This window comes from Bufo gargarizans, chromosome 2 (assembly GCF_014858855.1).
Source record: "Bufo gargarizans isolate SCDJY-AF-19 chromosome 2, ASM1485885v1, whole genome shotgun sequence".
NCBI lineage: Eukaryota > Metazoa > Chordata > Amphibia > Anura > Bufonidae > Bufo > Bufo gargarizans.
The window spans coordinates 409864865-409936953 of NC_058081.1; the positions used below are offsets into that span (position 1 = coordinate 409864865).

The 72089-nt window shown below is 43.9% G+C and overlaps 1 protein-coding gene across 1 annotated transcript; it reads left to right on the forward strand.

Moving 5' to 3' along the window:
- Positions 1–17771: 17771 nt before the first annotated feature.
- Positions 17772–48542, forward strand: NPM1 (nucleophosmin 1). The gene is made up of 11 exons (XM_044280869.1): positions 17772–17912; positions 25442–25524; positions 26765–26884; positions 28929–29022; positions 33136–33251; positions 33327–33403; positions 35260–35293; positions 37228–37311; positions 39423–39533; positions 48163–48237; positions 48333–48542. The coding sequence occupies exons 1-11, from the start codon at positions 17852–17854 to the stop codon at positions 48381–48383; spliced, it is 906 nt and encodes a 301-aa protein (XP_044136804.1). The 5' UTR covers positions 17772–17851; the 3' UTR covers positions 48384–48542.
- The last annotated feature ends 23547 nt before the right edge of the window (positions 48543–72089 follow it).

Genomic DNA, 72089 nt, shown 5'->3' on the forward strand with positions numbered 1-72089 from the left:
GATAACGCTCAGTCCTGGGCCTTTTCGCTGCCTATGGGGGCACGGCCCCTCTGTTCAGTGGATTAATTTTTTTTAGCCCTGGGTCAGATATATGATGATCCGGATCGTATTGACTACCTCTTTTATGCCAGGGTAAACAGTCCGCAGAGATATACTGTTCAGAATTTCGGAGATGGGCAGCTGATACTGGTTGGAATGATGCTGCACTCCGAAGTCAATTTTGCCATGGTCTTTCAGAGGGATTAAAAGATACATTTGCCTTTCATGAGAGACCTACCTCCTTGGACTCTGCCATGTCTCGGGCCGTTCGTATTGACAGGCGTCTTAGAGAGAGAGGAGAGATCACTCCTTCCTGTCATACTCAGTCCAAGGACAGTGCGGCGGTTTCATTCAGTGCACAGGGGTCTCACTCGCTCTCAATCCCTTCTGAGCAGGAGCCCATGCAGCTGGGTTTGCTTGCCTCTGACAATAGAAGATTCAGCTCTCATAGGATTTCTGTTGTGGAGGTATAATCTATTTGGCAAATGTTTGTCCCTCTAAGAGATTCAGGCAGTTTTTTGAGAGTAATAAAGAAACAAAAAGAAAAAAATCCTTTAAAGACGTTCCATCTGTTACTATTGGCAAGGTTGATTCAGAAATTGAAGGTTTTCCGTTTGCTTGTAGTTCCCATTTTGTCTTACCTGCCAGGGTGGCGCTAGAGAGAGCAAGAACATTTTTTGTGAGATATTTGTAGCTAGTGGAGCAGCTGTCAATCTCATTGATATTCAATTTGCTATAACTCATGGTTTCCAGGTATGCACTTTGGGAAAGGATATACCTGTTTTTGCTATTGATTCCGTTCCACTTTCTCAGAAATCGTTAAAGGGCATAGTTCACAATATCCGTTTGATTGTGAGTGATACTCATGTTGAGGATGTGTCATGTTTCGTCCTTAGCGGGTTGCCTACTCCTCTAGTGTTGGGGTTACCCTGGCTCACTAAACATAACCCCACCATTGATTGGCAAGCGAGGCAAATAAATGGTTGGAGTGACTTTTGCAGAGAGAATTGCCTCACGACATCTGTTTCAGAGGTTTCTACTAAGACTGTACCATCTTTTCTCTCTGAATTTTCGGATGTGTTTTCTGAGAGTGGTGTTCAGGAATTGCCCCCTCACAGGGAGTACGATTGCCCTATTAATCTCACCCCAGGCGCCAAGCTGCCTAAATCTCGTTTATACAATCTCTCCCAATCTGAAAGGGTCGCTATGCGTGCTTATATTTCTGAGAGTCTGAGAAAGGGACACATACGACCCTCGAAGTCACCTGTTGCTGCTGTTTTTTTCTTTGTTAAGAAAAAAGATGGTTCTTTAAGACCATGTCTGGATTTCAGGGAGCTGAACAGTATCACAATTCGTGACCCTTATCTGCTTCCTCCGATCCTGGACCTGTATAACCAGATTGTTGGGGCTAAAGTTTTTTCCAAGTTGGATCTAAGAGGGGCATACAACCTGGTCAGGGTCAGAGAAGGAGACGAATGGAAGACGGCCTTCAATACCCCTGAGGGCCATTTTGAGAATTTAGTTATGCCTTTTGGTTTGATGAATGCTCCAGCCGTCTTTCAGCATTTTGTGAACAGCATTTTTTATCATTTAATGGGGAAATTTGTATTAGTGTATCTAGATGACATTTTGATTTTTTTTCTCCTGATTTCAAAACTCATAAGGAACACTTACGTCAGGTCTTGCTCATCCTGCGGGAGAATAAATTGTACGCTAAACTGGAAAAATGTGTGTTTGCGGTTCCAGAGATTCAATTCCTGGGGTTTCTTCTCTCCGCTTCTGGTTTTCGCATGGACCCCGAGAAGGTCCGCGCTGTGCTTGAGTGGGAGCTTCTTGAGAATCAGAAGGCGCTGATGTGTTTTTGGGGTTTTGCCAATTATTACAGGAAGTTTATTTTGAATTATTCCTCTGTTGTTAAACCACTCACTGATATGACTAGAAAGGGGGTAGATTTTTCCTCCTGGGCGGTAGAGGCGCGTAAGGCCTTTTCTAATATCAAGGAGAGTTTTGCTTCTGCTCCCATCTTGGTACAACCTGATATTTCTCTACCCTTCATAGTTGAGGTTGATGCTTCTGAGGTGGGTGTGGGTGCTGTCTTGTCTCAGGGTCCCTCTCCTGCCAAATGGCGACTGTGTGCCTTTTTCTCGAAGAAACTCTCCTCCGCAGAGAGAAATTAAGATGTGGGAGATAGGGAGTTGTTGGCCATCAAGTTAGCTTTTGAGGAATGGCGCCATTGGCTAGAGGGAGCCAGACACCCTATTACCGTGTTTACTGACCATAAGAATCTGGCCTACTTGGAGTCAGCCAAGCGTCTGAACCTGAGACAGGCCAGATGGTCTTTGTTCTTTTCAAGGTTTAATTTTGTTGTCACGTTCCGCCCTGGGGTTAAGAATGTGAAGGCGGATGCCCTGTCACGTTGTTTTCCGGGAGGTGGGAATTTTGAAGACCCGGGTCCCATTTTGGCTGAAGGTGTGGTGGTCTCTGCTCTTTATCCTGAATTGGAGGCAGAGGTTCAGGTAGCACAGTCAGAGGCTCCTGATCTTTGTCCGCCTGGGAGGTTGTTTGTGCCTCTCGCTTTAAGACACACGATTTTTAAGGAGCACCACGATACTGTCCTTGCTGGGCACCTGGGGACAAGAGCCACAGTGTATCTCATCGCTCGGAGATTCTGGTGGCCGGCGCTTCGTAAGTCGGTTGAGGGTTTTGTGGCAGCCTGCGAGACCTGCGCTCGTGCCAAAGTCCCTCATTCACGGCAATCAGGTCCTCTCCTTCCGTTACCCATTCCTTCCCGTCCTTGGACACATCTGTCCATGGACTTCATTACGGACCTGCCTCGCTCCTCGGGGAAGACTGTGATTCTGGTGGTGGTGGACCGTTTTAGAAAAATGGTGCATTTCATTACTTTTCCTGACTTGCCCAATGCTAAGACGCTGGCGCAGGCATTTATTGATCACATTGTCAAATTGCATGGTATTCCTTCAGACATAGTCTCTGATATGGGCACACAGTTTGTTTCCAGATTCTGGAAGGCTTTCTGTTCTCGCTTGGGGGTTCGGTTGTCATTCTCTTCTGCTTTCCACCCGCAGTCGAATGGTCAGACAGAGCGCGTCAATCAGAATCTGGAGACATATCTGCGCTGTTTTGTGGTGGAGAATCAGGAGGATTGGTGTTCTTTTTTGTCCCTTGCTGAGTTTGCTTTAAATAACCGTCGTCAGGAGTCCTCTGATAAGTCACCATTTTTTGGTGCATATGGGTTTCATCCGCAGTTTGGGACATTCTCTGGAGAGGGGTCTTCTGGTTTACCTGATGAGGACAGATTCTCCTCGTCTTTGTCATCTATTTGGCAAAAGATTCAGGATAATCTAAAGAGCATGAGTGAGAGATATAAGCGTGTGGCGGATAAGAGACGTGTGCCTGGTCCGGACCTGAATGTTGGTGATCTGGTGTGGTTGTCTACTAACAATATCAAATTGAAGGTTCCCTCCTGGAAGTTGGGTGCTAAGTTTATTGGGCCTTACAAAATCTTGTCCGTCACAATCCTGTTGCCTACCGTCTTGATCTTCCTCAGACTTGGAAGATCCATAATGTTTTTCATAAGTCCTTATTAAAACCTTATATCCAACCCATTGTACCCTCGTCTTTGCCTCCTCCTCCAATTGTGGTTGATGGTAATCTTGAATTTCAGGTCTCTAGGATTGTGGATTCTCGTGTTGTCCGCGGTTCTCTCCAGTACCTCGTTCATTGGGAGGGTTATGGTCCTAAGGAGAGGATTTGGGTCCCAGTGACGGACATTAAGGCCACTCGTCTCATCAGGGCTTTCCATAGGTCCCATCCTGAGAAGGTGGGCTCTGAGTGTCCGGAGTTCACTCGTAGAAGGAGGGGTACTGTCACCACCAGACATCTGAGAAGCTCTGACAGACGTCCTTCAGAACCTCCTCCTTGAGGTTCCTTTTGTTTTGCTTTCCTTTATCATCTCGTTAGCCTCTCTCAGCTGTCATGTAGTTGCATTCCTTTAAATCCCTTCCCATACTACATCACTTTGCGGTTTATACAACTTCCTGGAGTGTATGCATGCTGGATGCTACTACTGAGTCTTCTACAGATAAGTTTTGTTCATTCATTTGTGTTTTCCTGTGTTTTCAGGTGACCCTGACTCCCTCCGTATCAAGTGTAGGGAGCCGGTGGTCGTGTCCCCTCACTATTATAGGGTGTTCAGGTGTTATACAGTCGAGGTACGAGGCTATGCGATCATCTACCATTTCGATTTTTGCATAGGCTGAGCAGTTAGGGAGAGAGCCAGGTCTGTTGCAGGGCTCTCCCTTTTGTTCCTTAGTTTTGGATCCAGTCAGTCGGATCTTCATTTTGTGTCTTCTAGTTTTCTATACACCTTTCGTGACACAATGATTAAAAAAGCGTGGTTATTATCAATAGATTAAGCTCAATTCATGTCTAGGTGAATATATAGTACATCTCAGATGCCTCTTTACTTATATAACCATAAGTGACATCTGTTATATTGAGATATTGCCGTAACTTTTTGTTAACAGGTATCACCTGTTATATTCCCCTTGTCGTGCTTGATGTCCAGTTATTGTGCACATATAGTTGTGTTCAAAATAATAGCAGTGTGTTTAAAAAAGTGAATAAAGCTCAAAATCTTTCTAATAGCTTTTATTTTCATACACACAAATGCATTGGGAACACTACACATTCTATTCCAAATCATAACATGAAGAAAAATATACCAAATATACCAAATTTGTGTTGTTCCTCAAAAAAAATGGAAGAAAAGTGAATATTAGACAAATAGCAGTGGCACCTTCCTCATTTGCTGTTCGCCTAGTGCCCCAGGAGTCCACTGGGTTCTCACCCTTTGAACTCCTATATGGACGAGACGTCCGAGGGCCCTTTTAATACTGATTTTGGGGACCTGGGAGGGAAAAGGTGACCCCTCAGAAGTCTCTGTGGTTGAATATGTCCTAAAATTCGGGACAAGATGGAGTCCCTCATGGCCATAATGACAAAAAAACTGTCAAAGGCACAGGCCAAGCAGAAGGCCTGGTATAACCAGCACGCCAGAGATCGGTCATACAAAGCAGATCAGAAGGTATACGCCCTACTCCCTGTCAGGCAGAACAAATCGCAGGCCGCTTGGGAAGGGCCATACACCATTCTGAAACATGAGAACCCAGTCACTTACCTAGTGAGTCTGGGGGGGTAAACGACAGAAAATGTTCCACGTGAACATGTTAAAAGCACATGAGGAGAGAGAGCAGTATGTGTTAGCAGTGTGAATCCAGCTAGCACCGGAAGAGCCAGATCCACTGATAGACCTGCTAGCACTGCTACGAGAAGTGGCGGAGGATTGGAACATCAACCCCCACCTCTCGTACTAACAGCAACATCAGCTCACCGCCCCCCCTGAGTGCGCACTGCGCCACATTCTCAGGACTCCCTGGCCAAACCAACCTAGAAGCTCACCGAGTTAACACAGGGACCCACAAGCTCTTATGGCAGGGCCCTTATCGCACCTCACCTGAAGTGCAGGCTGAGATCAAGCAAGAAATTGAGGAAATGCTGCAGTTAGGAGTCATCCAGAAATCCGCTAGCCCATGGGCCGCTCCGGTTGTTTTAGTCCCCAAAAAGGACTAGACGACCCGGTTCTGTGTCGACAATCAGAGACTGAATGACATCACCACAACCGATGCATATCCCATGAATCGGTCTCTTCACTCCAATTCAATATGAAGAGTGGTGGCAGCAAATGAAGTTGGCATCCTGCGCGAAATCAATAATTTTATTTGACCAATTGTATCCTGTATGGGCACACCAACCAATCTTAAACGTTTACTGTGCTTACAGTGGATTCTCCTCCAGAAGTCTCTAGTGGACGAGACCTGTATGGCAACTATGGCATAGTACAGTCCTGATCAAAAGTTTAAGACCACTTGAAAAATGGCAAAAAATCATATTTAGCATGGCTGGATCTTAACAAGGTTCCAAGTAGAGCTTCAACATGCAACAAGAAATGAGAGTGAGACAAAACATTTTTTGAGCATTCAATTAATTGAAAATAACGATTAAACTGAAACAGGCTGTTTTTCAGCTGATCCAAATTTTAGGACAACATGCCTTTAAAAGGCCAAATCTGTGCAAAGATGTGGATTCATTGTCATTTTCTGTCAGGTAGTCACACGTTGTGATGGCAAAGGCAAAAAACTCTCCCTTTTTAAACGTGGTCGGGTTGTTGAACTGCATAGGCAGGATCTCTCACAGCGCGCCATCGCTGCTGAGGTGGGACGCAGTAAGACAGTCATTTCGAATTTCTTAAATGATCCTGAGGGTAATAGAACAAAAAAGTCAAGTGGAAGACCGAACAAAAATTTCAACAGCACTGAGTCGGAGGATCCAATTGGCTGTCCATCAAGACACTGGATGATCCTCGACCCAAATTAAGGCCCTTACTGGTGCTGACTGCAGCCCCATAACCATCAAACGGCATCTGAGACTGAAGGGCTTTAAAAACAAAAAACTTCTTCAAAGACCTCATGCACGGGGTGCCGTTACAATTTCAGTCGGTCCTGTCCCCCAGCAGCAGACTGTTTTATTGGGAGAGGACAGCTTTGTCCTCCCACCCCAGCGGCAGAGTTTCCAGCAGGGAATAGAGAGCCCAGTCTCCTTTCCCCAGCAACAGGACACTGTATTGGGAGCGGAGACAGTCGGTCTCCCTCCCCAGAGTCTGGAAGTATGTATGAGAGAGGAGCTTGCTACCCCCTCTCCCCCTCTCCCCAGCGGCAATGTGATATATTGGGAATTGGGAGCCCAGTCTCCATTCCCCAGCAGCAGGCTGAGTTACAGGGGGCAGAGACAGTCGTTCCTGTCCCCCAGAAGCAGAGTGTTTTATTGGGAGAGGAGAGCTTTGTCCTCCCACCCCAGCAGCAGAGTGTCCAGCAAGGAATAGAGAGCCCAGTCTCCTTTCCCCAGCAGCAGGACACTGTATTGGGAGCGGAGACGGTCGGTCACCCTCCCCAGCGGCTGGAAGTATGTATGGGAGAGGAGCTTGTTACCCCCTCTCCCCAGCGGCAGCTTAACGTACCAGGGGCAGACAGTAAGCCCCACGACAGTGCAGATGGGACTGTGGTCTCTGCACTTACAGCACAGGGGGTAGGGACAGTCGGTCCTGTCCCCCAGCAACAGGGCTGTCTAGCCAAAAGGGAGTCAGTCTCCCCCTCCAGAAGCAGAGCTGTGTATCTAAAGGTCTCCCCCTCCAACAACCAGGCTCCAACCAGGCTTCTTCCGTGGTAGCGCTGGCACCAGGGCAAAGTACCGCTGGTCTCTGCCTACTCAGCAACCCACCAAGGCAGTCTACCAGTCCCCCACACAGCCGTAGTGAGGCACCTGGACATGGACAGGTTTCTCCCTTGCTCAGGTGTAGTAACCATTTATTGTGGGTGGGCTGTACTGCTGTTTCTGTTTTGTGGGTGGGCTGCTGGACTAACAAGGGCACTGACTGGCAGGAAGTCAGATACCCTGTTAGTCTGTTTGGTAAAGGGGAGAGATGTGACGAGACCAATCTCGTCACATTGCATTGGAGAAGCCTGGTTGCCCACCTTCTCCCTTTAGACTATGGCCCCATGTTAAAACGCTTGATTTTCCCCTGCAAAGACATGAAAGCCGGGTCATTTGGTACTTGCCCTATTTAAACAGTGATACCCCAGATAGCTATGCCATGGAGCCCATTCGGATATCGAAAGAATTTGGCTCCATGGCGATTCTACTGTATTCGTATAGTCTGAGTGCCATTCACCTAATTAAATGCACTCAGACCTGAGCTATCTGGGGATATGTTAAATGTCTGTGTTTACTGTAATGGTTGTGACATTTTATATATGAATAGTGATTTCTGTCCTGTTGTTCCCACGTGTACAATTGCGATTTCCTTTTGTCCTGAGAGATAATTGAATTACTCCTCGGTTGTCTCCAGGGCAGAGAGGAGGAAACCAGGATGCATTGTGGGGATGCATTGTGTCTGTGTGTCCTGAATTGCTGCTTATCTGTTCTGTGTCACAGTCTTCCATCTGGTCCCCCTAGGGGAGTGTCCAGATGGGGACCTGCATAAATACGGGCGGGTAGCCCTCAGTAAAGAGAGATTCTGATTTACCCTCAACACAGAGCTTGGTCTCGTTCTTGGGGGGATTTATTGTATGCTGTTACAGTTCGACTGCTAGGAGTGTAAACCTTTCATATGGTTTTTCCTATTCGGCTGTATGCAGCATTCATATGGTTTCCAGTTCGGGAGATTGGTGTCTTTAGTAGCTGCCTTTGCATCTGGAAAGGGAATATCTCTTAAACGGCTTTTACCCCCTTTTATGCCCGGGGTGCCTTGTCTCCTTGAACGCCACAGAACTGCTTGTTTTGACTTTGCAAGAGAGCACCAAACATGTTTTCTACGCGCCACAGTGGAGGAGTGCTTTTTCCTTCAGTGGAACAATGGAGCTTCAGGAAGTGCAGGGGCGTCAAACGGCCGCTGGCTATGTCCAGGTGTTGCAGAGAGCATTCCTCATGACTGAGAGCCCTCGTCTGTATGGTAACGACTGGGTGTTTCAACAGGACAACGATACAGTACACAATGCCCGCAGGTCTTCTTCCAGGAGAATAAAATCACTGTTTTGGCCCATCCTGCGTGTTCCCCTGATCTAAATCAAATTGAGAACCTTTGGGGATGGATGGCAAGGGAAGTTTACAAAAATGGACAACAGTTCCAGACAGTAGATGGCCTTCGTGCGGCCGTCTTCACCACTTGGAGAAATGTTCCCGCTCACCTCATAGAAACGCATGCATCAAGCATGCCGAAACGAATTTTGGAAGTGATAAACAATATCATATTTAGCATGGCTGGATCTTAACAAGGTTCCAAGTAGAACTTCAACATGCAACAAGAAGAAATAGGAGTAAGACAAAACATTTTTTGAGCATTCAATTTAATGAAAACAACGAATAAACTGAAACAGGCTGTTTTTCAGCTGATCAAAAGTTTAGGACTACACCTCCCAAAGAAAACTAAACACCCCCCAAAACCGAAATCCATCTTCCAAACATGAACTCAGTAATGAGTGAGCTCCAAAAAAAATATTTAGTTTTGTTTGGCTGTTAACCCTTGCTTTATTACCGGCAAAATGGATTCAAATTGAAATTTTGCCCAAAAATGGGTGTTTTGGCACAGTTTTTATTTTATATTTTTAACACCGTTCATCCGAGGCGTTTGGTCAAAAGTTATTTATATAGCGACGACTTTTACGCACGCGACGATGCCCAATATGTATGGCTCTCAGACTTTGGAGACACTAAGCAGGCATCCTAAAACTGCTGCCCTCCAGATAAAACTACAATTCCCACCATGCCCTGCTGATGGCTGTAGGTTGTCTGGGCATGCTGGGAATTATAGTTTTACAACATCTGGAGGGCCGCAGTTTGAGGATGCCTGCATTAAAACTAATATTTTTGGGGGAAAGAAAAATTGTTTCCGTGTCTCCAAAGTCTGAGAGCCATAGTGTTTTATGTTCTCTAGTGGACTGTTGGGGGATTATAAAAATGTTGTACTCCATGGAAGTGTGATACTCCCTGAAGCAATCGATAATGCAGAGGCCCGGATGATCGGGGCACGTGTCACATTGAGTAGTGGTGTCCTTCCGTATCCCCCTCTTGTGACACACTCTGCACTTTTTTGGGGTTCGTCCCTTCTTTCCAGTATGGGGGACCACACCTGGAAAGTGTTGGCCAGGGATGATCCGGGCGCCTCCAGTTCCCGAGGTACTCCGGCCCGCTCTTTCCCGGTCCGAAAAGATCAGGTCCTTGAGGACTGCCTCATAGAATTGGAGGAATGTCCCTGTGCTGCCAGCGCTTCGGTATAGTACAAAAGAGTTGTACATGACAACCTGCACCAAGTAGACCGCAACTTTTTTGTACCATGCCCGGGTTTTGCACATGGCGTTATATGGCGTGAGGACTTGATCAGAGAGATCAACTCCTCCCATATACCGATTGTAGTCGCGATACAATCGGGCTTGAGGACCATTGCCGCGGTACCTCACACAGAGACTGGGGTGGTGCTGTTACCGTGGATTGTGGACAGCATAAGGACATCCCTCTTGTCCTTATACCTGACCAGCAACAGGTTTCCACTGGTAAGTGCACGTGTCTCACCCCTGGGGATAGGTACCTGGAGGGGGTAGGCAGGGAGGTCGCGTTGATTTTTCCGCACGGTCCCACAAGCGAACGTGGATCTGGCGGCAAGGGACCTAAACAAGGGAATGCTGGTATAAAAGTTATCCACGTACAAGTGGTAACCATTATCCAGCAGTGGGTACATAAGGTCCCACACGAGTTTCCCGCTAACACCCAGAGTGGGGGGACATTCTGGGTGTTGAATACGGGAGTCTCGCCCCTCGTACACACGAAATTTGTAAGTGTACCCTGAGGTACTCTCACAAATTTTGTATAGCTTCACGTCATACCTCGCCCGCTTTGTGGGAATATATTGGCGGAAACTGAGTCTCCCCTTGAACGCAACGAGAGACTCATCAACCGCGACCTCCCTTCCAGGTACGTAGGCCTCCATGAATTTGGCCCCAAAGTGATCGATGACCGGCCGTATCTTATACAGCCGGTCATAGGCAGGATCACCTCGAGGTGGACATGCTGCATTATCGGAATAATGCAGACATTTCCGGATGGCCTCAAACCGGGAGCGTGTCATGACCATACTGTACAGTGGGGTCTGGTACAGGACGTCCCCACTCCAGTATTGCCTGACACTGGGTTTTTGGACTAGACCCATATGCAGCACGAGGCCCCAAAATGTCCTCATTTCGGCTGCACTGACCGGCGTCCAGCCACCGGGTCTAGCCAAAACTGAGCCTGGGTTTTGAGCGACGAACTGTTGGGCGTACAGATTCGTCTGCTCCACCATCAAATTCACCAGTGGGTTACTGAAAAAAAAACTAAAATAGTCTATTTCAGTAAACCCCACTGTGGGAATCTGGATTCCAGGATTGCCAGCAAAATCCGGAATCTCAGGCTCAAAGTCTACTGGGGGACACCAACTAAGTTCATCGGCAGGGGGCTCTGGTGGACTTATTTGGTGGGCCGGGAAACCAGTACGAACCCCAGGGCGGCTCGTACTAGGGTGGGCCACAGGATCCCTAGCATGTGGGGCCCCTGGCTCCGCCTGGCGGCGTCTCCGCCGCCTTGGTGGCTCATCGTCATCCGATGATGATGAGGAGGATGCGGATGCGGATGATAAAAGGAATGTGGGGTCATCCTCATCCTCACTGGGGCTCTCAGAGTCGGAGGCAATCTGGGCGTATGCAAGTGGCAGGGGGGAGGTCTGGGTTAGGGTTAGATGGATAGATGGAAGTTTGGAATAAAAGTACTTTTTCTTTTTTTTTTCCTAACTTACTTTTCCCTTCTTACCCTGCCTAACGGTGCCTCTCCCTCACTGATCCTAACCTACCTGGGTGGCGATGGGTGCAGAAGGGTGATGGATGGCGATTAGGGGGACACAGGAGCTGGTGCTGGCTGATGCTGCACGGTCAGGGTGCTGGACAGGAAGAGGAGGGGAGAGAGGAGCGCAGGAAGTTTGAATCTCGCGCCTTTCTCCCCTGCACCAATCAGCACCCTGGACAGCGGCGTTCAGCACCAGGGCCAGCACCGCCTCTCCAAATCCTCGGACTGCGATTGGTGGTGTATAATTATGCCACCGATCGCAGTCTTTTTCCAGTTCATCGGGTCACAGGACACCCGAATGGACCAGAAACGCAGAAAACCGCAGGTCTGAATTGACCTGCGGTTTTCTGCGATCGCCGATACGGGGGGGGGTCAAATGACCCCCCCCCCTCCGTTGTTACGGGATGCCGGCTGAATGATTTCAGCCGGCGTCCCGTTCCGATTAACCCCCGCGGCGCCGGAATCCCGATTTTAAGTCAGGACGTACCGGTACGTCCTGTGTCCTTAAGGACTCGGGAAATAGGGCGTACCGGTACGTCCTGTGTCCTTAAGGGGTTAAAGTAGCCCTTTCTATTAAGAAAAAATTTAAAAAGAACAAATCCATTCAAAAGTGGGCTGGTATGACAGGATTTCATAGATGGATTTCAAACTGCAAAATTACTTATTTTCATAAAAGAACGACGAGAGTAGAATCCACAACTAATTCATATGTACATGTAATAAAATACTTTTTAACATGTGATTGCACAAAAGTCATATACATGATTCAATGTCCATGCAGTATGTGGCAAAACAAAGCGGACCCTCAAAAAGAGAATTTCTGAACGTATTGCAAATATTAAGAACGGATATGAAAAACACTCACTCTCTAACCATGGTGTACTCAGTCCCCAATTGGCGGAAGGCCCCCCACCCTTTGATCTCCTTTTTTTAAATTGAACCATATCTAGATGAAAAGAAAAATCATAACAACCACAATTACAAAATAATAAAGATACCTACAAAAACAAAGAATAAATAAAAAGACAAATATGAACGCAATTGTTAGAATTCAATATAACATAATAAGTGAAATATATAATTTCATGCTGGTCCATAAACCACACAAGAATCACATCAAAATTGCATCTGTTTTTTTAGGTGTTTTTTTTGTTGGGTGTTCTCCCAGAAATTTAATAACAAGAACCAGCAATGTGATTATATATTTTTTATATCTACTAATTAATGTTTGAAACCTTCTATTCGAACATATTTATAAGGAGATAATATATGTAGCCATGAATGAAAAAATGCCCATCATCTCACTCTTGTTGGGAGAATAATCCTCATATGTATTTTATGCATTTTATGCTTGTATAGAAACTGTGGTATATGCATAAGAAGTATGATATACAGTATGTGACCTTTTAAAGACACCTTTGTCTAGAGTGATAACCAGAATGAATCCATTCCAAGTTTTGCGGCGACTCCAATAACACATGAATTCACAAAGTATTTAACCACTTCAGCACCCATAGCTTAAACCCCCTTAATGACCAGACCACTTTTTACAATTCTGCACTACACTACTTTCACTGTTTATCGCTCGGTCATACAACTCACCACCCAAATGAATTTTACCTCCTTTTCTTCTCACTACTAGAGCTTTCATTTGGTGGTACTTCATTGCTGTTGACATTTTTACTTTTTTTGATATTAATCAAAATTGACCGAAATTTTTACCAAAAAATGAAATTTTTCACTTTCTGTTGTAAATTTTTTATTGTTCTACATGTCTTTGATTAAAAAAAAATGCAATAGTGTATATTTATTGGTTTGGGTAAAAGTTATAGCGTTTACAAACTATGGTGCAAAAAAATTAATTTACGCACTTTCACTTTCTGAGCACCTGTCATGTTTCCTGAGGTTCTACAATGCCCAGACAGTAGAAACACCCCACAAATGACCCCATTTCGGAAAGTAGACACCCTAAGGTATTCGCTGATGGGCATAGTGAGTTCATGGAAGTTTTTATTTTTTTGTCACAAGTTAGTGGAAATAGATTTTTTTCTTTTCTTACAAAGTCTCATATTCCAATAATTTGTGACAAAAAATAAAATTTTACATGAACTCACCATGCCCCTCACGAAATACCTTGGGGTGTCTTCTTTCCAAAATGGGGTCACTTATTGGGTATTTATACTGCCCTGGCATTTTAGGGGACCTAAAGTGTGAGAAGTAGTTTGGAATCCAAATGTGTAGAAAATGCCCTGTGAAATCCTAAAAGTACTCATTGGAATTTGGTCCCCTTTGCGCACCTAGGCTGCAAAAAAGTGTCACACATGTGGTATCGCCGTACTCAGCAGAAGTAGGGCAATGTGTTTTGGGGTATATGTAAAAATACACGCCAAAACACATTGCCCTACTTCTCCTGAGTACGGCGATACCACATGTGTGACACTTTTTTTTGCAGCCTAGGTGCTCAAAGGGGCCCAAATTCCAATGAGTACCTTTTAGGAGGGCATTTTTAGGCATTTGGATTCCAAACTACTTCTCACGCTTTAGGGCCCCTAAAATGCCAGGGCAGTATAAATACCGCACATGTGACCCCATTTTGGAAAGAAGACACCCCAAGGTATTCTGTGAGGGGCATGGCGAGTTCATAGAAGTTTTTTTGGGGGCACAAGGTAGCAGAAAATGTTTTTTTTTTTTATTCTTGTGACAAAAAATAAAATTTTACATGAACTCACCATGCCCCTCATGGAATACCTTGGGGTGTCTTCTTTCCAAAATGGGGTATTTATACTGCCCTGGCATTTTAGGGGCCCTAAAGCGTAAGAAGAAGTCTGGAATCCAAATGTCTAAAAATGCCCTCCTAAAAGGTACTCATTGGAATTTGGGCCCTTTTACGCACCTAGGCTGCAAAAAAAAGTGTCACATGTGGTATCGCTGTACTCAGGAGAAGTAGGGCAATGTGTTTTGGGGTGTATTTTTACATATACCCATACTGTGTGTGAGAAATATCTCTATAAATGACAACTTAAAAAAAAAAATATGTATACAAAGTTGTCAATTTACTGAGATATTTCTCTCACCCAGCATGGGTATATGTAAAAATACACCCCAAACCACATTGCCCTACTTCTCCTGAGTACGGCGATACCACATGTGTGACACTTTTTTGCAGCCAAGATGCGCAAAGGGGCCCAAATTCCAATGAGTACCTTTAGGATTTCACAGGGCATTTTTACTCATTTGGATTCCGTGAGGGGTATGGTGAGTTCATGTAAGATTTTATTTTTTGTCACAAGTTAGTGGAATATGAGACTTTGTAAGAAAAAACAAAAATACAAAAATCTATTTCCGCTAACTTGTGCAAAAAAAATCTATGAACTCGCCATGCCCATCAAAAGTGATCTTTATAGCGCCACAGCGATTTTACAGGGTTTTTGCAGTGATCAGAAAAAATAATATTCTGTCACTGCGGTGGGGCGGACTGACTGATCAGGCGAACGCTGCGTTTTTTGTAGAGCCTATAGAACATGTCCTATTCTTGTCCGCAATTGCGGACAAGAAAAGGCATTTTCTATATAGTTCTGGCATTGTGCGGATCCGCAAAATGCGGAAAGCACATTGCCGGTGTCCGTGTTTTGCGGATCCGAAAAACACATACGGACGTCTGAATGGAGCCTTACAGGGGGGTGATCAATGACAGGGGGTGATCAGGGAGTCAATATGGGGTGATCAGGGGTTAATAAGTGACGGGGGGTGTAGTGTAGTGTGGTGATTCGTGCTACTTACAGAGCTGCTTGTGTTCTCTGGTGGTCGATCCAAGCAAAAGGGACCACCAGAGGACCAGGTAGCAGGTATATTAGACGCTGTTAACAAAACAGCGTCTAATATACTTTTTTAGGATTTAAAAATTCGCATCTACAGCCTGCCAGGCTATAGATCAACTCGTTTACCTCGCGATCCTGACCGTGCCGTCTTTTATATTGATTGGACCCTAGGCAAAAATTTACTTGGGCCCGCTGGATCCCGCCTTCCCACACCCTAGCATGCAATCACGCCCTCCACCACAACACACACACACAAAAATCCACACACCTCCTAGAGTACAATGAATGACTGTAAATACTTCCAGTTCTGAAAACTCCAGCAGCTCAGGATCAGTGCTCTGGGCAGCTGGGCTCAGGGCTGGAAGTGGGCACCACTCTGCAGGAGGGAGACCGGGGCTTGGCTCACCCTTGCGTTACAGTGCACCCCAGCACCCCACAGTATGCAGTATAGCACCCTATAGTATACAGCACCCCACTGTATGAAGTAAAGCACCCTATAGTATACAGCAACCTGCAGTATAGCACCCTATAGTATACAGCACCCCCACAGTATGCAGTATAGCACCCCACACTATACAGCACCCAACAGTATACAGCACACCACAGTATATAGTAGAGCAGTATAGCACCCCAAAGTATACAGCACCTCACAGTATACAGTAGAGCAGTATTGCACCCCACAATATACAGTACCTCACAGTATACAGCACCCCACAATATACAGCCCCCCACAGTATATAGCACCCCATAGTATACAGTACAGCAGTATAGTACTCCACAATATACAGCACCAGTTTCTCGGAGTGATCGTGGTAGTGAATTGCCAATCTCTTCCAATTTTTCTAATATAATTTTGCCTAGTGACAGGGTGAGTCACTGAGATTAGTGCACTCTTCCCATACAGTGTACAGGGGAGTTACCCTACCTTTACACATTGTTTTATGAGACAGGCGCTGGTTCTTTATGATTTAAGAGCAATATTTATTATGGCTGTTGGTGCTTTTGGATGGAAATGTCTCTTAGGATGCTTATCTGTTTCCTGTGTTATGTATGGGATATATTAGATTCATACCCTATATCAGTGATGGCGAACCTTTTAGAGGACGAGTGCCTAAACTGCAACCCAAATCCCACTTATTTATAGCAAAGTGCCAGCACGGCAATTTACCCTTAATACTACAGTCCAGTATAGTATATCCTCTATGTACTTTATCATTTAGATATAATAGCCTGCCTACATTCAGTGCGCTGCCTGTGCTGTTCATAGTGCGCCTGCGCTGATGAATGGCAGGAAAAGTCTAAGGCATATTGGTAGACCATAGACTTTTTCCAGAGTGAGAGTGCCCACAGAGAGGGCTCTGAGTGCCGCCTCTGGCACCCGTGCCATAGGTTCGCCATCACTGCCCTATATGCTATTAGGCTCACATTTTTTATTATATGGACCTTGTTATTCGTAGTGCTATTGTGTAGTCACATATATTGGATGTTTATGGTGTTCCTCTGTGATATATTGGGGATTATTTGATATTCATTTATATCTATACATTAATTGGGTGATATACTCAGTAGCACTGCTGATATATTTTATAGATATCTGATGATGCCATTGTTTTTCGGAACACTGCCACGCCCCCATGCTATTATTAGCCAAACCTCTGTAGTAAGAACAGTCTGCACTAATTCAGACTCCCATAGAAATACGCCTCCATACAAAATCAAGCATTGTCCAGATCATTGCTAAGGCCTCATGCGGTCCCCAATGCACGGACAACATCCGTGCTGCAGCCACGACGGATCGAGATCCAAAGACATACTGATCGGGACCTTAGATTGTGGATGATGTCTGTAAAGCGCTGCAGAATATAGTAGCGCTATATAAGTGCATGAAATAAATAAATTCAACTTGAATGGGTCCGTGATCCATCCGTACCGTAAAAAAATTGAACAAGTTCTATTTTTTTTGCGGTGCGGAGGCACGGACACAAACACTGTGGGTCTGCATCCCTGATGCAGGGAGTACACGGCCCGTGCCCGTATATTGCGGACCTGTGAAATTATAGGAGCAACAATTTCTAGTTTTTCTGGCCGATTGGTTGCCATAGATGTGTCCTGTCCCTGATATGCTACATAGCATAGGTGGGGCCACCATTAGCATTGTTCCTGTGAAGGGGGTCGCCTGATCCTATTCTTTTACCTTATTCTCACTAGATTCCCAGATTTTTTTAGGGGGGGTATACAAGTTTTCGGGTTAAGGAGAAATTGTTTTAACGCTACTATATTTTATATTTTTCACTGACTGGCAACGACAAAGAAAAAGAAAAAACACGTCGCACTGAGGACCACACAACCAATCAAAGCCCGGCTTATTGCGGCCCAGAAACCCCGCCCAGTTCCGCATTATCGCGAGACCCTCGGTGTCTATATAAAGCAGTGTCTCGCGGGCGCCTGGCCTCATTACACCGTCCATTGTAGCTCGTTGTGTGTGGAGAATGGAAGACAGCGTGGATATGGACAACATGGCTCCTCTTCGCCCGCAGAACTTCCTTTTCGGTATTTAGCCTCTAATCTGATTTTGCCTTGTTTCAGCTCGAGGAGTAGATTTTGTATTTATAGTTTTTAGATTGAGGGTGACACCGGGGCATTACTAGGACATTCCTTTGGGTGTACAGCGATAGACTGGCAAAACAAGTGCCCATCGGCTGCAGGTCTGTGGAGGTGCCCGCTCACGTGATCACTCATCGGGCGCCATGCTGCTACCACGTGTTGGCCACCCAGAGGCAGCTCGCGGCCCGTGTGTGTAGGTGATCGCAGAATGAGTGGTCACCAGCAGTGATGGGGGCCCCCCGTGTTCCTTTGTCTTTCCATCGGTTAATGATGGTGAGGGTCCATGTCTGCCTTACTTACGTACCACGATTTGCAGTATGCTGCCACCCTTGAACACTACCAGTATAATTTGATTTCATACCTAGAATGTGTTCCCTCTTTGAAGAAGCACTAAATCTAGAATACCGATGGAAACAAAGACTGTCTCGGGGTACTCTTACACTAGCGCTTTTGTTTTCTGGTATGGCGTTCCATCACAGGAGCTTAATACCGGGCGGAAAACGGATCCGTTTCATCCTAATGCATTCCGGAAAGAGAGCATTCAGTTCAGGATGCATCCGTTCAGTCCCTCTCACGTTTTTGGACGGAGAAAATACCGCAGCATGCTGCAAACTTCTCTCCGGCCAAAAAATACTGAACTGGCATAAATTTACATTGAAGTGTATTAATGCTGGTTTCGGCACTAAGTGTTCTGGCAAAACTGATCCAGCTTTCTGGTCTGCGCATGCCCAGACCTTTTAAAAATGCAAAGAAATTAATACTGGATCAGTTTTTCCAGATCCGTTTGACAAATGCCATCAGTTTGCGTCCGGATTGCCGGATCAGTCAGGGAGTTCCGGCGACGGAACTGCCAGCAGGTATCCTCTGCCCCAAGTGTTAACGTACCCTTAGTTTCTTGCTGCTTCCTTCCGGTCACAAAACAGAATTTTTGTATTTATTTTTTTCCCTGTTTCTTTGTCCTGCTCACTGAGAAGGCTGCACATGCTCAGTTTCAGCCTTTAACTGCCTCCTGAGCTGAGATGGGGCGAGCTGAGACACCCCCCTTAGCTACAGCAGAAAAGACACTCCCCTTGAGCTGTGAAAAGGAGAGCATGGACACACCCCTTAGCTGCAGCAGAAAGGACACTCCCCTTGCTCTGCCAGCTTGATATATATCTAGCAGAGCAATGAATGTGGAGCTCTCTGGATCCATGTGAGGTACAGGGCTGGTTCTAGCTTTATTAGAAAGAGGTTGCGGTATACTATGTCTGTCTTATTTTCATTTTTTACTTTAGTCCTGGGATAACCCCTTCACACTTGCATTGTCAGGATCCGGCGTGTACTCCACTTGCCGGAATTACACGCCGGATCCGGAAAAACGCAAGTGTACTGAAAGCATTTGAAAACGGATCCGTCTTCAAAATGCTTTCAGTGTTACTATGGCACCCAGGACGCTATTAAAGTCCTGGTTGCCATAGTAGTAGTGGGGAGCGGCATACTTACAGTCCATGCGGCTCCCGGGGCGCTCCAGAATGACACCAGAGCGTCCCATGCACATGGATGACGTGCCATGCAATCACGTGATACATGCGCTTGGGGCGCCCTGACGTCATTCTGGAGCGCCCTGGGAGCTGCACGGATGGTAAGTATGCTGCTCCCCTCTACACTTTACCATGGCTGCCAGGACTCTAGCGTCCCGGCAGCCATGGTAACCATTCAGAAAAAGCTAAACGTCGGATCTGGCAAAGTGCCGAAATGACGTTTAGCTTAAGGCCGGATCTGGATCAATGCCTTTCAATGGGCATTAATTCCGGATCCGGCCTTGCGGCAAGTCTTCAGGATTTTTGGCCGGAGCAAAAAGCGCAGCATGCTGCAGTATTTTCTCCGGCCAAAAAAACGTTCTGTTCCGGAACTGAAGACGCCATAAACGGATTTCTCTCCATTCAGAATGCATTAGGATAAAACTGATCAGGATTCTTCCGGCATAGAGCCCCGACGACGGAACTCTATGCCGGAAGAAAAGAACGCTGGTGTGAAAGAGCCCTGAGGCCTTCATTAATTATGTGATCAGGAGGGAAGTGTTAATTTCTGACCATCGTCTGCTTGTCAGTGGAGGAGACTGCTGCGTTTACATGCAGCGATCCCCACAGTGTGGGGAGTAGCGATCACTAATGCGGTCGCTTGCCTACATGCTTAATCTGTTTGTTGGCAGCAGAGCGTGATTAGACTCCACAATCTGCCACTATTTATAAACCTGTTGAAAGATTGCGATTGCTTGATAAGTGAGCTGAAGGGAGAAGGTATCAATAATTATCTTTAGCAATATCTGAAGTTACTCATATGGATGAAATATTACCAGTTAGATTGTCAAAATTCCCCTTTCCTCCTAGCCAGTGGGATTGCTCTGTTTCTACCAGTATGTTGCCATGGTATTGCCAAGAATAACAACTCTTACATATGTAACTTAAAACAGCTTTACTTAAAGGGATACTGAAGTTCTTTCTGATGATCTAACCTCTGGATACATCATGATCTGTGGTGGAAGACACCAGGAACCCCCCCCCCCCCCCCCCCCCCCCCATATCGGCTGTTTGAGAAGACAGCAGCGCTCCTAAAGGAAATCGAGGGCTGCGGGGCTCCTGGAGCGCCTCTGCTTTCTGAAACAGCTTATCGTCAGGAGTCCCGGATGTCGGACCCCTGCCAATCAAATGCTGATGATCTATCCAGAGGACAGGTCATTAGATAAAGAACTGCAGAACCCCTTTAACTGAAACTTACAAATATTTCAATATCATATCTGTATTCATACACTATGTAACTGGCCTATAGTCTAACAATATAGACAACAGATACTTAGGGGGGTCTTTTACTAATCTGAACTACGCCTAAATTAGGCTTAGTTCAGATGCAGATAGCGGTTAGTTGTGCTGTTATCTGCAACTTTTCCCTGCTCACACCAGGTCATACACTGCCTGTCCAAAAAAAGTCGCCACCTGGTTTTAACTAAGCAAATAGTTATGAACCTTCTATTGGATAATTACTGCATGGCTGATTATCTTTCAGCTGGCAACAAGTTATTTAACCCCAACTGGTGCAATGAGTTGCTTCTCATTTCTTAAACAACCACGTTGCAAGACATCTCGTGGTCATGGAAAAGATGTTAGTCTGTTTGAGAAGGGTTAAAGCATTGGCATGCACCACGTTTGAGAAGGGTTAAATCATTGGCATACATCAAGTAAACATCTAAGGAGATTGCAGAAACTACTAAAATTGGGTTAAGAACTGTCCAACGCATTATTAAAAACTGGCAGGATAGTGGGGACCCATCGTATTCGAAGAAATGTGGCAGGAAAAAAATCCTGAATGGGTGATCACTTAAACGTTTGATTTCAAATCAAAGAAAATCAGTAAAACTCACGGCTATGTTTAATAGTGAAAGTAAGAGCATTTCCACGCCTGCAATGTGAAGGAAACTTAAGGGATTGCAACTGAACAGCTGTGTACCCGTAAGAAAACCACTAATCCGTGAGGCAAACCAGGAAAAAAGGCTTGAGTTTGCTAGGGAGCATAACGATTGGACTCTGGAAGGTCATGTGATGTGATGAATCCAGAATTGCCCTGTTCCAGAGTGATGCACCAATCATCCCATGGAGACATGAGTGTATGGGTCACTGGTCTGTGTGTCGTAGGCATGGCTGCTGATATTATGAAGTATCAGGATCCAACGCCTGACTTGGCATGCACAACAGTACAAAGCAGAAAAATGGATCCTATCTTCTAAAAACTAGTAATTAATTGAAATCCATAAAAAAGCAATATGCATTATGATAAAAAGTCCCAACAGTTTATGCATTTTAGATAGGTATGTGCTTAATCATAGCATAAAGTCTCTGTGGACTGTATGAAATAAAAAAAATCTAATGGACCAATAGAACATTAGCTGGACATGGTGAAAACCATGATCAGAGGGAAAGGGCACATAGAACATTGATCTTGCTGCTTTTTATAATTTCATAGTCTGTATTGGGCTAGTATTTTTTATACAAGTAGTTATCCCAGCTAAAACAAAAAGTAGACCTAAATGTCAGTGTTTCTTACCAGTATCTTCAGCGGCCAATGAATATGCCAGTAATTGATTTCAATATCATGGGTCTTTCTGAAGAGACCCAGGGTATTGACGCCGCAATTCTTATTTTGGCCAGCAGGTGGCAAACCAACATAAATTTTTTTGTAATTCTGTACCACTATGGATATGTATGATAAACATATTGATATAGAATAAAAAAAATACAGCATTTTGTAGCCTCAAACACAAGCTATGAAAAAAGTAAAACAATATATAAAAAGATGTTTAAATCACCCCCTTTCCCTAGAATAAAAATAAATACATAAATAACAAAATATAAACATGGGCATAATCTCATCGGAAAACGCCCGTACTATTAAAATATATACTAAAATTGGGTTAAGAATTGTCCAACGCACTATTAAAAACTGGAAGCATAGCGGGGACCCATCGTATTCAAGGAAGAAATGTGGCGGGAAAAAATACTGAATGATCGGCTATCACTTAAAAGTTTGGTGAAAGCGAATCAAAGAAAAACAGTAGAACTCAGGGCTCTGTTTGTTAGCAAGAGCATTTCCACAAGCACAATGCAAAGGGAACTCAAGGGGTTGGGACTAAACAGCTGTGTAGCCGTAAGAAAACCTCTAATCAGTGAGGCAAACCAGAAAGACTTTAATTTGCTAGGGAGCATGAAGACTGGAATCTGGAGCAATGGAAGGTCATGTGGTCTGAGTCCAGATTTAGTGTTCCAGAGTGATGGGCGCATCAGGGTAAGTTCCTAGTTCCTACTGTACAAGCCTGCGGGGGCAGGGCAATGATCTGGGGTTGCTGCAGTTGGTCAGGTCTACGTTCAGCATCAGTATGTGCTCCAAGAATGAGGTTGGCTGACTACCTGAACATACTGAATGACCAGATTATTCCATCAATGGATTTTTTTCTTTCCTGATGGCACGGGCATATTCCAAGATGACAATGCCATAATTCATCGGGCTCAAATTTTCACACATGGATTGGCCACCTGTGTCCAGACCTTAACCCCATTGAGAATCTTTGGGATGTGCTGGAGAAGGCTTTGCACAGCAGTCAGACGCTACCATCATCAATGCAAGATCTTGGTGAAAAATTAATGCAACACTAAATGGAAAAAAATCTTGTGACATTGCAGAAGCTTATCGAAACAATTCCACAGTGAATGTGTGCCGTAATCAAAGCTAAAGTTTAATTATTTTTTTGGGGGGGGACAGGCAGTGTAGATAATGGTCTAAATGTAAGACTGCTTGGAAGCTGTCTCACATTTATAACTGGCACTGTATGTGCTGACATTATGAAGAGGCCGGCGTCTCTTCATAACTTCGGTGTGTCCACCATACATAGTGTAGAAGTCCATATTTAATTAGGTTTAAATTAAACACACTGGACAAACTTATTGCGCTCCTGTCCTCACCAGACTAATGGAGCAAGGCAGGCAACCCCCAGCACACCCAGTCTCCCTTGTCAGCACAGTACTATGCTGATGGAAGAATGACGACCCTTAGCAACGCTCATTTGAAAGAGCGCTGCAAACGGACATTTCGGCCCAAGTTTTCTACCATAAACGTTTCCCTAAATAAAGTATATTACAAAATGTTCCCAGTCACTGTCACTACACATAAGCAAAAGAGAAATGTAAACTGCAGTTACACTTTAACCCCTTAACCGATAATGCCGAATATATGGTGTTATACGCCCTGTGTGTATGGAGTGTGCCTATGTAATGACCCTGCTCATACGTGCTGTGTGGCAGCTGTTTAATACAGCCAGCGCCCGCTGCACTAACGGGGAGCAGTGATTGCAGTGCCCCATCATTTAACACCTCAGGTGCCACAAGCAATGCTGTTCATGGCACGTGTGAGTGAAGAGAGGCATGTCGTTCCCTCTGCCTTTTGATCAGAGCCCCTGCAGTAAAATTGCAGGGATCCGATCGTTTGCCATTGCAGGCGGGATGCTGATGGAGCGATCCCTGCCTTCATAGCATTCTCCATGCTGAGCTATGCACGAGGCATAGCTCAGAATGGAGGGAGTAAAAATCCTGTTCACCCTAATAGAGGAGATGGGATGAAAAGATCCTATGTACTAGGTGCCATGGGGGCTAATGGTTATAAAAAAAGTGAAAAAAGCCCTTCTACACTGACAGGGCTAGGCCAGCGTTGGTTTCCTTGGCTTCCCCACTGCGACGTATTCAGCACAGGTGCAGTGAGGAAGCTGGCTGTCGGCACACGTCCTTCAGTCACTGTGCCTGCGCAGAATACTGATCGGGATGGCGCAGGTGCGAGATTTACCCGGCAAACAGGAGACCAACACTGGTCTGGCCCTGTCAATCAAGTGTAGAAGGGTGTGGAAAGAGGTAAGCGAACAGAGCCTCTAGGAGCGGGTGCAACGCCCCCCTGCTCCTAGAGGCTCCTTTGCATATTATAAAAGTTCATTTTTCTAAATAATGGCGGCACATAGTGACATGGGACTAAGTTATGTTCAGCTGACCTCTGCTCTCTCCCTGGATTCTTAAAGGATACCTGTCATATTGTCACAACAAGCCTTTTTACAGCTCTGTGGACCAAAATATTAAATTATGGCTGTCAGAATATATAGATGCAAAGAAAATTGATTTTTATAAAGGTTTTCATTTTTTTAAAGTAGTAAAACAAAACTGCAGGTTTGGTATCGCCGCATTTGTATTAAGCAGCAGAATAAGAACGTCAGGTCATTTTTAGTGCATAGTGAACCATCCAAACCTTGCTTGATTTTTCATTTTTTTTATTTCCAATTTTGCCAAATATTTGTTTCCCCATTTTCTTATACAAGACATGGTACATTTACTGGTTGGCATTAAAAATGTATCTTGTCCCACCAAAAATAAGCCCTCATCTGGAAAAATAAGTTATGGCTATTGGAACATGAGGAAAAATGAAAATAGGCCCGATCTTTAAGGGGCCAATATAATACCAAGATCTAGTTTCCTAGGAAACTAGGTAATCGGTTATAAAGTCTCAGAAAACTCCAAGTATTAAGGAAACAATCTTTCTGAGACAGGTCCACTGAATGCTAGTATTTCTCATGTGTAGAAAACCTCTTTAATGTAACTAATGATTTATTTCTATCAATACAGCTGACAAAATGTAAATCTCAGGTTTTCTTAGTAGATCCAGTGCGTTCCACTTAGAGGTTGTTCAGTTTACTCACTAGGTGGTTGTCATTAGATCAGCTGGGGTCCGATTCCCAACACTCCCGTTGATCAGCTGTCTGACGGCATACCACTTGTGCGAGCGTTGTTCCTTTTACGGTTTATCTGCTGTTAACATTGCGTCAGAGCTGTGTAATTACAGCAGATGCGGATAGGTCATCAATATGAGAAAATGAGTGTTACATGTTTTTTTCTCCAATCTACACTTTGTAGGGTGTGAACTCAAGGCAGACAAGAAGGAGTATACATTTAAAGTGGATGATGATGAAAGCGAGCATCAGTTGTCATTGAGAACAGTAAGTATGGGAAGATCTTTAAACTGCTGAATCCACTTGTAGGATATTTCTGGATGTTATATAGGTGTATTATCTAGTTTCCCCTAATAGTGCTATGGTTTGGCAGTAAACTTGGAATAGACAGATTTGGTGGCTACGGTTTGACTGAGGTGTAGGCACGTTGGTGAGAAATGCTAAGCAGACACGTGCCTCCTTTTAGCCATGTCTGCTGTCTCTGCAACTGTGGCACATTTATCAGTGTGCATAGTTATAGTTTCTATCCATCCAACTGATTTACCACTTTCATTTAACTTCTTGATGACGTGCAATATATGTAGAGGCCATCATCTCTTTAAAGATAGAGGACATACACTCTGGAGTGTGTGGGAGCCATGTTTCACACAGCAGACAGTCGGGACTAATATCGGTCATCAGCGATAACTTTTTAGCAGATATTTAAAGAGATTCTGTCACCTGGATGTTAGTGACATCACATCAGTCTGCTTGTTTTGTAGTAAAATATACTAGTATTACTACCCTAAGTGTTGTCCTTTGTCTAGAAAATCGCTTTTATTAATATGGTAATTACCTGAGTAAGGAGACAAAGGGGCTGTCCCTCCGGCCGTTGGCGCCCAGACACGCCCCTTCTGGCGCCCAGCACCGCCACACTGCTAATTTATTCACTCATTGCCGACAGGAACGTGTGCAGTGCGTCCTGTGAGGCAGATTCCAGGTGCTGCCATGTGTCCACGGCGCACGGTGAGACTGAGCAGGTGCAAACTCCCAACTGGTTACCACCCCTGTGTACCCTTACTGCAGGCTGCTAGCCATTAACTCATAACTTCTAGTTGAAATAAGAGGAATGGCACAACATAGAGCCATAAGAATAGATGCTCCAGAATTTATGCATTAAGCTGTTAAAACAGGCATGTCAGGAGTGTTGAAAGGTCCTCTTTAAATCAGTGAGGCGGTTTCCACACGTGGCTGCCTGCATTTTATTTATTTTTTTAACCATGGAATCTGCACCAAATTCGGTTAACAAGAAACTCTTAATGGCCCTTGAGATACTTTAATTTAGATGTGCTTTAGCTCCCTTCAAGAACAAATAAATAGTTATTTATAGCTTTTTTTCATGGCTTTCTCCACCTATATCTCTTCCGTTCAGACAGCTGATGGTTAGAGTGCCTGAACAACCTTGAACAGATATTGATCTATCCAATGGCTACATCATACATATGTGAAAACATGGTTTGTTTTTCAGGTTAGTTTAGGTGCCGGTGCTAAAGATGAATTACACATTGTTGAAGCTGAAGGAATGAACTATGAAGGGAAACAACTGAAGATTGTTCTTGCATCTTTGAGACCATCTGTGCAACCAACGGTAAGTACTGTATGTATAGAACATTGTTATTGTAACTTACAGAATATTCAGTGACATTATCAAATAGAATTATCAACTCAACAGGTGACAGAGCGCCAAAATGAGCCACAATAAAGACCACAAAGCCCAAGTTAAAATTCACCAAATCGTCAGTCTACTTCTTGTGGACTAGAACGCTCAGTTAGTTTACTTTCACACTAGCGTTTGATCGGATCCGTTCTGAACGGATCCGATCATATTAATGCAGACGGAGGCTCCGTTCAGTACGGATCCGTCTGCATTAATAACTTAGAAAATTTTCTAAGTGCGCAAGATGCCTGAGCGGATCCGTTCAGACTTTCAATGTAAAGTCAATGGGGGACGGATCCGCTTGAAGATTGAGCCATATGGTGTCATCTTCAAGCAGATCCGTCCCCATTGACTTCCATTATAAGTCTGAACGGATCCGCACGGCCAGGCGGACACCCGAACAATGCAAGCAGCGTTCAGCTGGCCGTGCGGAGGCTGAACACCGCCAGACTGATGCAGTCTGAGCGGATCCGCATCCATTCAGACTGCATCAGGGCTGGACGGAAGCGTTCGGCTCCGCTTGTGAGCCCCTTCAAACGGAGCTCACGAGCGGACAGCCGAACGCTAGTGTGAAACTAGCCTTACAATGTCGCTCGCCACTACCAGCATACAATGATTAAAGAACAAGATGCGTTCAAACAGTGAAGAGAACACATCGCTCATACGCTGATCGGCAGGGGGCCAGCAGTCCGGTCCCCGCTGATCTGATTGAGAACTTATCTTCAGGATAGGAAAACTGGAGAACGCCCTTAATCCACTGCATGCGTGTGATGTTGACTGCCAATGGAATACTGAGTTGGTCCAAAAGAAGTGGCCTGACGATTCAGTGCATCTTGTTTCTGTGAAATTATCTCAACTTTTCAGGTGCTCTGTTTTCTGGAGAAAGTTACTTGTGTGTAAAGGATTGGGGTTCAGCTAGTAGACTAGTTCTGCAGTTTGGTAATTAGTTGGTTTATAAAATGAATGGTTCATAAAACACCTCAGTTCTTATTTGATAATGGACTCCACTCAGATTCAAAGTGCTTTGTGTGTGTGTTGCATATGCTATGGTCTTGCTTGGCTCTCGATGGCTTTTTGAGCTGTGTTGTACTTGTATGCTGTCACATCCAATGTAACAGCATACCCCATTTGTAAGTGTATTAAGATGCGTGGAAGGCCTGCCAATTACTGATCCTGGTAGGGTGGTGGTGGCCAGAATGTTATATATGGCTGACAAACTTGCTCAACATTGGCTGGATGAGTGCAGCCCCAGTAGAACCGAATACATAGCCAAGATTAACTGGCTGCTTAACCTAGACATGGGGTTTATAAGAATAGGGGCCCTAGCTAAATTTTAGAAACTTTGGCCTCCTTGGATTAATGCCTCTGGATTGGCGTCCCAGGAACTTCAGAGATATCGTCTGGGCCTGGTGTGATGGGTACTACTGCTGTCACTTACGTATTTACAATTGGCGGTCCACTGGGTGGCTCAGTGTATGCATTCCTCTTGGTGGAGGTGAGCTGTGCCTAGCAACAACCAAAATTATTGCTGAACAACCCTACTGTTAATTTCCTGTGCGCTGAAGGGAGATGTGGGTGGTGTATATGTACTTTATATTGCTGTGATGGCGACATCACAAAATGGGACCGTAGTGGATGGAGAGTATCTTCTGGACATTTTGTGGGGAAAAAAGAAAAAGTATCCAAATTAGGCATTGCTGTGATCGTACTGACCCGGAGAAGGAAGAACACAAGCCAGTTTTACTGCATAGTAAATACTGTAAAACAAAACCCAGAAAACTGGCGGAATTGCATTTAATTTTTTCTATTTCAACTACACTATTGGAAAATTGCTCTGTCATAAACGGAATAGTCAACTGAACTACAGTTGTGTATGTAAACAATTGGTTAGAGAGGTTACACTCAATTCATTTATTGGTGTTGAATTTTTAGGTAAAATGGACTATTCTGTATAAACTTGTAAATTTTCGTCTAGGTTTCACTTGGTGGATTTGAAATTACGCCACCTGTGATTTTGCGGCTGAAGTCTGGGTCTGGTCCTGTATATGTTAGTGGGCAGCATCTTGTTGGTAAGTAGCTTGAACTATGCAGAGCCTTAGCGGCTGCTCACCAGGTGTTTTGTTGCAGACAGCTGCTAAAAAGAAACCCTGCCTCCTTGTCCTTTGTCCCCCATTCATTTCAGTGGGAGGCAGTGCTGACTCAGTAGAGGTGGTCAATATGGCCTAAAATCTATATTGTGATATAATTTGAAGCATGTGTGATATGCTATATATGTGTAAAAATTACAAACCTTTTCAATAAATTTTTAATGTGTATTGTGTAACAGATCTTTTTCCAAACAATGTAAAGATGAAGACTAAGTGGTAGTAAAAAATTACATTTCTTCCTTCTGTCCTGATTTACTTATTTATATTGCAGAAATTTCCGTTAAAGGATACCATTCATCAACTTTATGCTGCCCATACTAACGGCAGAATAAAGTAGAGACAGGTGACTTTGATTTCATCGGCCTGTAGTGTAAAAGCAATTGGTTGGCGAGAACCAACTTCGCAATCATTGCAGACTGGGCCTGGAAAAGAGTCACTGCCACATGCGGAGTCCTGGTTAGGCTAGGTCTACACTACTACATTTGTCGCGCGACATTTTGTTGCACCAATGTCGCGCGACAATTTTTATAATGGCAGTCTATGGTGTCGCACTGCAACATGAGACATGCTGCTACTGCGACGCGACAGTCGCAGAAAATCCATTAAAGATGTATTTTTCTGCGACTGTCGCGTCGCAGTCGCAACATCTCGCATGTTGCAGTGCGACACCATAGACTGCCATTATAAAAATTGTCGAGCGACATTGGTGCAACAAAATGTCGCGCGACAACTGTTGCGCCCTATATGTCGCGCGACAAATGTTGTCGTGTAGACCTAGCCTTATTCATGGATTCCTGCTCTCCCTGCCTACCTGCTGTTGACTGAGGCTTCTACCTAGTTTTCCTAGATTTAACTTTCAAGGCCTAGGCTGCAATGATTATGATGCTGGTTCTTGGCAACCACTTTTAGCTCATGATTGATACACTGCTGAAATCAATTTGTCACCATTTTATGCTGCCCTCAGTGAGGTCTGCACAAGGCTCCATTCACACGTCTGCAACGTGTTTTGTGGAGCCGCGGATCTGCAAAACACAGAAAGCAGCAATGTGTGTTCTGCGTTTTGCGGACCGCATATTGCCGGTACTAATAGAATATGCCTGTTTGCCATTGCAGACAAGAATCGGACATGTTCTATTATGCAGAACAGAAGTGCGGACCCGAAAGTGTGCTGCCCCATAGAAATGAATGGGTCCGCAATTCCGTTCCGCAAAATGCGGAACGAAATTGCAGACATGTGAATGGAGCCTAAAGCTGATGACAGGTTCCCTTTAAATATGCAACAAATTGCAAACTTGTAAAGGAACTATGCTCCTTGCGTGCAGTGATTATACTTATTGCACATCAGACAAAGTTTTTCGCCAGGAACACAAGTTTGTCCACAGTCTCAGGCTTTAGTACAATTTAATTGTTGTGCGATAGCAAAAATATAAATTATACAATTTAAAATACAATCAAAGCATCAGTAGAAAAACACAATATGCAGTACCCCAAATTCACCACTAGATGACTATCACAGACCAATGTATACACAATACCCCTCAAACATAATTATCATTGAGACTGTTGTATTACATTTTTATTAAATATAAAACAATAAGGACATATACAAACCCTTGCTCTGCACAAACTTGTGACAAATCTCAGATAATCGGGTAGTATTGTGACACAACTTATAAATGATCAAGCCTGATATGGCTATGAAATGAATATTCCAATCAGAGATGCCCTCTGATATCAATATTGGGTTTCTTATTCAGTAATATGCATCTTTACTGAAAATATTTATGTAGTAAATCTAAGGCTACTTTCACACCTGTTAAGTGCAGATCCATCTGGTATCTGCACAGACAGATCCGCACCTATAATGCAAACCCTTGTATCTGTTCAGAATGGAATTTTTTGTTCATAATGAAAACGGATCCTTTTTGACTTGCATTGAAAGTCAATGGGAGGTGGATCTGTTTATAATTGCACCATATTGTGTCTGAAAACTGATCCGTACATTGTAAGTCAGGACTGATACGTTTGGCTCCACATCGTCAGGTGGACATCAAAACTCTGCAAGCAGCGTTTTGGTGTCTGCCTCCAGAGCTGAATGGGGGCTGAACGGAGGCAAACTGATGCATTCTGAACAGATCCTTATCCATTCAGAATGCATTGAGGCTAAACTGATCCGTTTTGGGCCGCTTGTGAGAGCCCTCAAACGGATCTCACAAGTGGACCCGGAAATGTTAGTGTGAAAGTAGCCTTACATACACATCCGCAATAAAGCGGGGACTTCTACAAATTAAGCACAGACTTTTAGGCACCATTTGAATGTTTCCCATACTCCTAAATTTGTTATAGATAATATGATGAACCTTGTTTTCTCAGATATCTGTACCTCCTCTGCTATAGCAACGTGTGATTGGTTACAGATTTTCTGCTTCATTAATAAATACCAAACTGTATAGGTAATTAGCACCAGCTCCTTTCAGTGAATCTTTCTCAGCCATAGAGACAAGAACACCTATTTTCAGACTGGTACAGCCATGAGAAGAAATCTTAACAGCATCCTTCTCATGACCCTCTCTCGGCCATCTTTTAAAAAGGCATACCTATAGCAATATGGCCTCTTAGGTCTAATCAAATCCACTATAATTATGATATTTAGATAAATGTTTTATACACTTATGAAAAAGCACAACAAAATAAAAATAAAATATTTTGACTCCAATTTACCACTGTCATGAAGTACAATATGTGAGAAGGCAATCTCAGAATGGCTTGGATAAGTATTTAAGCGTTTTAAAGTAATCCCCACATAAGTGAAACATGTCAGATTTGCAGAAAATGGCCTGATCCTTAAGGTGAAATATGGCAGGGTCCTTAAGGGGTTAAATAGGTCATTTTCCGATAACACAAAAACCTTCCCAAGCTACCTCTGTCATGGGGAGCAGTGGATGTCTAGTATATGCAAAGAAGGGGAGCAGTAATGTTTTAAAACTTAGCTTTTAATGTGTCTATTCTCCCAAGGAGGGAGTAAAAGACCCCTTACGAACAGAAAACACAGAAGGACAGACAAGACCCCTGGGGAGTTGTGCCGCGTGTGTAGCGCTGCGCACCAACCCAGGTGTCGTCCTCCCTAAGCCTATGGTGGTTAACACAAGGGCCACTTACATATCATTAGACAGGCACTTTTTCTGTGCTTACTTCCTTTACTCTACTTCATGGTATTGAACCTAATATCTTCACCAGCCTTGACATACAGTACCCCACCCTTAGTCACCCTGCAATAGGGTCACCTAGGGATTCCATATCAGGGCTAGGTTCCGGGCGGGGCACGGACCCCGTGTCAGGTTACTAGGGCCAGGTTAGGTCAAGTAGGGAGGTATCTGGGTCAGTTTCTATCTTGAGGCTACTCTGCTATCCGGCCGTCTGGACACCTCTGTTTATTTTCCTCAACCTATGGACATCTGACGAAGTACCTACCTGCTCCCTGTGACCTCCTCCTGTATTAACCCATTACATGAGGTTATTCAAGTGAGGCCTTCTCAAGAACTGGTAAGACCTTTCCATTTCTTGATTCCCTAACATCTCATATGTTTTAGATACTAGGGATCAAATGGTCCCCCCAACATAGGCCCTTGTGTTAACCACCATAGGCCTAGGGAGGACGACACCTGGGTTGGTGCGCAGCGCTACATACGCGGCACAACTCCCCAGGGGTCTTGTCTGTCCTGTGTTTTCTGTTTGTAATGGGTCTTTTACTCCCTCCTTGGGAGAATAGACACATTAAAAGCTAAGTTTTAAAACGTTACTGCTCCCCTTCTTTGCATATACTTGACCCTCCTGAGCAGTACCCAAGTTAACTGCCCCTGCAGTCAAATATCCTGGGAAGACACCATTTTTTCTACGAGCAGTGGATGTCACAGCAGATTCATTACTAGAAGTTCAGGCAGACTTTTTTTAGTAGGTTAAAGGCACCAAACAGAATATTAACTTTTTGTTTTCGACATCTTAGTCCTAGAGCTTTATTAGTCTTTTTGTCTGTAGCTTTAGAGGATTTGGGCTCATCAGATGAAGAGGATGATGATGAAGAGGAGGAGGAGGAGAACACTGAAACAAAGAATGCAAAAAGACCTGCTGCTACTACTTCTAAGGTTCCACAGGTACAGTAACATGCTGTTTTTTATTGACCCTTCTGTTTGTACAAAGCCTAACTGCCAGTTTGCTGATCCAAATAGAAAAGGATAAAGTTAGAAGAGGAGGATGACGACGATGATGATGATGATGACGATGATGAAGAGGACGACGATGATGAGTAAGTTTCATAATGACAAGCAGGTTACATGGCAAACTTTTTTTCTACATTTATATAGTGCCAATATATCACGGTGCTAAACAGAGGCTATCATTCACACTGGTCCCTGTCTTCATTTGGGCCTCAAAAGTATCTTTCTGGTCTAACTAGAGATGCATTCAACAAAAACAAAGTAGCCTTATGTAACATGTGACCAGAGTCTTGTTTAAATTATTTTTATTTCATAATGTTTTATCACGTATTTTATGATCAGTCAATATGCACCATTTGGTTGAGGCTGTCATTGTTGGGTTTCAGCCCCAACACTGCCCTGCCAGCTCTTGCCACTGGGTCATGGGTGACATGTCACCATTAAAGCCAGTCATTGGCTTCCGATGTCCTGTAACCCTCATCAAACTGATGCAGGGAGACCTGAGACCTGCAGAGCCAGCACTTCAGGGATGGACCCAGAACCCAGCAGCAGGAATCGGTTAAGTACGATTACCACTGCGGTGTGGCCACGCTTGGGAGTGTTAGGAAAAGTCCCCATGGGTGAACACTTTCTAATCGTGACGCTTTTTTAATTTACTGGGGAAAAGGTCTTTCAATTTTTTGCAAACCTTTTTTCCGTGGTCTTCCAGGTCTTTTGGTGTTGCTGAGCTCACTGGTGCGTTCTTTTTAAGAATATTCCAAACGGTTGTTTTGGCCACTTCTAATGTTTTTGCCATCTCTCTGATGGTTTTTAGTTTTTTCAGCCTAATGATGGCTTGCTTCACTGATAGTGACAGCTCTCTGGATCTCATCTTGAGTTGACAGCAACAGATTCCAAATGCAAATAGTACACTAGAAATGAACTCTGGACCTTTTATCTGTTCATTGTAATTGGGATAATGAGGGAATAACACACACCTGGCCATGGAACAGCTGAGAAGCCAATTGTCCCATTACTTTTAGTCCCTTAACAAGTAGGAAGCACATATGCAAACTGTTGCGATTCCAACACCGTTCACCTGATTTAGATGTAAATACCCCTCGAATTAAAGCTGACAGTCTGCAGTTAAAGCACATCTTGTTTGTTTTATTTCAAATCCATTGTGGTGGTGTATAAAGCCAAAAATGTTAGAATTGTGATGTCCCAATATTTATGGACCTGACTGTATCTGACAGCATCACACTAAGGGGAACGCTCCCACATGCATACATAAACATACCAGACAGTAAATTTTGAAATTGTTAACCCTTTAGGTGTTCCACAAGAATTAATGGAAAATAGATACAAAGTCTGTAAGATCAGATTTTGAATACCTTGAGGGGTGTAGTTTCTAGAATGGGGTCATTTCAAGATTTGCGTCTAAACTTCTAAGCCTTGTAGCATCTCTTCCCCCCCCCCCCCCAAAAAAAAAATCATTCCCAAAATGATCCACGTGAAGTAGACATATGGGGAATGTAAAGTAATAACTATTTTTGGAGGTATTACTATGTATTATAGAAGTAGAGAAATTGAAACTTAAACATTTGCAAATGTTTCAAAAATGTTGTTAAATTTGGTATTTAAAAAAAATATATATATTCTTTACTCCATTTTACCGGTGTCATTAAGTACAATATGTGATGAAAAAACAGTCTCAGAATGGCCTGGATAAGTCAGAGTTTTAAATTTATCACCACATAAAGTGACACTGGTCAGATTTGCAAAAAATGGCCTGGTCCTTAAGGTGAAAATGAGCCCGGTCCCTACAGGGTTAAGTCTACAAGTGTGTTTTTTTGTATTTTTTTGGGAGTTTTCATTTTTATCATGACTGTTATTGTAGATTACTCTAAGAGCGACTGGTTATTTATGTAACATTTTAAACTGTTCATCTACATTTTTTTTTAAGGGATGATGATGAAGATGAAGCACCAGTTAAAAAGGTAATTTTTGTTTTGTAAAATGCAACAGGTTTATCCCACCATAAATTATATCCATTGTGTATGTCACAGAATGAACAGTATTTTGAATGAAGAAAGTTTACAGCACTCTTCCAGTTCTTTGTAGCTTAGGCTACTTTCACACTAGCGTTCAGCTGTCCGCTTGTGAGCTCCGTTTGAAGGGGCTCACAAGCGGATCCGAACGCTTCCGTCGAGCACTAATGCATTCTGAGTGGACGCGGATCCGCTCAGAATGCATCAGTCTGGCACCGTCTGTCCTCCGCTCAGCAGGCGGACACCTGAACGCTGCTTGCAGCGTTCGGGTGTCTGCCTGGCCGTGCGGATCCGTCCAGACTTACAATGTAAGTCAATGGGGATTGATCCGTTTGAAGACGACACACTATGGCTCAATCTTCAAACGGATCCGTCCCCCATTGACTTTACATTGAAAGTCTGGACCGATCCGTCTGAGGCTACTTTCACACTTAGAAATATTTTAACACTATAATGCAGACGGATCCGTACTGAACAGAGCCACCGTCTGCATTATATGAGCGGATCCGCTCTGAACGCAAGTGTGAAAGTAGCCTTAATCAATCAAACATGGCAACATTTCGACTATATCCTAGTCTTTATCAGGCCAAAAGTGAATGTATATGGTATTGTTTAAATACCCTAAAGTACATAAGTGATTCATCCAGTATACATGAACCGCCCACCAAATGTTCATATAACTTCAACTTGTGCAGTTGCATAGTTACATAGTTAATGCAGTTGAAAAGACTTGTCTGAATTGGGGATCGACCGATTATCGGATTTACTGATATTATCGGCCGATATTCAGGATTTTGAACGCTATCGGTAGCTGCATTTATTTTGCCGATATTCCGATAGCGTATGGGGAACACAGATCGCGCTGCTGACAGCGCTCTGTGTTCCCTCAGCAGCAGGACAGGGGAGAAGGAGCAGTGTCTCCTCCCCCTGTGCTGCTGCCGCCGCCAATAAAAGGACAGGGGACAAGAGGAGGGGAGGAGCTATGGCCACTGCGCCACCAATGAAGCTTAATCTCACATTTATTCATATATAGGAGGCGGGAGCTGGCTGCAGGATCACATAGCCGGCTCCCGACCTCTGAGCTGTAGCTGCGATCTGCGGTAGTTAACTCCTCAGGTGCCGCGGATCGCAGCCCGCCTCCTGTATATGAATAAATTAGAGATTAAGCTTCATTGGTGGCGCCCCCCCCCCCCAGTATTAAGCATTGGTGGTGCAGTGCGCCCCCCCTCCCCCCCCCAGTATTAAGCAGTGGTGGCGCATAGGGCCCCCCACCCCACAGGATCCCCTCTCCCCTGCTCCTCCGATCGGAGCCCCAGCAGTGTAATGCTGGGGCTCCGATCGGTTACCATGGCAGCCAGGACGCTATTGAAGCGAAGCGCAGCAGGGACAGTGTGATCTCCTATTTACCCTGATAGATCTCTATCAGGGTGAATAGGACAAGGGTTCTAGTCCCTAAGGGGGCTAAAAGTTACAAAAATAAAAACACCAAAATATTAAATATAAATGAAAAAAAGATTTACAAAAAAAATACACATTAACAATAAACATTAATTTTCAGCAGATTTGTGGGAATTTATTTTTATTTTTTCAAAAATGAAAATTCCCAGAATATCGGTTTAAATTATCGGCTATCGGCCTGAAAGTTCACAAGGTATCGGTATCGGCCCTAAAAAAATCAATATCGGTCGATCCCTAGTCTGAATTTAAACATGCAATATCACCTTGTCTAGCAGTTTCAATGTCCCCTTGTTGGTTTTCAATAGTTTGAAACTGGGTTATGTATGCAGTATTCACTTTTGTACGAGGACAAACTTCTGTTTTAAAATACAAATTTCTACAGGTTTTAAATTTGAAAAATTAAAGTATTTAATGTAATCTTCTAGCCTGCTCCAGTAAAGGTGAAATCCGTTCAAAAGTCAAGCCACAATGGAAAGGCATCTGAACCGTCCACTCCTAAAGCTCTAAAAGTGAGTTATGTTTTATGATCTTGCCATAGATAAGTGGTATCTTTGTTAGTCTGAATTGTGGGCTTGTAATTCCATTTCACAAGTGTGTTCCTTTCTCAGCCTGTAATAGCCCAGAACTGGTAGTGGTCCCAGGTAGAAGACCTAGAATTATGCCACTTTGCAAGGCTAAAATGTACATTTATTAATGGCTGAAGGTTTTGTCAGAACAGGAGCCATTCCTGTAAGTTGACTGTACTAGGTACCCCATCTTGTCCAATGCCTTTGTAACATTTTGTGTAATTTGGTAGAATGTATACGGATGTAGAAGAGAATATAGTTAAAGAGGTTCTCCGGACTTTTAACACTGCTGACCAGAGGATAGGTCATCTATGCTGAACAGGAAGAGATGGGAGGTGGCCTTCTCATACAGCTTGATCAGCGGGGTGTTGGACACCCACCGATCTGATATTGACCTATCCTTAGGATAGGTGATCAATATAAGAGAGCCCGAAGAACCCCTTTAACTTGGAGTAATGTACCTTGCAATAACATGCCTATATCTTCTGTACTATCTGTTCCACACTTAATGTGCTGCAGTTAGCAAAGATAACTAATTAATCCTATTTTCTTGTGTGGAAACCTTATACATTTTCTGTGCTTGTCATCAAATCGATTTGAAACAAAGTGTCCATTGACTTTCTGGTTTTATACGTAGGAAACCAGCTCTAACTGTACGGTGCTGAGGACTCTAACTTAAATGGCAGCGTTGTACAGATCTGCGCCCGCCTGATTAGCAGCGGGGGTCTAGCTGTTCCTGTTAGCCATGCCCCTGCTGTATGAGCTGGCGTCGGTGAAAACACTGATGCTGGCGCATTAACCCTAGCTGTGCTGTGGTCAGCACTGATCACAGCACGTGCAATGTTTTATGGTGGGTCCCTGCGGTGACGGGGACCAGCTGGCTTGGAAGGCAGATCCGATGCCTTTCATAACCCCATCATGTACCTCACATTAAAGGGAAGGACTCCCCTGCATAACGGAAACAGGGCTGATCCGTTTTGTGGCCCATAGACTTCTATTATAATGGAATGAATAACAGAATGCCTCTGAAGGCATTCCGTCATAGAATTGCGTTATGATCCATATCGCAATTTACCTTTTACCTACAAACGAAGTGTGAACGAATTTCATAAGCAGAAATTTGCTCATCTCTAATGCTGGTTCTCAGCAACCACTTCTAGCTCATGGTGACACACCGGTGAAATCAGCATTTGTCACTAATTTATGCTGACCTCAGTGAGGTCAGCATAAAGGTGACAGGTTCCTTTTAACCCTATGTTGTGCATTATGTGACTAGGTAGCTGACGGGATTACTATTAATGAGGCACATGGGGGCATTTGGACCTTGTTCACATTAATAGTGACACCATTAACCCCATGTTGCCCATTATACAAGGTACAGGATGGGGTCACAGTTGGGCCCCATTCACCAGACCTTTTTGCGGAATACATGCAGACTTATTAATGTGCCTTATTAAGTGACAATCCTAATCCTATGTTGCCCATCTTGAGGACATGATGGGGTCACTTTTCCTATTAATGTGAAGTTTCTAATGTAATGAGGCCAAGGCAAGAAGCAAATGCCTATAAATACTCCAGGATGTTTCTTCATGTTGAAAGATAAAGGACCTGTCACTGCCATGTGACCAGTAACAAGTGGATGGTGCTGGTCACATGGCGATGACAAAGGTCTTTTAACCCAGAGCATAGAGGACCACAGTGCATTTCTGTCCTCTGCCCTCCTTTTCTCCCCCATCAGTCACTCTGCGTTTTCTGTGGCGGGTTGCATCAGAGGAGGATGCCCCCTTCTCCAGTGTGGCCTATTAGGAGAACATGGGTGTGTGCAGCTTAGTATAGAAAAAAATACAGGGATTTGCATCGCATCAGAGTGAAAAAGTATTGAATAAAGTTGAATACCCTGTGCAACCCTAATATTGGTGTGCTTCCTTTCTTTGGCATGTCTAAAGGGAAGTCAGTACAGGTTGATACATTCCCCCTAGTCACCATTTGCTGACATTTGGGGGTTTCTTGAGAGCTTACTAGTATTTAATGTGAACTTATTCTTTGTCTTTTAGACACCAGAACAAAAAGGGAAACAAGAAGCCAAGCAACAAACTCCAAAGTCACCCAAAACACCCCTTACGCTTGAAGAAATAAAAGCAAAAATACAGGCTACATTTGACAAGGTACGTCTCTGCAGTACAGAATGTCTGCCTTTTTAAAGTTTTTTTTTTTTTTTCCTACTGTTCACGGGATAGGTCATCAAGGTTAGACTTGCAGGGTTCCAACACCATACAAGTCCTGCCTTTACCTGCTCACCACAGCAATTGCAGTGTAATGAGTGTATGGTGCCTCAATTCACATCTATGGCATGGCTCCTTCCTATTCACTTGGGGTCACCATAGTTGTAATTGCACTGCTCACCAGTGCAATTACTGCGGTGAGCAGGTAAACCGAACAGAACGCAGAGCTTTTGAGTGGTATGTATAGCGTTGTGCTAAAACTGTATAGAAATGCAAAGAATTGGTAATGCATTCATGATTCATTTTCAAAGGTCAGTAGGTACTTGTGGGCTAAAAAATCTGCACAGTAAAAATGGTCTCCAGCACCTGCCCTATTGTCACTAAACACAAATGGTGTTGCCATTACATATTTGAATATTTAAAAGATCACAGAGCTTTAGTAAACGGACCCTCCCCCACCCGTGACTGGACTAGTGTGGGAGCGATCCTGCATCTCTGGAGCAATATCATTGGCAGCATAGCTGTGGTGTCTGACTCTACAAAGTTTTACCCTTTCAGCCCCGGATGTTTGTTTTTTACTCCCTGCCTTTCTTGCGCGATTACTTTTTTATTTTTCAGTTTACATGGCCACATGTGAGAGCTTGTTTTTTGCAGGACAAGTTGTACTTTCTAATTCGTGCATTTAATAATGCATTCTATGCTGGAAAAAAATTCTGGTTGGGTTTTGTTTTTACAATGTTCCCTATATGGTAAAACTGGGCTATCTTTCTACAGGTCAGTACGATTACTGTGATATCGCATATGTATTTGTAGTTTTTCATGCAATTGAATCCAACAAAATTTTGAAATTGACATATTTATCGCCCTATTCTGACCCACTAATACATTTTTGTAGTTGTAAACAGGCTATGTGAGGGCTCATTTTGGTAGGAAAGCTCTGTACTTTTCATTGATACCATTCTGGGGTGTGTGACTTTTTGATCACTTTCATTTTTAGGCCTCATGCACACGGACGTTTTTTTTCACGGTCCGCAAAACGGGGTTCCGTTGGTCCGTGATCCGTGACCGTTTTTCCGTCCGTGGGTCTTCCTTGATTTTTGGAGGATCCACGGACATGAAAAAAAAGTCATTTTGGTGTCCGCCTGGCCGTGCGGAGCCAAACGGATCCGTCCTGAATTACAATGCAAGTCAATGGGGACGGATCCATTTGATGACACAATATGGTGCCATTTCAAACGGATCCGTCCCCATTGACTTTCAATGTAAAGTCTGGAGTTCTGTTATACCATCGGATTGGAGTTTTCTCCAATCCGATGGTATATTTTAACTTGTAGCGTCCCCATCACCATGGGAACGCCTCTATGTTAGAATATACTGTCGGATATGAGCTACATCGTGAAACTCATTTCCGACAGTATATTCTAACACAGAGGCGTTCCCATGGTGATGGAGACGCTTCAGGTTAGAATATACAAAAAAACTGTGTACATGACTGTCCCCTGCTGCCTGGCAGGTGCTGCCAGGCAGCAGGGGGCAGACCCCCCCCCCCCCCTGTTTTTAACTCATTGGTGGCCAGTGGGCCCCCCCTCCCCTGTTAACTCGTTGGTGGCCAGTGTGCGCACCCCCCTCCCTCCCTCCCTCTATTGTAATAATAGCATTGGGGCCAGTGTGCGCGCCCCCCCAACCCCCCCCCCCCCCCCCCCCCCTCTATTGTAATAATAGCATTGGGGCCAGTGTGCGCGCCCCCGCAACCCCCCCCCTCCCGATCATCGGTGGCAGCGGAGTAGAAGATTCATACTTACCTGGCTGCTGGCTGCTGCGATCTCTGTGTCCGGCCGGGAGCTCCTCCTACTGGTAAGTGACAGGTCTGTGCGGCGCATTGCTGTCACTTACCAGTAGGAGGAGCTCCCGGCCGGACGCAGACATCGCAGCAGCCAGCAGCCAGGTAAGTATGAAAATCTTCTACTCCGCTGCCACCGATGATCGGGGGGGGGGGGGGGGGGGGGGCGCACACTGGCCCCAATGCTATTATTTCAATAGAGGGAGGGAGGGGGGGGTTGGGGGGGTGCGCACACTGGCCCCAATGTATTAAAACAATAGAGGGAGGGAGGGAGGGGGGTGCGCACACTGGCCACCAACGAGTTAACAGGGGAGGGGGGGCCGCACAATGATATTCAAACTGGGGAGGGGGGGGGGGTCTGCCCCCTGCTGCCTGGCAGCCCTGATCTCTTACAGGGGGATATGATAGTACAATTAACCCCTTCAGGTGCCGCACTATCATATCCCCCTGTAAGAGATCGGGTGCTGCCAGGCAGCAGGGGGCAGTCTTGTACACAGTTTGTAGTGTATTCTAACTAGAAGCGTCCCATCACCATGGGAACGCCTCTGTGTTAGAATATACTGTCGGATCTGAGTTTTCACGAAGTGAAAACTCAGCTCTGAAAAAGCTTTTATGCAGACGGATCTTCGGATCCGTCTGTATGAAACTAAAACCTACGGCCACGGATCACGGACACGGATGCCAATCTTGTGTGCATCCGTGTTCTTTCACGGACCCATTGACTTGAATGGGCCCGTGAACCGTTGGCCGTGAAAAAAATAGGACAGGTCCTTTTTTTCACGGCCAGGAAACACGGCTCACGGATGCGGCTGCCAAACGGTGCATTTTCCGATTTTTCCACGGACCCATTGAAAGTCAATGGGTCCGTGAAAAAAAACGGAAAACGGCACAACGGCCACGGATGCACACAACGGTCGTGTGCATGAGGCCTTAAGAGGTGAAGGGACCAAAAATCAGCATTTAACTTTTTCACTGTTTAAAAAAAATATTTTTATACTAAGAGGTATTTTTGCACAGTGATACCATGTGTATTTTTCTCTTTAAATTTTAGAGGGATGGTTTGAATTTTTTGCACTATTTTATAGTTCTACAACAAGCAATTGTCAGCCACAGGCTGAGGCTCCCTGGGAACTAGTGTGCAGCAGCTTCAGTTCATTCCAGAGAACAGAAGCTGCCACACAATGCACCAGACTCCCCTGATCTCAGGAGTGAACCCTGTTTGCTTCTGGGTTTTAGAGCATTCGGATGCAGGAATTTTAGTCCGCGCTGCCACCAGAACTCTGCCCTGCCCCACTTATAGTCAATGGGGAAGGAGCGGCAATCGGGAGCACGCGTGAACTAACAGCAGGACCGATCCGACAGGCTGTTCACCTGCTGGAACAGCCTGCCAGAGTCCCCTGCCGCTAGTGTGAAAGTACCCTTAAAAGTCTGATCGGCATTACCTCCAGCTGCGGACTTTAGTTATGAAACGGCAAGCACCAGGCGGGTATGTTGCCCACTGCATATGCAAGCCGGCACCATGAACAGGAAGAGATTAACCCTTAGGATAATGGAGGTTTTTTGTTTTTGCATTTTCACTTTTCTTCCCCATTTTTCCTTGAGCCACAAATTTATTTATTTTTATTTCCTGGTCACATAGCTGTATGAGGGCTTATTTTTTTGTGGGATAAGCTGTACTTTCTAATGCCACCATTAATTATGGCATAAAATGTAGTGGGAAGCGATAATATTTTTTCAAAATAATGTGGAATTGGGGGGAGGGGAGGAATCCTCCACAGTCTTGTTCCCACAGCGTTTAGTTTACGGCAAAACTGACTCATGCCCTTCATTCTCTGGGTCAGTAAGATTAACGATAACCCATATGTATAGGTTCCTTATGTCTAAATAATGTAAATATAAATTTAAACTTTTATAAAAAATTATTTACATCACCATATTCTGACCACCATAACTTTATACTTGCCGTATTTTTCGCCCCATAAGATTTTTTATTTTATTTTTTGCCCTCCAAAGTTGCCCTGCGTTTTATAGGGCGAATACTAATTAGTGCTTCCATTATGGAAGTGCTCATTAGTACCTGAGAACCATAAAGCGGTGAAGGCTCTGTACTCACCACTACCTGATCCCCGACTCTCGGCTATGAAGGGCTACGCACAGTGAGTGCGCTCTGACTTCCTTCTGTGCGCGCCAGTTCACAGCACAGCCGATGAAGGAGAAGGAAGATCGTGGGCGGTGAGGAGTGGTGGCATCCAGGATCAGGAGAGAGTGCTTTATTTTGTGGTCTGAGGCTGGGTGCTGATTAACATGTAGCTGGGCGCAGATTAACATATGGCTGAGGGCTGATATGAGACATGGGGGGTCTCATCTGAGGTCTGATTAAGGGCTTTATATTGGGCTCTGATCTGAGGTCTTAACATTGGGGTCAGACCTGAGGTGTAATGAAATTGTTTTTCTGAAACCTAGGTGCAACTTATGGGGTGAAAAATACGGTATGTCTACTAAGCTGTTTAGGGGCTAATTTTTTGCTGAACAATCTGCAGTTTTTGATCTTTTGCAGTGTGCCTGACTTGATTACATTTTATTACTTTTTGGGTAAGAGAAGCAATGAAAAAATAGCAAATCGGCCATTTTGACCCTCTTTTCATTACGCCATTTGGCATATTGGAATTCTATTTTAATAGTATGGGCGGTTTCGGTCGTGCTGATACCCTTGATGCTTATATTTGTTATTTAGGTATTTATCTCTTCTGTATTTTTTAAATATAGGGTAAGAGGTGATTTAAACTTTTATATTTATATATTTAACATTTTTCATTTTTTTTGTGCTCATACATGAGCGTATAAATTGTTTTTAATTTTTCATTTTGGTCTATCAGGGATTTTTAAAATCCATTTAAACTCTTATTTTTCTCATTTCTCATCCTGGCCTGCCATCTGGTGGCCAAAATAAGAATTGCAGCCTCATCAGTGAGGCTGAAACTGTTAATCGTGGGTACAGATGCCCCATTTGGTAACACGGGTCATCGGTAGGAAGCGCGAGCTTCCAGGTTTTTGTGCATTTTAGATGTAGTGACCTCACTTGATCACAGCATCTAAAGCATTTAATTACCGTGATTGGCATTATTGACGGTCAGAGTAATTAGCCGCAGGTCTCTGCTGTTTGAAACAGCAGAGATCTGATGGCCATGACACCTGCAAGCGGACACCATGTTTACCCATCACTCTAGCACTGTACATGTACGGCGCTGGTAGTGATCGGGTTCTGGTCGCCCCATGATGTCACAAAACCAAACTGACAGTTTTGGCTTTCCGTTTGTGAGATCTGTTCAGGGCTTCCTAAAAGTGGTCCAAAACAGATCAGTTTTGCCCTAATGTATTCTGCAAGGAATAGAATACACGCAGAATGTATCGGTTTGCCTCCATTCAGTCGCCATTCCACTCTGGAGGTGGACACCAAAATGCAGCGTTTTGCTGTACGCCTGACTAAGCCAAGCCAGACGACTCAGTCCTGGGACATAATGTAAGTCATTGGGGACTGATAATCTCTGGCATGGCTATTGAAGACATAATACAACTGGATCCGTTCATGGCAGATGCGTGCGGTTGTATTGTAACAAGCATTTTTGCAGATCCATGACTGAGCCGGAAAAAAAATGCTAGTGTGAAAGTCTCCTAATTGTCGTCTTCCCCCCCCCCCCCCCCCCCCCCCCAATCATCAATTTCATCACCCAGCCATAGTCTCTTCTGTCCTGTCTAGGGATCAGTAAGGGTCTCGCAATCAGAAAAACGTATGTATGACATTTACAAAAGCTCAGTGGCCGTTTAATGAGATTAAGGCCCCTTTCACACGAGCGATAATTCCACGCGGGTGCAACGTGTGAGGTGAACTGAATCCAGACTTCAATGGGGCTGTGCAGATGAGCAGTGATTTCAGAAGTGCGGATGCGGTGCGATTTTCATGCATGGTTGCTAGATGATGGGGATGAGCAATCCCGGACCCCATTAAAGTAAATTCACTGTATTTTCTTATAACATGTTTATAAGGAAAAATTGCATTCTTAATACAAAATGCTTACTAAAATGTCGATTGAGGGGTTAAAGTAATTTAAAAAATTAACTCTCAAAGAGCAGCCGGCATAGTCTTTCTTTCAAGACCTGCAAAAGGACAGTTGATGACATGATTATGTCAAATGTCCTTTTGCAGGTACTGGAAGAAGGAAGATTTATGCTGGCTGCGCGATCAAGTGGATAAGGAGTTAAATTTAATTTTAAAAAGCATTCTGTATCAAGAATTCCATTTTCCCTTATAACCATGTTATAAGGGAAAATATTTAAAATCTACAGAACAAACTGGGTACCACATTCAGTTTTTATCACTCTTGTGCAAAACTCATTTCACCCGTGCGATAAAAACGAAATGCAATCGGTCAAAACTGACTGAAATTGTGTGCACATGCGACTCATCCGGAGCAAATCCGGGGCGCCCGTGTGAAAGAGGCCTAAGAATGAATATTGGGCCTTGACCTAATAAAATCGCGTGCATGTTTCTCATCTCGGCACGCTTTTATGTTCTCCCTGTAGCACTCTGCATGCATAAAAAATATTCCAACTCACATAAAAATGACTCTTAAATTTTATATTAACCGCCTAACGCAGATGTGCGGTCCAGAGGCGGCAGCCCTGCGCATAGTGACATCTCGCGAGGGCCGAGATTTCCTGTGAACGCGCGCACACAGGCGCACGCGCTCACAGGAAAAGAAGGTAAGCGAGTGGATCTCCAGCCTGCCAGCGGCGATCGCTCGCTGGCAGGCTGGAGATGTGATTTATTTATTTTTAACCCCTAACAGGTATATTAGACGCTGTTTTGATAACCGCGTCTAATATACCTGGTCCTCTGGTGGTCCCTTTTGTTAGGATCGACCACCAGAGGACACAGGCAGCTCAGTAAAGTCGCACCAAACACTACAGGCAGGTGATCACCCATATACACTCCCTGATCACCCCCCTGTCATTGATCACCCCCTGTAAGGCTCCATTCAGACGTCTGCATGTGTTTTGCAGATTCGATCCATGGATCCGTAAAAATCATACGGACGTCTGAATGGAGCCTTACCAGGGGGGTGATCAATGACTGGGGGGTGATCACCCATATACACTCCCTGATCACCCCCCCCCCCCCCTGTCATTGATCACCCCCTGTAAGGCTCCATTCAGACTTTTTTTTTTTGGCCCAAGTTAGCGGAAATATATAATTTTTATATATATATATATTTTTTTTTCTTTACCAAGTCTCATATTCCACTAACTTGTGTCAAAAAATAAAATCTCACATGAACTCACCATACCCCTTACGGAATCCAAATGCGTAAACATTTTTAGACATTTATATTCCAGACTTCTTCTCACGCTTTAGGGCCCCTAAAAAGCCAGGGCAGTATAAATACCCCACATGTGACCCCATTTCAGAAAGACACCCCAAGGTATTCCGTGAGGGGCACGGCGAGTTCCTAGAATTTTTTTTTATTTTGTCGCAAGTTAGTGGAATATGAGACTTTGTAAGGAAAAAAAATTAAAATAAAAATCATCATTTTCCGCTAACTTGTGACAAAAAATAAAAAGTTCTATGAACTCACTATGCCCATCAGCGAATACCTTAGGGTGTCTACTTTCCGAAATGGGGTCATTTGTGGGGTTTTTCTACTGTCTGGGCATTGTAGAACCTCAGGAAACATGACAGGTGCTCAGAAAGTCAGAGCTGCTTCAAAAAGCGGAAATTCACATTTTTGTACCATAGTTTGTAAACGCTATAACTTTTTCCCAAACCATTTTTTTTTTTTGCCCAAACATTTTTTTTTTTTTATCAAAGACATGTAGAACAATAAATTTAGCGAAAAATTTATATATGGATGTCTTTTTTTTTTTGCAAAAATTTACAGCTAAAAGTGAAAAATGTCATTTTTTTGCAAACAAAATCGTTAAATTTTGATTAATAACAAAAAAGTAAAAATGACAGCAGCAATAAAATACCACCAAATGAAAGCTCTATTAGTGAGAAGAAAAGGAGGTAAAATTCATTTGGGTGGTAAGTTGCATGACCGAGCGATAAACGGTGAAAGTAGTGTAGTGCCGAAGTGTAAAAAGTGGCCTGGTCATTAAGGGGGTTTTGGCTAGCGGGGTTGAAGTGGTTAATATCCACATAAATCACTATAGCTTGATGCATTTCTTGTGAATGGCATTTGGGGACACAGCACCACAGAAAAGTTGGCTCCGCCCAGGTGGGCTATACCCTCTCCACAGCCACTAGGCTATTCAGTTTTAGTCTTGTTTAGGAGGCAGACCTGACCTGCTTATTCTTTTTTCTCCTGCAGGTCTTGCTGCTATTTTTTTTTTTTTTTTCTTCATCTTTTCTCTTCTGCGGGTTTTCACCTTCACCCCACCTGTTTTCTTGGGACCATTTTTTGGGTGCAAATGACAATATTATGCGCCCTTGACACTTTCTGGAATGGTGTGGGTGGAGCCCTAGTTATGTACCTTTTTTTTTTTTTCTATTGGTATGTGCTGACGATTTGCACCTAGTCACAAATTAAGTGCATTTTAACTAGATAGCATAGAAAAGCCAATCTTGATAATATCTAGTATTCATACATCTATCCCACTGTCTGAGAAAAGTGAGTGTGTAGTGTATAATTGCTGTGAAGTTAAGGTGTAATAACTTGTCATTTATTCACTTAGGGTGGTAACCTTCCAAAAGTTGAGGCAAGATTTACAAACTATGTGAAGAATTGTTTCAGGACTGACAATAAGAAGGTAACGCACTAGTAGTGGTTTATGCCTTTTCAGAAATATTTGAACAAACTGTTTTAGTGTTTCTGTATAAAAATGTATTTTATTTTACATTGCAGATTATTGATGACCTCTGGAATTGGCGAAAGACCCTGAAAGATATTAAATAATTTGAATTCTGGCAGTTTTCCCTTCCTAATTTTATACTTTTAAGTTAGAAAATTTGTTTGGATTGTTTTCCCACTTGTTTTGTGCACCTAATGTTCTGTTAAGGTTATAAAGATGGGCCAGGCTATACTAATGTAAATGAATAAAACTATTTTACTTGATGTTTGCATACAGTAATAGTTTTTTTGAGGTTGTGGAAGAATGGGCAGCGTTTAGCAACACCCTGGCCAGACGTGTAATGGGAAGGTTACTTCCCTGCTGGCCCTCCGCTCCTTCTCAAGGCCTGCAATGCTCTGCTGTGCTCCATTGCTGTAATCGCCTGTTTTGACATTGCTCCAGCCAATTACTGGTTCCCCTTGCATAATTTTTTTTTTACTCTGGAAGTGCCCATTCTAGAGAGGTGCTGGTCCCACCTCTAGGACCCACACCTATCTGACATTGGTGCATATCCTAGTGGTATGCCACCAATGTCTGAGGTGACGCAACCCCTTTAAGTTGTAGCCCCATATTTAAGTATGAAATCTGATGCGTTGTGGCAATTACTTTGTGATTTGAGTTGTCATGAAAAAAAAAAAACAATGGAGTAAATCTTTGAAGACTGGCAGATCATCCGCCAGTCATGATCTCCCTGTGCTGCCGTGAGATGCGCCTGATATAAGAGGCAAAAGCCTCTTAACAAATCGGGCGCATCTCTGCCCTGATGTAGCCTTTAGCTAGAACTTCTGTCACTTTCTGGTGAAAACTATAGTAAATGCGCTGTAAAGCCATGCCCCTTTATCTAAGTCACACCACTTTTGACACTTCAGAAAAGTGCTGACAAGCACCATAATGTGACTTTTTTGGCGTCAAGTAATTTATGTCCCTCACTGTACTTTTAGTGGCAAATTTAGTACAATTTGTTTTTAAGATTTTTAATAAAATGGGACTGCATACTGGATTACGGGAGATGGCAAACATGGTTTTACCAAGTACAGAAGCTGTCATACTAACCTGATTTTGTTTTTGAGTGAGTAGAAGCCTGCACAGAGGGAAGGCTGCCTAGTCTGTTTTTGGACTTTTCCAAGGCGTTTAATACTGTCCCATACGGATGACTAATGGGTAAACTGAGGTCTCTTGGTTTAGAAAATGATTTGTAATTGGATTAAAAATTGGCTTCACGATCATATCCTAAGAATTGTAGTGTTTTGGGGCGGCCTCCACTGGAATATGTGGTTGCGTTCTGGGCACCAGTCCATAAAAATGATGCCCAAGGACGTTTATTGCTGAGGAAGCAATGTGCTGCCTTCTATCCAGCCCTGGTGATCATGTGATTGCCGGGTGAGTGCAGGAGCTGTTGGGTCTTCCATTGACCATCAACACTGCACTGAGGCTGTATTCTGCTGTGCAGCCTCTCTGGGGGGTGTATTTCCCCTGTAACTGGGGCTACTGTGTCAGCCCCAGTTACAGGAGAAATCGATGGTTAAATGTCCCCCAGAGGTCTTGTATGACCTTGTGTGTGTTGAAAAAGTTTCACATTTAAATAAAAAAAATTCCCCCCAAATCAGTTATTTAAAAAAATAGAAGAAAAAAATAAAATACATATTTGGTATCACCACTCCAGCAACTCTATAATATCATAAGATCTATCAGGTTAATGCCATAAAACTAAACATTGCTCCAAATTTTTTTGAGCTCAATGTTAATAAAAATAATGTACCCCCAGAATAGTAGCAATAAAAATGTCACCTCATCCTGCGTAAAAAGAGCCACCACACAAGACTATAGCCAGAAAAAAAATATATGTATGTATGTGTATATATATATATATATATATATATATATATATATGTATGTATATATATATATTATATACGCTCTATCAAAATTGTAACACAAACATATATATGTTTCTAAAAATGCTTGTGAAAATGTAAAAAATTGACATTTGGTATCGCCGCCTCCGTAACAATTCGCTCTACAAAAATCACATGATCTATCCCATCAAGTGAACGGTGTAAAAACATATCAGTCATATGTACCCCAAAATGGTAGCAATATAAAAGTCACCTCGTCCCACAAAAAAGCCCTCACACAAGATTATAGCTATAAAATTAGAAAAATTACACCAAACTGCTTTTTTTGTGACTTCACCTTCAAAGCCAAATGTACCCCAAAATGGTGGCAATAAAAACTACTGCTCGTCTCTCAAAATAAGCTCATGTAGCTCATTCAACTAAAAATAAGTTATTGCTCTTAAAGAGGACTATTCATTACGATAAATCTAAACTAAGTACAGACTGTCACAGATGTAGTACGGGAACACCAAAAGACAATCAAGAAGGAAGGGGAAAGACACTAGGCCTCACCGCTAGGGAAGGAAAAGGGTCACCACCTATAAAACCCTGCTCCTGGCCATAACTCCTATCCGTATGGGCACATCTCTATGGTAGAGATACCCATACACGGGAACCTAGAAAACCCTGGTGACCCTTAGATGCCCTAAAGATGACAGGGCAGAGACCACTTGTAGCTTCCCTGGTGAAGGAACTAGCGTCTCACTGAGGCCTAGTAAACAACCGGGGGGATACAAAAAACGACAAGCGGAACACTTAAAGGGAACCTGTCACCTGGAAAAGACAATTTGCACTAATCACAGTACCTTAAAGTGTGTCTCATAGTGTGCCCAAAGATGTATTCATATCATCTTTCTGCGTTGTGCTGTCTCATAAAATCGACGTATAAAACTGGCACCTTTTTGAAGTCGTGCAGCCTCCTTGACTTAACCGTCAGATGAGCCCGCTCCTCCACATATTGATGGGACATTTTTCCCTGTAGCCGTGACTGCACTCTTGCGCATGCGTTGTGCGTGTCCTGCCACAGCATGATCCTGGCTATGGCTCCCTCCCTGGCATCTTGTTCACTGCGCCTGTGCCGTTCCTATACAGCGCACTTGCGCCCATCGCTTCTCCCCTGCGGCATGAGCACGATCACTGCTTGCACTTCAGCCAGGCGCAGTGAACATGCAGATTCCAGGGAGGGAACTGTAGCCGGGATCGCGTTGCGGCAGGACACGCACAGCGCATGCGCGAGAAGAGTGCAGTCACAGCCACAGGGAAAAAATGTCCAATATGCAAAGGAGTGGCATGGGGCGGGCTCTTCCAGCGGTTGAGTCAAGGAGGCTGCTGCCCCCGTGACTTCATCACTACTTCAAAAAGGTGCCAAACAGTTTTAGAAGTCTATTTTATGAGACAGCACAATGCAGAAAAGATATGAATACATCTTTGGGCACACTGAGATACTTTAAGGTACTGTGATTAGTGTAAAAAAATTTCCAGGTGACCAGTTCCCTTTAACTTCTGAGGATGAAGGATGAACAGGACTTCAACAAGACCAAATTAAGCTATCCCAAGCAAGAAGTGATGGGAAAAGTCAGACTAAATAGGGGGAGGTAAAGGTCACATGATCCACACCTGGACAGGTGGTGTGGACATACCAGCAACATACAAAGTGAAACCAAAAGAGGCTGTCAGATCACTAATGCGTAGATGATCTTTCAGACCTTCTGGGACCATACAGATGTGACAGACATGGAGAGCAGCGTCCAGGGATCTCCCTGCACTTACTATTATACCTGGGCGCTGCTCCGTTCTCCCGGTATAGGATCTGGTATCTTCAGATTTTCGGCTCAACAGGGAGGAGCCTGCTCTTGTTCTCTTGGGCGTCTCCTCCCAGGCTATAGCACTGGCCAATCGCTGAGTGCTTCAAATGGCCAGCACTCCAGCCTGGGAGAAGGAGACTCCCAGGTGAACAAGAGCAGGCTCCTCCCAGTTGAGCTGAAGATGCCGGAGTCTATACTGGAAGAACGGAGCGGCGCCCAGGGATAAGTGCAGGGATATCCCTGGGTGCTGCTCTCCGTGTCAGCATACTTGGCTTAGATTTTTTTTATTTATTGTTTGAAATCTTTTTATTAGACAAAGATTATCAATTTAGCACCGATATACAATGTAGGGTGAGACATATCACAGTATAGCAGGGTAGATATCTTCGAAGGCAAAGCCTAACAATACAGGCTATATCATAATCACTCAGCCAGGGCTAAAAGGCCCTTAGGTGAATGATCTTACATTGTACATAAACATACATTTGGAAATTAACATACCCAACATTGTGTCAACCCAATACAGACTAGTTTGCTCAAGAATATCCAGAGTATTAGTGATATCGACATCATCTAGGACATGGTATGAGTAGTTCATGAAGGAAGGGCATCTCTGGTGAAGTTTATATAAATAAAGAAAAGTGGAAAATCAAAGGTAAAAGAGAGCGGGGTCTAGAAACTAGCTGTTTGAAGCAACCGCCAGTCTGCATTATAAGTAGTTCCAGATCGCTGGTCACTCAGGAAGACCTGCCCTGTACTCCTAACCAAGGTTGCTAGAGCTTCAGGAAACTATCTCTATAGTGGTGCGTCCATCCTATCAACTCCTCCATTTGGCACATCTGGTGGACTCTGTCTCGCCACATTTCAAACGTTGGCGGATCAACTGATCTCCATTTAACTGGGATTAGAAGCTTTGCGGCCATAAGTAAGTGTAATTAGATTATTTTTTCCTGGGCGAAAATTGGGAGTAGGTAGCCAAAGCATCACCAGCTGAACTGTGAGCTTTAAATTCGTGTCACAAATCTTATGTATGGCTCCTTCAACATCAGCCCAAAAAGTACGCACTATCGGACAGAACCACCAGATATGGGACAGGGAACCAGTATCTGCTTTACATTTCCAACAAAAATCAGTAGGAAGCAACTTAATTTTAAAAAGATATTCAGGGGTTCTATACCACCTTAACACTCTCTTGACAGAATTCTCTTGTATCTTTATACACTTGGAGAATCCATGTGAATATTTTTGGATCCATTTTCTATTAGTATCATCCAACCCAAGGTGGAGTTCTTTTTCCCATTCCGCAACCCATGGCGGCACATTTGAGTCTCTTGCACTAAGGATTTGTCTATAAATGAGGGTAGCACATTTAGTGGGGAGTTTTGGCAAGAGAGGGTCACGAAATGGAGTGAAACCAGAGGACATAAACTGCCTACAGATAGATTCAAAATCATTCCTTTGGATGAAAACCTTTCCAGGAATAACATTTCCAGATAAGGCAGTGTAAAAGCCCGAAGACATCTGAACCCTCTTTAAATCTCCCACTTTGCAATGGGATAGGGAGAGCCATATATCTGATGGAGACTGTATCTGTGGGTGCATTAAAATAGGGACAACTGGTAAGGGAGCCAAAGGAGAAATCCTGGCATGGCCAGAGGAGAGTTCCCCAGACTTATGGCAAACATGGAGCAACCCTTTGGTGAGTTCACTATCAACTCTATCCCCTGACTTCCCAGGAATCCACAACCTGCGAAATACATCCTTTCCTAGCAGGGCTAACTCTAAATCTATATGCATACAGTGGGTCTCTTGTCTGGCCAACCTGATCCATCTTTCCAAGCTAATGGCCTGGATATAGGCCGTTCTGTCCGGGAGGGATATACCCCCTTGTTTTTTCCTATGGGATAGAAGCCGGAAAGATACTCTACGGTGACCCTTATCCCAAAGGTATTTGCTCATAACAGCCTGCAGTTTATTAATAAAAGTGCCTGGGATTAGAATGGGGAGAGCTCTCAATGTATACGTTATCAGAGGCAAAATATAGGTGGTTAAAACATTTTTTCTACCTAGCCAGGAGAGGGAAGGTGAATAGCTATTTGAGAGAATGGAAGTGACTTTGGATAGTAAAGGAGGATAATTGAGACTAAACAATAGTTTGGGTTCCATTGGGATCATAACCCCTAAATAACACGCAGTGTTGCTGGTAGTGAGATTCCTAAGGCCTCCGATTTATCAAAGTTTCTTAAAATTTGAGACCACCCCAAAGATTTCGAAAATCTGCATAACCTCGGGTAAAGCTACCTCAGGATTCGTCATCCAAAGCAACAAGTCATCCGCAAAGGCGGCCATCTTATGGGTGTAGCCCCCTAGTTTTACCCCATTAATCGTGAGATTGGCGAAATTTAAGTAAAAGCATCTCTAGTGTTAGGATAAATAGGGTGGGGGATAACTGACAACCCTGACGGGTACCATTTCTGATTTGGAAGGCGTTCGATAGGGTGCCATTGACCAGCACTCTCGCAGACGGAGCGGAATATAGAGTATATATGGCACTTATGAAGTCTTCCGGGAATCCTAAGGCTCTTAATGCTTTCCCCATGTAGTTCCAACTGACCCTATCGAACGCCTTCTCAGCGTCCGTGCCCAGGGGCACAAGGGGGGACTTAGTTTTAATGGCATTAGTGATCATATGGATTACCCTGCTAATGTTATGTCTGACCTCTCTGCCTGCCACAAAACCCACCTGCTCTTCTCCCACAAGCCCAGGAAGCAGCCCCGACATCCTACTGTTCAGCAGTTTAGCCCACCACTTCAGATCTGTGTTTAGCAACGAGATAGGTCTGTAGTTACCACAGCTCTCCTTATCCTTACCCATCTTGTGGATAATCATTATGTGTGCTTCCTGGGCCTATGGAGTCAAAGAGCCACCTGTAAGAAGAAGGTTGCAAACATCGGTGAAATGAGGTGTTAATATATCCTTAAACTTTTTATAATAGGATATCGGGAACCCATCTGGTCCGGGGCTCTTACCAGAGGGAATTGAGGTAAGGACTTTATCTACTTCCTCCACAGTAAATGGCAAGAGCAGTTTGTCTATCTTCCACAGACAATCTGGGGATAGTAATAGAGCTAAGAAACTCCATTGTACGGTCCTCGAGTTGCTGCCTAGGGAGGGGGGCCGGGAGGTTATACAGGGACGAGTAAAAGGAGCAAAACTACTGGGCTATTGCTGGCGTGCTGATAAGTCGGGAACCCGAGGATGACTTGACGGCGTGGACGAAGGACTTGTTCCTCTGGCCCTTAAGGAGGCTGGAGACTAATTTAGAGCCTCTGTTCCCATGTAAATACTGTTTAAAACGTAAGACCTTTAGTGCCTTTGCTGAGCGTATGTTCAGAAGATCAGCGACCTCATACCTCAATTTCTTAAGTGACCCTAAGACCTCATCCAATCTCGTTCTCTTATGGAGAATTTCAAGCGTAGAAATCTGTTGAAGGAGAGAATCTAATTGTTGCTGTCTGCGTCTCTTGACTCTAGAGCCCAAACTAATGAGCTCTCCTCTGACCACTACCTTGTGGGCCTCCCAAAGTGATGTCCCACTAGCAAGGTCTCTAGTATTTTCCCTGAAGTAATTATTCAGACACCTCTCCACATCTTGCCTATACGATTCCTCCTCCAGGAGTGTCTCATTTAACCTCCAGACCCAGGATCTCGGGGGGCAAAGCATGAAACGTAACCCTCACACTCACCGGCGCATGATACGAAATTACAATCTTCCCAATGCTGGCCTCAGAGACCGAGGACATCAGATAGCTAGATAAGAATACGTAGTCCAAACGCTGGTAGGTATCATGCGTCTGTGAGTGGAAGGTGTAGTCCTTATCTTCAGGATGCAGGAGGCGCCAAGCGTCTGAGACCCCTAAGTCCCTGAGGGTGATGAGAAGTCTCCTCATCTGCCTCTTAGATTGTGATCGACTCGTGGATGTTGAATCTTTGGAGGGATCAAGTGTGAGATTGAGGTCACCACCTATAATAAGGTAGCCCTCTTTAAAGGTTTTGAGCACCTCCAAAGTATTAATCAGCCAGGTGATCTGTCCGCTGTTTGGGGCATATAAGTTCACCAGAGTGTACATAGTATTTGCCACTTTCCCTTTCAAAAACAGGTAACGCCCATCAGGATAAGTCAGTTTAGAAGTCAAAGTGAAAGGAAAGTTCTGACCTAGAGCCACTGAGTAAGAGGCATGGTACCATTCTGGGAAGTGCTTGCTCATAGTTTTAGGTATGTGCAAGTGCCTAAAATGGGTCTCCTGCATAAGCACCAGGTCAGCACCCTCCCTCCTAAGCAGTTGGTAAATCTGGCTCCTTTTCTGCGGAGTGTTCATACCATTTACATTACAGGATAGGATCTTCAAATCAGACATGTCAATATCTTGTAGGTCTGAGCAGATAAGGCCTCTTTCCCACTTGCGTTTTCCGGATCCGGCGTGTACTCCACTTGCCGGAATTACACGGCGGATCCGGAAAAACGCAAGTGTACTGAAAGCATTTGAAGACGGATCCGTCTTCAAAATGCTTTCAGTGTTACTATGGTAGCTAGGACGCTATTAAAGTCCTGGTTGCCATAATAGGAGCGGGGAGCGGTATACTTACAGTCTGTGCGGCTCCCGGGGCGCTCCAGAATGATGTCAGAGCGCCCAATGCGCATGGATGACGTGCCATGCGATCACGTCATCCATGCGCGTGGGGCGCCCTGACATCACTCTGGGGCGCCCCGGGAGCCACACAGACGGTAAGTATGCTGCTCCCCCGCTCCTCGCTACACTTTACCATGGCTGCCAGGACTTGGTAACCAACTGAAGACATCCTGATGCATCCTGAACAGATTTCTCTCCATTCAGAATGCATTAGGATAAAACTGATCAGGATTCTTCCGGCATAGAGCCCCGACAACGGAACTCTATGCCGGAAGAAAAGAACGCAGGTGTGAAAGAGCCCTAAGCTAGATAATCAGATATGGGTTGACATAGGGCAACAACATAAAAGAACAGAATATAAACATTGCGGTTATATAGAGAACAAAGGTTCATATTGAAAGGGTAGTATCTACCTAGTGGGTCACAGAACCCCGTGTGGGGGATTAGTGTGAAAACACCCGAAGGCCAGGGCCCACACACTAAGCCCAGTGTCGCTGTAACAGACAGTAGAAAATACTGCAAAAAGCTAACATGAAAACAGAGATAAATCCCCTATGACATCCTGCATTACACCCGCCGCCATTTTAAACAGAACTGGGCCTTGCATGTAATTATAGAAAAAATGGTCAGGGAGAGTAATGGCGAAAGGAGAGGGAATAGGAGAAGTGAGACGGAGCAAGGAAAAGTGGGAAAGGGAGCAAATGATGAAGGCAATGAAAGGAAGAGACAGGAAGAATCTGGAGACAAATAAGAGGTAGGCAGAAATACGGGTCCTGGAACCTGCAGGATGGAGACACGGTAATAACCGCAATCTCAGTGGTCAAGGGTTCTTGAGTCCCGGATCAGAAAGTCCTCAAGATTCTCTGTAAGGATCAAATCAGGGGATCCTTTTCTTCGGGGTCCTCTTCCTCTGTGTAAGCTGCCAGCCTTCCGTCTGCGGCAAACATGGGAGGTCCAGCGTCGGATTACAGGGAAGCCCTGATGGTATGTCCAAGGCTTCTGACCCCAAGGCCTCCCATATAGGTGGTAGGTCCTCAGGAACCTTACAGTGAACTGCTTCCCTCCGATTGCAGTGCTGAGGCCGAAAGGGAACAGCCAACAGACCGGCAGTTTCTTGTTCCTAAGCAGCGCGGTTAGCGGGCGTAGGTTCCTTCGCTTGGCCAACGTACTCGCCGCCAGGTCCTGAAATACGAGCACTTTATGGCCATCTAGTGAAATATCTTCCTTATCTCTGGCCGCTCGTAGCACTGCCGCGGTATCAAGGAAGTTCATGAGGGCACACACAACGTCCCTAGGCGGCTCGCCGGTAGCTGGTTTGGGCCTAAGAGCCCTATGAGCTCTTTCTATAATAATGGCGAGAATAAGCGAAGGACTGCGTCAGTCAGGTCTTCCGCTGGCACCGATTCGGGTATGCCCCTCAGGCGGACATTCTTTCTCCGTCCCCTGTTTTCTTGATCCTCCAGGTTCAGGTAGGCTGTATTAACCATTTTGGACATAGCTGAAAGGTGGTGTTGAACACCAGTGCCGTGTCGAACTAGCAGATCGTGGCTGTCTTCCAGGGTTTCCACCCGGAGGCCGAGCTGTTGGAATTCGGCTTTGATGTCCGACAGTTCTTTCATTACCGGCGTAAGATCCTGAGCCAGTGACTGCTGAAGGAAACTTCGGGTGAGAGGAAGGGAGTCAGACTCACCTCTACTGTATGCTTCATTGTCAGAACTGTCAGCTTCTGAATCGGCGCCTTCCCGCCCAGAGTTGTTGCGCGCCTTGCGCGCCATCTTGCCACTCTCCGGGTGGGACGAAGATCTCCTATTAATGAATTTATTCAGGTCTCCCTGAGTCTTCTTCGCCTTAGAAGTGATTCCCGAAGCTCCATCTTTGTCCCTGAGAGTTTTCCCCATTTTAGGGTCTTTATCTACTGATTAATGCTGAAAAAGCTGGGCTAGCGGTGAGGAGCTCTGGTGAAGACGTCCTACAACATAGCTTGCTGGCTCCACCCCCAACCCCCAAACCCCCCCCCCCCCCCCCCCCCCCGATTTTTTTTTTTTTTTTTTTTATTATAATGAAAGGTCCTCTTTAAAAACCATGATAGAAAATTTCATGTTTGAAAATCCAGATGCCGCTCCTTCCTTTCTCAGCCCTGGTGTATCCCCAAATAACAGTTTACGACCACAATTGGGATGTTACTGTGTTCAGGAGAAAGTGGGTAGCAAATGGGGGGTGGGGGGGAGATATTCTGTGATTGATAAAAAATTCTATGAAACTGCTGTTGAGTAAAGTGCTCGCTACACCTCTTAAAAATTCCTTGGATGGTGTGGTTTACAAAATGTGGTCACTTTTTAGGGGTTTTGACTGTGGGGTTAAAACCTCAGGGCCTCTTCAAATGCAACATGGTGCCCAAAGACCATTTCAGAAAACTCTGCCCTCCAAAAACCATATGGCTCTCCTTGCCTTCTGTGCCCTGTCACGTGCCTAAACAGCGGTGTATGACCACATATGGGGTGTTTCTGCAAACTGCAGAATCAAGGTAATAAATATTGAGGTTTGTTTTGCTGTTAACCCTTGTGGTGGTCCAGGAAAAATTTATTAAAATGGAAAATCTGCAAAAAAGTGAAATTTTGAAATGTCATCTTTATTTTGCTTTAATTGCTATGGAATACCTAAAAGGGTTAACAACATTTCTAAAAACAGTTTTGAAAATTTTGAGGGGCGTCTTTTCTAAAATGGGGTCATTTATGGGTTGGTTCGATTATGTAAGCCCGAAAAGTGACTTCTGAACTGGTCCTTAACCCCTTAAGGACTCAGCCCTATTTCACCTTAAGGACTTGGCCATTTTTTGCAAATCTGACCAGTGTCCCTTTAAGTGCTCATAACTTTAAAACGCTTTGACTTACCCAGGCCGTTCTGAGATTGTTTTTTCGTCACATATTGTACTTCATGACACTGCTAAAATTGGGTCAAAAAAGTTAATTTTTTTGCACCAAAAAATAAAATTTTTACAATTTTTTTTGAAAAATTAGCAAATTTCAAAGTTTCAGTTTCTCTACTTCTGTAATACATAGTAATACCCCCAAAAATTGTGATGGCTTTACATTCCCCATATGTCTACTTCATGTGTGTAGCATTTTGGGAATGATATTTTATTTTTTGGGGATGTTACAAGGCTTAGAAGTTTAGAAGCAAATTTTGAAATTTTTCAGAAATCTTCAAAATCCCACTTTTTATGGACCAGTTCAGGTTTGCAGTCATATTGTGAGGCTTAGATAATAGAAACCTCCCAAAAATGACCCCATTCTAGAAACTACACCCCTCAAGGTATTCAAAACTGTTTTTTCAAACTTTATTAACCCTTTAGGTCTTCCACAAGAGTTAATGGCAGATGGAGAAACAATTTAGAAATTTCTATTTTTGGGAAAATTTTCCAATATAATCAATTTTTTCCAGGAGTAAAACAAGGGTTAACTGCCAAACAAAACTCAAAATGGGTTGCCCTGATTCTGTAGTTTGCAGAAACACCCCATATGTGGTCGTAAACTACTGTTTGGCCAAACGGCAGGACATAGAAGGAGGGGAACACCATATGGGTTTTGGAAGGCAGATTTTGCAGGACTGGTTTTGTTTATACCATGTCCCATTTGAAGCCCCCTGTTGCACCCCTAGAATAGAAATTTCAAAAAAGTGACTCCATCTAAGAAAGTACAACCCTCAAGGTATTCAAAACTGGGTTTACAAACTTTGTTAACCCTTTAGGTGTTCCACAAGAGTTAATGGCAGATGGAGAAACAATTTAGAAATTTCTATTTTTTGGAAAATTTTCCAATATAATCAATTTTTTCCAGGAGTAAAACAAGGGTTAACTGCCAAACAAAACTCAAAATGGGTTGCCCTGATTCTGTAGTTTGCAGAAACACCCCATATGTGGTCGTAAACTACTGTTTGGCCAAACGGGAGGACATAGAAGGAGGGGAACGCCATATGGGTTTTGGAAGGCAGATTTTGCAGGACTGGTTTTGTTTATACCATGTCCCATTTGAAGCCCCCTGTTGCACCCCTAGAATAGAAATTTCAAAAAAGTGACTCCATCTAAGAAAGTACACCCCTCAAGGTATTCAAAACTGGGTTTACAAACTTTGTTAACCCTTTAGGTGTTCCACAAGAGTTAATGGCAGATGGAGAAACAATTTAGAAATTTCTATTTTTTGGAAAATTTTCCAATATAATCAATTTTTTCCAGGAGTAAAACAAGGGTTAACTGCCAAACAAAACTCAAAATGGGTTGCCCTGATTCTGTAGTTTGCAGAAACACCCCATATGTGGTCGTAAACTACTGTTTGGCCAAACGGGAGGACATAGAAGGAGGGGAACGCCATATGGGTTTTGGAAGGCAGATTTTGCAGGACTGGTTTTGTTTATACCATGTCCCATTTGAAGCCCCCTGTTGCACCCCTAGAATAGAAATTTCAAAAAAGTGACTCCATCTAAGAAAGTACACCCCTCAAGGTATTCAAAACTGGGTTTACAAACTTTGTTAACCCTTTAGGTGTTCCACAAGAGTTAATGGCAGATGGAGAAACAATTTAGAAATTTCTATTTTTTGGAAAATTTTCCAATATAATCAATTTTTTCCAGGAGTAAAACAAGGGTTAACTGCCAAACAAAACTCAAAATGGGTTGCCCTGATTCTGTAGTTTGCAGAAACACCCCATATGTGGTCGTAAACTACTGTTTGGCCAAACGGGAGGACATAGAAGGAGGGGAACACCATATGGGTTTTGGAAGGCAGATTTTGCAGGACTGGTTTTGTTTATACCATGTCCCATTTGAAGCCCCCTGTTGCACCCCTAGAATAGAAATTTCAAAAAAGTGACTCCATCTAAGAAAGTACACCCCTCAAGGTATTCAAAACTGGGTTTACAAACTTTGTTAACCCTTTAGGTGTTCCACAAGAGTTAATGGCAGATGGAGAAACAATTTAGAAATTTCTATTTTTTGGAAAATTTTCCAATATAATCAATTTTTTCCAGGAGTAAAACAAGGGTTAACTGCCAAACAAAACTCAAAATGGGTTGCCCTGATTCTGTAGTTTGCAGAAACACCCCATATGTGGTCGTAAACTACTGTTTGGCCAAACGGCAGGACATAGAAGAAGGGGAACGCCATACGGTTTTTGGAAGGCAGATTTTGCTGGACTGGTTTATTTACACCATGTACCCTTTCAAGCCCCCTGATGCACCCCTAGAGTAGAAACTCCATAAAAGTGACCCCATCTAGGAAACTACAGGATAAGGTGGTTGTTGTTTTGGGACTATTTTAGGGGTAAATATGATTTTTGGTTGCTCTATATTACTCTTTTTTGAGGCAATGTAACAAAAAAATTAAATTCTAAAAAATGTTCTACATTCGCTATTTAGTTTTGTGGAACACCTAAAGGGTTAACATAGTTTGTAAAGTAACTTTTGAATACCTTGAGGGGTGTAGTTTCTTAGATGGGGTCACTTTTTTGGAGTTTCTAGTCTAGGCTACATCAGGGGGGGCTTCTAATGGGACATGGTGTCAAAAAAAAAACTGTCCATCAAAATCTGCCTTCCAGAAACCGTATGGAGTTCCCTTCGTTCTATGCCCTGCCGTGCGGCTATATAGCCATTTACGACCACATATGGGGTGTTTCTGCAAACTACAGAATCAGGGCCATAAATATTGAGTTTTGTTTGGCTGTTAACCCTTGCTTTATTACCGGCAAAAGGGATTCAAATTGAAATTTTGCCCAAAAATGGGTGTTTTGGCACCGTTTTTGTTTTATATTTTTAACACCGTTCATTCCAGGCGTTTGGTCAAATGTTATTTTTATAGCGACGACTTTTACGCACGCGACGATGCCCAATATGTATGGCTCTCAGACTTTGGAGACACTAAGCAGGCATCCTAAAAACTGCGGCCCTCCAGATGTTGTAAAACTACAATTCCCACCATGCCCTGCTGATGGCTGTAGGTTGTCTGGGCATGCTGGGAGTTATAGTTTTACAACATCTGGAGGGCCGCAGTTTGAGGATGCCTGCTCTAAAACTAATATTTTTTTGGGGAAAAAAAATTGTTTCTGTGTCTCCAAAGTCTAAGAGCCATAGTGTTTTATGTTCTCTAGTGGACTGTTGGGGATTATAAAAATTTAGTACTCCATGGAAGTGTGATACTCCCTGAAGCAATCGATAACGCAGAGGCCCGGATGATCGGGGCACGTGTCACATTGAGTGGTGGTGTCCTTCCGTATCCCCCTCTTGTGACACACTCTGCATCTTTTTTGGGTTCGTCCCTTCTTTCCAGTATGGGGGACCACACCTGGAAAGTGTTGGCCAGGGACGATCCGGGCGCCTCCAGTTCCCGAGGTACTCCGGCCTGCTCTTTCCCGGTCCGAAAAGATCAGGTCTTTGAGGACTGCCTCATAGAATTGGAGGAATGTCCCTGTGCTGCCAGCGCTTCGGGATAGTACAAAAGAGTTGTACATGGCAACCTGCACCATGTAGACCGTAACTTTTTTGTACCATGCCCGGGTTTTGCGCATGGCATTATATGGCGTGAGGACTTGATCAGAGAGATCAACTCCTCCCATATACCGATTGTAGTCGACGATACAATCGGGCTTGAGGACCGTTGCCGCGGTACCTCGCACAGGGACTGGGGTGGTGCTGTTACCGTGGATTGTGGACAGCATAAGGACATCCCTCTTGTCCTTATACCTGACCAGCAACAGGTTTCCACTGGTAAGGGCACGGGTCTCACCCCTGGGGATAGGTACCTGGAGGGGGTGGGCAGGGAGGCCGCGCTGATTTTTCCGCACGGTCCCACAAGCGAACGTGGATCTGGCGGCAAGGGACCTGAACAAGGGAATGCTGGTATAAAAGTTATCCACGTACAAGTGGTAACCCTTATCCAGCAGTGGGTGCATAAGGTCCCACACGAGTTTCCCGCTAACACCCAGAGTGGGGGGACATTCTGGGGGTTGAATACGGGAATCTCGCCCCTCGTACACACGAAATTTGTAAGTGTACCCTGAGGTACTCTCACAAATTTTGTATAGCTTCACGCCATACCTCGCCCGCTTTGTGGGAATGTATTGGCGGAAACTGAGTCTCCCCTTGAACGCAACGAGAGACTCATCAACCGCGACCTCCCTTCCAGGTACGTAGGCCTGCTGAAATGTGGCCCCAAAGTGATCGATGACCGGCCGTATCTTATACAGCCGGTCATAGGCAGGATCACCTCGGGGTGGACATGCTGCATTATCGGAATAATGCAGACATTTCCGGATGGCCTCAAACCGGGGACGTGTCATGACCATACTGTACAGTGGGGTCTGGTATAGGACGTCCCCACTCCAGTATTGCCTGACACTGGGTTTTTGGACTAGACCCATATGCAGCACGAGGCCCCAAAATGTCCTCATTTCGGCTGCACTGACCGGCGTCCAGCCACCGGGTCTAGCCAAAAATGAGCCTGGGTTTTGAGCGACGAACTGTTGGGCGTACAGATTCGTCTGCTCCACCATCAAATTCACCAGTGGGTTACTGAAAAAAAAACTAAAAAAGTCTATTTCAGTAAACCCCACTGTGGGAATCTGGATTCCAGGATTGCCAGCGAAATCCGGAATCTCAGGCTCAAAGTCCACTGGGGGACACCAGCTAAGTTCATCGGCAGGGGGCTCCGGTGAACTTATTTGGTGGGCCGGGAAACCAGTACGAACCCCAGGGCGGCTCGTACTAGGGTGGGCCACAGGATCCCTAGCATGTGTGGCCCCTGGCTCCGCCTGGCGGCGTCTCCGCCGCCTTGGTGGCTCATCGTCATCCGATGATGATGAGGAGGATGCGGATGACAGAAGGAATGTGGGGTCATCCTCATCCTCACTGGGGCTCTCGGAGTCGGAGGCAATCTGGGCGTATGCCTCCTCAGCCGAGAACACCCGGCGGGCCATGGGTGTGTGTGCGTGTAGGTGTGCGTGTGTGGAAACCTTTATTATATGTGCGTGTGTGTGGGGGCAACGGGTGTTCGCGTACTAAAAAAAGGAAAATAAAGGGGCAAGTGTTAGGAAAAAAAAAAAAAAAGTTCAAAGTTGCTGATCAGCGGTACAACGCTGATCAGCGGTGGGGCAGGCGATGCGCTAACAGTGGACGGACGCTAAAGTGCCGACCAGTCAGCGAACGCAGAAAAATAAAAAAAAAGTGGTGGTAAGGGGGCTAGTGGTGAGGGGGGGGGAGGCTGGGGGAGGGCTGGTGGGGGGATGGGTGGGGGGGCTGGTGGTGGGGGGGGCTGGTGGTGGTGGGGGGCTGGTGGTGGTGGGGGGCTGGTAGGGGGGGGGCAAGTGGCAGGGGGGGCTCTGGGGTCTGATAGATGGATCAAAAAAGTTTTGTGTAAAAGTTCTTTTTTTTTTTTTTTTTTTTTTTCCTAACTAACTTTTCCCTTCTTTCCCTTCCTAATGGTGCCTCTCCCTCACTGACCCTAACCTACCTGAGTGGCGATGGGTGCAGGAGGGTGATGGATGCCGATTAGGGGGACACAGGAGCTGGTGCTGGACAGGAAGAGGAGGGGAGAGAGGAGCGCAGGAAGTTTGAATCTCGCGCCTCTCTCCCCTGCACCAATCAGCACCCTGGACAGCAGTGTTCAGCACCAGGGCCAGCACCGCCTCCTCAAATCCTCGGACTGCGATTGGTGGTGTAAAATTACGCCACCGATCGCAGTCTTTTTCCGGTTCATCGGGTCACAGCACACCCGAATGGACCGGAAACGCAGAAAACCGCAGGTCTGAATGGACCTGCGGTTTTCTGCGATCGTCTATACGGGGGGGTCAAATGACCCCCCCCTGCGTTGTTACGGGATGCCGGCTGAATGATTTCAGCCGGCATCCCGTTTCGATTAACCCCCGCGGCGCCGGAATCGCGAATTGAAGCCATGACGTACCGGTACGTCATGGGTCCTTAAGGATTCGGGAAACATGCCGTACCGATACGTCATGGGTCCCTAAGGGGTTAAAAAAGTTGACTTTCGAAATTCTCTTAAATTCCAAAAATTGCTTATAAAATTCTAGACCTAACATCCTAAAAAAATAAAATTACATTACCAAAATGATGCCAACATAAAGTAGACATATGAGGAATGTTAATTTATGAGGCATCACTATCTGTCTTAACCCCTTAACGACCCAGGACGAGAATGCTCGTCCTCAATCGCTGGCAATTAGCTCTCGAGGACGAGCGCTCTCTTCCTGCAGTCGTTCCTCCCCCCCCCCCATCAGCAGCAGAGATCCGACAGTTACTGACAGACGGATCCCTGCTGCATCCACTAACATCAACAATAATGCCGATGCTGGTGGATTAACCCCTCATATGCCACGGTCAGCGCTGACCACGGCATATGGGAGGTTTGCGCTCCCTCACCTCATGCATCAGGTCCCTGCGCTGCTGTGACGGGGACTCGATGGTTGCCATGGCAGCCGCAAGCCATTCCAAAGCTTGGGGCCTGTCATGTATGGAAGCCTAAGAGGCAGATGTATTGTGCTGTATTGAAACAAGGATCAGACCCTGTCCCATAGTGGAACAAAAAATTGAGTGAAAAAAAAGTCAACATTTTTTACAAAAAATTTTTAGTTTCAAGTAAGTGTCCTTTTCCAAAAGTAAACCAAAAAAAGGGGAAAAGACATATTAGGTATCGTCGTGTCCGTATCAACCAGCTCTATAAACCTATCGCATGACCTAACACCTCAGATGAACACCATAAAAAATAAAAAAATAAATTTTAGTTAATAAACTATTTTTTTGTCACCTTACATCACAAAAAGTGTAATAGCAAGCGATCAAAAAGTCATGCACCCTAAAATAGTGCCAATCAAACGGTCATCTCATCCCACAAAAAATGAGACCCTACCTAAGATAATCGCCCAAAAACTGAAAAAACTATGGCGCTCAGACTATGGAGACACTAAAACATGATTTATTTATTTTTTGTTTCAAAAATGAAATCATTGTGTAAAACATAACTATAAAAAAAGGTATACATATTAGGTATCGCCGCGTCCGTGACAACCTGCTCTATAAAAATACCACATGATCTAACCTGTCAGATGAATGTTGTAAATAAAAAAGGTGCCAAAAAAGCTATTTCTTGTTACCTTTCCTCACAAAAAGTGTAATATAGAGCAACCAAAAATCATATGTACTCTAAACTAGTACCAACAAAACTTCCACCCTATCCCGTAGTTTCTAAAATGGGGTCATTTTAAAATTGTATCTCTATTTTCCATTAATTCTTGTGGAACACCTAAAGGGTTAACAACGTTTGTAAAATCAGTTGTGAGTACCTTGAGGGGTGTAGTTTCTAGAATGGAGTAATTTTGTGTGGTTTCTATCATGTAAGCTTCACAAAGTGACTTCTGACCTGAACTGGTCCTTAAAAAGATTTGAGAAATTTCAAGATTTACTTCTAAGCCTTGTAACGTCCCCCAAAAATAAAATGTAATTCCCAAAATGATCCTAACATGAAGAAGACATATGGGAAATGTAAAGTAATTATTTTTATAGGTATTAATATGTATTATAGAAGTAGAGAAATAGAAACTTAGAAATTTGCTAATTTTTCAAAATTTTGGGCAAATTTGGTATTTTTTTTTTTTTTAATAAAAATTATTTTCTTTTTTTACTCCATTTTGCCATGAAGTACAGTATGTGACGAGAAATCTCAGAATGGCCTGGATAAGTCAAAGCGTTTTAAAGTGATCACCACATAAAGTGACACTGGTCAGATTTGCAAAAAATGGCCTGGTCCTGAAGGTGAAAATGAGCCCGGTCCTTAAGGGGTTAAAATCAGATTTAAATTTTGAAAACTGACATTGACTCTAATTTACCATTAACATGAAGTACAATGTGTCATAAGAAAACAGTCTCTGAACGGCTTGGATAAGTAAAAGCATTCCAAAGTTATTACCACACAAAGTGACATGTCAGATGTGCAAAATTAGGCCTGGTTAGGAAGGGGGTAAAGGGCCCGGTCTGGAAGTGGTTAAACGGAAGATGGAGATTGATCCAGGGATTTGTTTCATGGATCGATATAGCAGAATTACAGTTTGGACTTTTGTCAAATTCCAACCTTAACTATGTAAATAGGGTTGGCCACCTTCTGGTTATAGTTGACCAGTGCATTTGTGAGATGATTATATGGCACTAATTACTAAACCCTTTGTTGAAATTCTGCACCATTTTCTATATTTCTTATGGGATTCTCCCTTGTTTACCATGTCTTTTGTGTTGGGCCACTGATGTAGGGTCATGTGACCAGGCAAAGTCACCTCCATGTGATCTTCATTTAAATACACTGCACCTGTTGACAGTTTAGTGTAGGTGCAGTGTATTTGGAAGGAGACATCACATGGAGGTGATTTGCCTGGTCACATGACCCTCCATCAGCAGCCATCTTATGGACAGCACAAATGACTTTGTAAACAAAGAGGCATATCTTATGAACTATAGAAAACTGCATAATTTCAGCAAAGGCTATATTAGTGCCATATAATTATCTCAAACAGTCAACAATAACCAGAAACTGGCCAACCCATTCTACCCCAGGCTAGTTTTCACCCTCCTCCACAGGCCATATTTTGCAAATCTGACATGTCACTTTATGTGGTAATAACTTTGAAACATTTACTTATCCAAGTCATTCTGAGATTTTCTCGTGACACATTGTACTTCATGGGAGTCAATATATTTCACCTTTTATTTATGAAAAAATCCCAAATGTACCGCAAATTAGCTTTTTTTTAAAAAAAATTCTATTTCTCTACTTTTAAAACAAAGTGATGCCTCATCAAATATTTCTTACTTAACATTCCCCATATGTCTACTTTATGTTGGAATCATTTTGTAAATGTCATTTTTTTTTTAGGACGTTAGAAGGCTTAGAATTTTAGAAGCAATTCTTACATTTTTCAAGAATTTCCAAAACCCACTTTTTAAGGGTCAGGTCTGAAGTCACCTTGTGGGGCTTGCATAGTGGAAACTCCCCATAAATGACCCCATTGTAGAAACTACACCCATCAAGTTACTCAAAACTGATTTTACTAACTTTAACCCATTAGGTGTTCCACAAAAATTTAAATGAAGATAAAACTTCTCATTTTCAATTTGAATCCATTTTTTTTCTTTAACACATCGAGGGTTAACAGCCAAATAAAAATCAATATTTATTACCCTGATTCTGTTTACAGAAACACCCCACATGTGGTCGTAAACTGTAAGGGCACACGGCATGGCGCAGAAGAAAAGTTTTTTGGAAGGCAGATTTTGCCGGACTGTTTTTTTAGATGCCATATCCCATTTAAAGCCCCCCTTGATGCACCCTTACAATAAACTCCCAAAAAGTGACCCCATTTTGGAAACTAGGGAATAAGGTGCCAGTTTTAATTGCTCTACATTGTTTTTTATGAGGCAAGGTAACCCCAAAAATTGGCTGTTTTGAGACCTTTTTTATTTTTTCTACAACATTCGTCTGACAGGGTAGATAATGTGCTATTTTTATAGAGCAGGTTGTTACGGATGCAATGATATCAAATATGTCTACTTTCTTTGTTTTTGTTTTACATAAAGCATTTTTGAAAAAAAAAATGGTCTCCGTTTTCTGAGTGCTATATTTTATTTTTCTGCCGATTTAGTCTTGTGCAGGGGCTAGTTTTTTGCAGGAAGAGTTGACGTTTTTATAGGTACCATTTTTGGGTACATATTTTTTGATCATTATTGCACTTTATAGGGCAAGGTGACCAAAAAATCGGTTGTTTTGGCACAGTTTTTATTTTTAGGCTACTTTCACACTTGCGTTCGGAGCAGATCCGTCTGGTGTCTGCACCGATGGATCCGCTCCTATAATGCAGACGATGGTATCCGTTCAGAACGGATTAGTCTGCATTATATTTCAGAAAAAATTCTAACTCTCAAAGTTAGTCAGACGGATCCGTCCAGACTTTACATTGAAAGTCAATGGGGGACGGATCCGTTTGAAATTGAGCCATATTGTGTCAACTTCAAACAGATCCGTCCCCATTGACTTACATTGTAAGTCTGGACGGATCCGTTTGGCTCCGCACGGCCAGGCGGACACCCGAACGCTGCAAGCAGCATTCGGGTGTCCGCCTGCTAAGCAGAGCGGAGGCCAAACGGTGCCAGACTGATGCATTCTGAGCGGATCCGCATCCACTCAGAATGCATTAGGGCAGTACGGATGCGTTCGGGGCCGCTTGTGAGAGCCTTTAAACGGAACTCACAAGCGGAGCCCCGAACGCTAGTGTGAAAGTAGCCTTACAGCGTTCATCGGATCATCTGAGGGGTTAGGTCATGTGACATTTTTATAGAGCAGATCATTACGGACGTGGCAATACCTAATATGTATACTTTTTCTTATTTGAGTTTTACACAATAGCATTTTTGAAACAAGTTCTAGGGTAGGGTCTTAATTTTTTGCGGGATGAGGTGACTATTTTATTGATACCATTTTAGGGGACATACTCCTTTTTTATCGCTTGGTGTTGCCATTTTTGTGATGTAAGGTGACAAAAAATGGCTTTATTTTATTTTTTTTTATATGGATACCTAATATGTATACTTTTTTTATTTTCATTTTAACACAATCACTTTTTTTTAAACCCAAATTTTTTTTTAGGGTCTCAATCTTCAGAAAGCTACAGTTTTATATTTTTTTTGCGATTTTCTTATGTAGGGGCTAATTTTTTGCTGGATTAGTTGACTTATTGGTACCATTTTGTGGGATGTACTACTTTTTCATCACTTGGTGTTGCAGTTTTTGTGATGTGAGGTGACAAAAATGGCTTTTTTTGCCTTTTTTTTTTAATAGTGTTTATCGGATGGGGTGGATCATGGTATATATTTATAGAGCCGATCGTTACGGATGCTGTGATACCTAATGTGTGTTTTCCTTTTTTTTTTTCTATTTTAGTTGAAACTTTATTTTTTTGTAAAAATATTTTAATTTTTTCGAACAGCGCCGTAATAAAAAAGATGACGCCCGCGGGTGCCATAGCTGCAGGTGGCCTGCTGTTTCTCAGTGCTGACCGCGGCATGGAAGGGGTTAATACACCGAATTTTACAGCGATGCTGGCGGATACAGCAGGGGCCCGGCACGTAATAGTACGTCAAAATGCGGCTTGCCGTCATGACTTACTATTGCGTCATGTCGGGAAGGGGGTTAAAATGGGATATGAAAATAAACTATACTGCAGTTGTTTATTATGATACATTAAACCCATTCAGGACCCTGCCATTTTTCACCTTAAGAACCAGACCGTTTTTAGAAAATCTGACATGTCACTTTATGTGGTAATAACTTTAAAATGCTTTACTTATCCAAGCCATTCTGAGATTTTCTCATCACATACTGTACTTCATGACAGTGGTAAAACTGAGTGGAAATATTTAATTTGTATTCATTAAAAACAAATTTACAAAAATTTTTGAAAAATTAGCAAATTTCAATTTCTCTACTTTTATAATAGTAATACCTACAAAAATAGTTATTACTTTTACATTCCCCATATGTCTATTTGGATCATTTTGAAAATTACATTTGATTTTTTGGGATGTTAAAAGGCTTAGGAGTTTAGAAGCAAATCTTAAAATTTTTAAGAACATTTCCAAAACCCAATTTTTTTTCAGGACCAGCTCTGTTATGAAGTCACTTTCTGGGGCTTACATATTAGAAACCACCCATAAATCACCCCATTTTAGAAAGTACACCCCTCAAGCTATTCAAAACTGATTTTACAAACGTTAACCCTTTTAGGTGGTCCTCGAGAATTAAAGAAAAATGCGAATGACATTTCAAAATGTCATATTTTTTTTTTTTAGCAGATTTTAAATTTTCACACATCGAATCTGAAGTTTACAGTAACACCTGATGTGTGCTCAAAAACTGTATGGGCGCACAGCAGGCTTCAGAGTGGAAGGAGCACCATGTGGATTTAGCTGGAATGGTAATTGGGAGCTATACCGCATATGAAGACACCCTGAGGGGGCCCTACAGTGGAAATGGCCAAAAAGTGACTTCACCCCTCAAGAAATATTTCACGGTGTGTAGTGAGCAGTTTGACCTATCAGGCATTTCACAGAATTGGTAAACACTTGGCTGTGACAACGAAAAATGACAGTTTTTACTTTCGAAAGGGGTAACGGGACAAAATGCACCCCACATTTTGTTACCCATTTCCTCCCGAATACGGCAACATCCTATATGTGCTCAAAAAATTATGTATGGGCGCACAGCAGGGCTATAGAGCCAAAGTGCAAAATGTTTTTTGCTGACTTAAATAAACAGACGTGGATTTTAGGTGCCATGTTGC

Bases quoted from the DNA above. Each gene is read 5' to 3' on its own strand.
- NPM1 (XM_044280869.1), top strand. From the start codon at position 17,852: ATGGAAGACAGCGTGGATATGGACAACATGGCTCCTCTTCGCCCGCAG. The intron at 33,404-35,259 runs GTAAGTTTCATA...TTTTTTTTTAAG, and splicing joins GAAGAGGACGACGATGATGA to GGATGATGATGAAGATGAAG. The intron at 48,238-48,332 runs GTAACGCACTAG...TTTACATTGCAG, and splicing joins TCAGGACTGACAATAAGAAG to ATTATTGATGACCTCTGGAA.